The 68,725-nt window shown below is 56.0% G+C and overlaps 3 protein-coding genes across 4 annotated transcripts; 2 read left to right on the top strand and 1 right to left on the bottom strand.

Moving 5' to 3' along the window:
* Positions 1-12,355: 12,355 nt before the first annotated feature.
* PPP1R9B (protein phosphatase 1 regulatory subunit 9B) lies at positions 12,356-28,783 on the top strand. Its single transcript, XM_080680318.1, has 10 exons — positions 12,356-13,809; positions 17,749-17,881; positions 19,333-19,453; positions 21,645-21,749; positions 22,744-22,879; positions 23,469-23,621; positions 23,726-23,779; positions 26,439-26,668; positions 26,968-27,064; positions 27,255-28,783. The coding sequence occupies exons 1-10, from the start codon at positions 12,439-12,441 to the stop codon at positions 27,306-27,308; spliced, it is 2,454 nt and encodes an 817-aa protein (XP_080536444.1). The 5' UTR covers positions 12,356-12,438; the 3' UTR covers positions 27,309-28,783.
* A 3,510-nt stretch (positions 28,784-32,293) lies between these two features.
* Positions 32,294-49,477, top strand: SAMD14 (sterile alpha motif domain containing 14). 2 transcript variants are annotated; one of them, XM_080680319.1, is made up of 10 exons: positions 32,294-32,609; positions 36,940-36,994; positions 43,218-43,384; positions 43,855-44,143; positions 45,434-45,521; positions 45,621-45,695; positions 45,801-45,960; positions 46,703-46,822; positions 46,907-47,062; positions 47,848-49,477. In XM_080680319.1, the coding sequence occupies exons 2-10, from the start codon at positions 36,952-36,954 to the stop codon at positions 48,001-48,003; spliced, it is 1,254 nt and encodes a 417-aa protein (XP_080536445.1). In that variant the 5' UTR covers positions 32,294-32,609; positions 36,940-36,951; the 3' UTR covers positions 48,004-49,477. The 2 variants fall into 2 exon arrangements, with proteins under 2 accessions (XP_080536445.1, XP_080536446.1); XM_080680320.1 differs by lacking the exon at positions 43,218-43,384 and having other exon boundaries at positions 32,475-32,609.
* A 201-nt stretch (positions 49,478-49,678) lies between these two features.
* Positions 49,679-66,189, bottom strand: PDK2 (pyruvate dehydrogenase kinase 2). The gene is made up of 11 exons (XM_080680321.1): positions 65,872-66,189; positions 63,842-63,983; positions 56,086-56,157; positions 55,514-55,698; positions 55,136-55,225; positions 54,851-54,928; positions 52,553-52,629; positions 52,365-52,463; positions 52,086-52,193; positions 51,354-51,467; positions 49,679-50,790 (listed from the first exon to the last, which is right to left on the bottom strand). Exons 1-11 carry the CDS (start codon positions 65,987-65,989, stop codon positions 50,650-50,652), a joined length of 1,224 nt encoding a protein of 407 aa, XP_080536447.1. The 5' UTR covers positions 65,990-66,189; the 3' UTR covers positions 49,679-50,649.
* Between the last annotated feature and the right edge of the window lie 2,536 nt (positions 66,190-68,725).

The raw sequence follows: 68,725 nt of genomic DNA, 5'->3' as shown, positions 1-68,725 counted from the left end.
CAACCCAGGGGTGGCTAGCCCAGCTTCAGCTTGGTTGCCATGGTGTCGGGAAAGGAGGAGGGGGGGGGAGGAGGGGGAGGAGGAGGAGGGGGAGGGGGAGGAGGAGGAGAAGGGGGAGGAGGAGTTCTGAGATGCAATCCAAAAATACACACCAGCTGGCCCCTCCTTCCTCACCGCCTCTCTCCAGCTTCAAAGCCTCCTTTTGTGCAGGTAAGAGGGGGCCTCTCCCTGGCCAGGCAGCCAGGAGCAAAGGTCAAGGAGGCAGAGGGTCGAGGTAGTGGGTTCTGGGACCCCAACGTCACCCAGCAGATTTCCTGGACCTGGGCTCCACGCCCTCCCACAGTTCCCAGACCAGGTGGCCTGTTTCCTGCCTCCCTGCCTTAGCACATGCAGTTCCCTCCACCTCGAATGCCCTTCCTCATCCTTCAAATCCCAGCTCGGCTTTAACTCCACTGGAGAACCTTCCCTGAGTCACTTGGGGCTCCCCCTGCATCCTGTACCCACCCCGGTCACAGCTGTTTTCTGGATGATGTTCTCACAGGGCGGTGAGGTCTTAGGGATGCTAACTTTGCCTTTTTACCACAGCCCCTGGCAAGGTCAGGTGCTCAGTAAATCCAGAAGGAAGGGAAGGAGGACGGGAGGGAAGGGAGCAAAGAAACACCTCTCATAGGACTGGAGAGGATCTGGACCGTGAGCACCTGGCCCAGGGCTGGGCACAGAGCAAAGCCCACTCCCTTCCTGCTGCCTGGGCTCCAGCACCTTCTGCCTCATTGGGTTTGAAGCCGGCTCAGGGGTTGTCTCCATACCTGCAGGCCTGTGTCTGTTGCAGACATGCTCTTGACTTCATAAGGAGGTAGTGTGTTTGGGAGAAAGGCCTCCATTCTCAAAATCTCAGACTGTGCAAACTTGCAAGGGCCTGAGAGCTGACCTTGAGCAGGGGTTTTCAAAGGGTTTTTACACTGAATACTTCCTGCGAACAAAGCCTTACCTGAGGGCCGTTATATAAAACAGATGGAAACTAAGGTGCTTGGGGCAAAGTGGTAAGTGGTAGGTATTAAAGGCGCCTGGGAGAGGGGACCAGAGTCCCCTTCCCCCTGTAGCTCTGGGTCCCGGGGAGATGGGGGTTGGGGTTGGAGTTGGTCCTGGCAGTGGGATGGGGCGGCCAGGAGAGAGGGAGAGCCCTGGGCAGAGTCCAGTGGCTGATAGTTACTAACTGGTACAGAAGGGCTTCAATATTTTTAGAACTGCATGTTCATGCCAGTGTGGCTGGGCCAGCGAACTCATCTTTCACAGCAAGAAGTCAGTCTATACAAACAAATATGAAAATATGTCCTTGGAAAAAATCATAATGACTTCAACCTTTAATGTCCTCACCGTTTCTTTCTTTCTTTCTTTCTTTTTTTTTAATCTTGAAGGGATATTTTAGGGGAAGTATCTTTTGTCTAGAGGAAATATTTATATGAATTCAGCAATTCCATCAACCTCTTTTTCTTTTGTGGAATTCAAGTAAAATTAAATTTAAAAGTGTACCCTAAAAAAGAAATAAAACGGGGGGTGATATGTTGTCATTAGGGACAAAGGAAAGGGATTCTCATCATCGTGATCTGATCGTCGCATCTGCTCTGGAGACTCCACCCACATCTTTCTCTCCCAGCCTCCACGCCAGCCCCCAGCGCAACAACAAAGGGTGCGATCTGTCAGATCACCAGGAGAGGGCGCGTTTGCCAGCTCCAGTCCGCACCTGCGCCTGCGCAATGTTGGGACGGAGCGGGTGCGGGGGTGGGGGTGGGAGTAAAGAAGCCGCCCCGCCCCAGGGTGGGGATGAGCGTCAGAAATGCGTGCTGAGCGAGGCGAGGAGAGAGAGCCACCGAGGAGGGGACCCGCACCTCCAGCTGTATCTTGTCCTCCCCCTCCGGGTCCAGAGGATGTTCTTTGCAACGGGAAGGAGAACCCGCATGGAGACCGAGTGCTGGACACAATGCCCTCTTCCCCTCCGTCCCCATCATCTGTACCAGCCCTGACTGCAGCTACATTTCTTATTTCCCCATTCACCCGCAACGGACGGTATTGGGAGGCACCAACCTGACGACTAAGTGGACCCAGAAGCCTCCCTTCTTCCTAATGGACTTCAGTCCTCAAAGCGGTTCCTTGGGCCCCATGGCTACCCAAAGCCATCAGTCCTGAGTCTGAGACTGTCACAGACCATCCCTGGCCAAACCTTTGAGTTTACAGAGAAGGGGGGGTGGGGGAGGGAATGTCCGGGGTCCCACAGCACAGTATTCTGTGCAGCTAGGTCTGTGAAAGTGAGGCCTACAGCCCTTCCCACTGAGGCGCTCCCTCTCCGTAAAGAGGGGGTAGGTAATAAGGGTCGATGAGATAATGGAAGCACAAGTGCTTTGTAAACTGTAAGGGGTCTTTTATTTATTTACTAGAGGCCGGTGCACGAATTCATGCACAGGTGGGGTCTGGCCCACCCGCACCAAGCAGGCTGGCGAGGGGGAGGGGATGTGGGATGTTGGCCTGCTCGCCCCACCCCCTCAAACTCCTGGTCCAGGGGATAATTTGCATACTAACCTTTTATTATATAGGAAAGCTGACGTGCAAGGCAAGAGCTGCTCAAGGCCGGCCCACTGGCTCAGCCTGAGAGCTGGGAGAAGTCAGATTTAGAAGCCACCACTTGGTAATAGAAGGGTTAGGAAATAAAAGAAACAAAATCTCTGACTTTTTTTTGCAGATGGTATGATAATTTATATAGGAAATCCACGAGATAATACAGGCATGTTGTTGAGGTATTACGAGAAATCAGCAAGGTTGCTGGACAAAGAGTAACATCCCAATACAAATAACATCCCAATTCAACAGCAAGTCTATAATGAGCAATAATTTATTTGAAATTATATCTTTTTAAGAAGAAATCATCCGCAATAAAATTAAAATTGTACAGAACCCAGAAAAAAAAAAAACTTGGAAAAGACATTCAAAGATATTTGTGAAGAAAAACTATAGGCCACAAAAACTATAGGCTCTAAAAGGAATAAATTGAGAGATAGAGAGACGTCATGAATACAATTTCCCCATATTAATCTATCGAGTTAATGCAACTCTACCAAATATTCCAAGAGGATTTTTCAGAGAGCAATGTAAACTGATTCTAAAATTCATATGGAAGAACGAAGGGCCAGGAAGAAACTAGACAACTGTGAAAAAGAAGTCCCTAACAGATACCAAGATGCATTCGAAAGCGATAGTAATTAAAACAATGTGGTATTGGTGCAGGGCTAGACAAAGAGATCGATAGGATAGAGTGCCCAGAAACAGTTCCAAGTGTATGTGGGAATTTGATTTATGATGGCAGTGGCACTGCAATTCAGTGAAAGAGAATAAACTATTCGATAAAAAAAGTGTTGTGACATTTGGCTTTTCATATGAAAAATCACACCATCCATAAAGATTAATTCCAGATGGATTAAAGACCTAAAAGTGAAAAGTAAGACTTTAAAATAATTAGAAGAAAATGTAGGAGATCTCACGGTAAGAAAAGATTTCTGAGACAAGAAACACAAAAGACTGATCAATTCAACTACATTACAAAAAAAAAGCTTTCTGCTATGAAAATGACATTATAAACAAACTTAAAAGACAGCAACAGCCTAGGTGGCAACGTTCGCAGCACATAAAACAGGTAAAGGTTACTATCCAGGATAGAAAGACTTCCTACCCATCAATAAAGGAAGCACAGATCTTTTGAGTGCCACCCCAATGGCATTCTTTCCTCTTCCTAATAAACCCTAGCTGATTCAGGAATCGGGGGTCTAGGCTTTGTGGAAGGCTGTACTTGCCCCAGCCCCATCAGGTGGAGAGTGATTGTTCTAAATAACATGATAAAAAAAAAAAAATAACGTGAGAGCCTGCCCGGCATGGCTCAGTGGTTGAGCATCTACCTAGGAAACAGGAGGTTGCTGGTTCAATCCTGGTCAGGGCACATGCCCAGGTTGTGGGCGTGCAGGAGGCAGCTGATCAATGATTCTCTCTCATCATTGATGTTTCTATCTCTCCCTCTCCCTTCATCTCTGAAATCTACAAAAATATATATTTTTAAAAAATAACATGAGAATTTAGTTTCTCTGAACAATTGGTTTAGGTGTGGAAGGGAGATCCACCACGACTGGAAGGGGGATCTCCTGCGGGGCCTCTGGGAAAGAGACACTGAGGAAGCATTCACTTTCTCCTGCCTCATTATTGTCCTTGTGAGACCCTGAGAACTGAGGCTGCCATCTTGGGCCATGAAGGGGCCAATCCAAGAGGCGCGCCCCGATGTGAGGCAGGTATGTTAGAAAGATGGACCCAACCTGGTTCGGGGGGGTCACAATGAGCCTCTGAATGAACCAACCCTAGGACTTCTTGTTATGCGAGATAGTAAAATTCCTTCTTGGTTTAAATCACATCTAGTTGGGCTTCCTGTAACTTGTAGCAAAAGCTGCAATTAGATAGCCCTCCATTTGCCCAGAGGAAACCCAGGTGGCCAATGAGCGTGATGAGATGTTTGACTTCACAGACAGGAAATGCAGATTCAAATGAGATACCACACTCACACACACACAAATGAGATACCATTTATGCCCATCAGATTGGAAAAAATAAGTCTAACAAGCAGATGTTGGCAAGGATGTAATCAGACAAGACGTCTTGTGCAAAGGCTGGTAGTGAGAGCATACACTGGTTGGGTCGCTGTAGAGAGCAATTTGCAGTCAAGTTGAGTGTGCCTGCCCTGTGACCCGGGTCTTCTGCTCCCAGGCATATACTCTAAATCTGGCCAGACAAGTGCAAGCGTGTTCACTGCAGCCCTACTTATAACAGCAAAACATAGAAACAACCCAAATCCTCGTCAGCAGAAGTGACAAATTGTGGCGTACTCACATGATGAAATAATAAACAGGAGTTGAAATGAAGGAACTAAAGCCACATGTATCCACATGGCTCCATTGTGAAAAGCATGTCAAGTGGGGGGGGCGGGGAGACATGAGTAGGCAAGTAGACATGGTCTTTAAAGTCACATGAAGGGTTACCTGGTCCTTGAGGGTTGATTATCAGCAGAATTTAAATTTGGATTCTAGTCATTTGGACTGTAAAGTAGTGATGAGAGTAAAGGAATACATAATGAGAGTGCTTTGGGATTGAAGTTTTTTTTAATAGGCAGAAAATTTCATAAATATTAGGCATGCTTTAGATACCAGGTAAGAAATATTAAGTTTCCCCTGAAGAGACCACCTAGTAGAAGTATTCACAAATATAATCCAGTCATTATTGACTTCCTAGGTCTGACAGAATAGCTGATAAGAAGTCACCAGACTCCCAAGAGTTTCTACACTTTTATTATTGACAAATTCATTGTTTTACAGCCTACTGAAGTGTGGGTGTATGGGGAGGGGGGAGGGAACTCATTCACAGCGGAATGTAAAGGAGATGACCATTTGTGGGGAGAGGTATGCAGTGATGATTATATGGAGGAAAACAAAAGCCATCTTCACCCTTTATCCCAGTGAACTTCAGGTACTCATGACGAAGCACTGCTCTGAATTGCACTATGACCTGACCTCCTTGCGTGACACGTGGCTCAGTTCCCCTCACTTTTTCTTTCTGTTTAATATGCAAATGTGAGGGTGAGCTCCTTTTATTATTATTATTGATTTCAGAGAGGAAGGGAGAGGGAGAGAGAGAAGCATCAATGATGAGAGAGAATCATTGATTGGCTGCGTCCTGCACATCCTGCCCTGGGGATCAAGCCGCAATCCTGGCACGTGCCCTGACCGGGAATCAAACTGTGAACTCCTGGTTCATAGGTCAATGCGCAACCACTGAGCCACACCGGCCGGGCAAGTGTGAGATCTTGAGCGTGTTTGCATATGCTAACGTAACTTAAAATTAATGTAAGTACCGTTTTCGGAATTATTTCTATTGAAATAAATTACTTAAAAATAAAATGGACATGATACACACAGTGTGATGTTCGTTATATATATTTTAACAATACAGAAAATATTATGTTGCTTTATGGATACAGCAGGACAAATACTGTACGATTCCACTTATATGGGATACCTAGAGTAGTCAAATTCATAGGGACAGGAAGGAGAATGGTGGCTGCCAGGGGCTGGGAGGTGGGGACATGGGGAGTTCGTGTTTAATGGGTACAGAGTTTCCTTTAGGAAGATGAAAAATTTCTGGAGATGGATGGTGGTGGTAAGGACATATAAATGTACTTAATACCACTGAACTGTACACTTTGAGTGGTGAAAGTGGTAAATGTTATGTACAGTTTATAATTAGTAATAATAATTTTGAAAGTATGGCTCTCAAGCATGCATTCCCAACTTGTGAGAGTGGGTCGGGCAGGCAGCGGCACTAGGAAGAGAGGGGGGCTTCATGTTGCTAGTTCTGTGATATGATAGGACCTGAAGCAAAAATGACACAGCGCTGGATTTGCAAATTCGGTTCGTGATGTGATTCTCTGAACTTTTCTTATTTTTAAAAAAACTGCCTGAGGCCTAGTTGGTTTGGCTCAGTGGACAGAGCAGCCGTGGGCAAACTACGGCCCGCGGGCCGGATCCGGCTGTTCTATCCGGTTCTCTTGCTCTCCCCTCCGCTCCTTTACTTTGAATTTATATTAGTTCACACAAACACTCCATCCATGCTTTTGTTCCGGCCCTCCGGTCCAGTTTAAGAACCCATTGTGGCCCTCGAGTCAAAAAGTTTGCCCACCCCTGGGATAGAGCGTCGGCCTGCCGAACAGAGGGTCCCAGGTTCGATTCCGGTCAAGGGCACATGCCTAGGGTTGCAGGCTCAATCCCCAGTGGGGGGTGTGCAGGAGGCAGCCAATCAATGATTCTCTCTCATCATTGATGTTTCTCTCTCTCGCTCTCTCTTCCTCTCTGAAATCAATAAAAATATATTAAAAAAAAAACTTTGCAAACTTAGAATTTAAAAAAAAGGATAAGTAACTTTTTGAGAAAGAAGAGTTCTGTGAAGAAAAACTGCCCTCACGTGGCAGGATTTGTCCCCCCATCCCCCACCCCCAAGACCACGTGAAGTGCCAGGGGTTGCGTGTGGGAGACCCGAGAGCTGGTGTGATGGAGGCTACACCTGTGCCAGGCACCACACCAGCCTGGCACAGTCAGTCATGAGAGGAGCTGGCAGGAGCAGCTCTTTCCCTTGACCCCCCGCAGGTGAGGAAAAGGCTGGTGGAGGAAGGTGACTCTGAGAACCAGTGTCCCGCTTCAGCAGCCACTGCCCGGGACCCAGAGAGCAGACGAAAAATAGAAACCGCCATCAAAACTCAGGAATGAGTACTATGAGCAGTTGGAGCAGACAGCAGAAAGAATTCTTCGAATCTGCTGATGACAAATTATATTGCCCAATCTTTCCGGTTGTCTTTTTCTTTGACCTCCTTGCATTTCTCTGGAGCTCCCGCAGCTATGGCTGTCTGGGTTGCAAAATACATATTTACAGGCCCTCTAAACCCAGCTAAATATAGGCTTTCTTTTAAAGCAACTGATGATTTGAAGAAATCTTTCCTCTGCCCCACCCCTTCCCTGCCCCCAACACACACACACACACACACACACACACACACACACACACATTCCTCCACATTGGTCTCCCTCCTAGATCTCCAAGATGCATCTAAACTTTCCCAGTGGCACCAGAGTGAAGTGTGGAGGGTGAGTGAAAGAAGGGGGGCAGAACAGAGGGACACAGGCAGCAAGGCAGTCTCCCAGCTGTGGGACAACCCCAAAGAACCCCTCTCCCTGCTGGGGCACTGGGCGGCGGTGGGGTGGGGGGGGGGGGGAGGGAACTAAGGAACCAAGAAGCAGGAGTGAAAAACCCTTTGGAAGGTAGAGAAGAGAGGTCACCTTTTCTCCAAAAGATGATTCCAAAGGATTTGGAGGCGCTGCAGGCAGGGGGTGCTGATATTGCAGAATTTCCTATCATAGAAGGAAACAAGAGGCCCATGTCTGCCCATGAAGACACGTGGAGAGAGGCAAACACTGGTCCATTTTCAGCCATACTGCCCCATACATGAGCACGTGTACAGATACACTCATCCCTGTGCAGAGTCACATGCCATCAATGACAGCCAACACCAAGCTCCTACTCCGTGTTAGAAGCTATTTTAAATGCTGTATGCATGTCAAACCTATTTAACCCCCGTAACCCTATGAGGTCAGTGTATTATCTCAATTTGATGGTGCGGAATTTGAAGTCCCTTAACTGGGAAGTGGCAGGTTGGGGGTTCTAATGAAGATCTGGCTTCAAAGCCAGATGCTCTGCTCTGCCCCACACTGAGTGGGGGAGACCCAGGATCCAGATCTCAGGAGACACACTCAGACATCCCAATTAAGCATTTTGAGGAAATAGGGGCTTTGAGAGTAGAAAGGACTAGTTCAAGGTCACTGAGCAAATGGGTAGAGGAGCTAGGACTCAAGTCAGACTTCTGAACCCTAGCCTGGACTCTTTCCTTCAAAACTGGCTAAGTCACTTTTCTCTCCACATCTCAGCCTTCCTCATTCCCCTTGGGGCAGGGTTGGCCAAGGGCCATCAAATCCACTGACATCCTGGATTTGAGTTCGGGATATCAAGCACATACACATACACATACACATAACACCTTGACAGCCTTCTCATAGCAGCCCAAGTCCCTAGCAGAGGAGAACAGATAAAGGAGAGTGATTGGGGCAGGAACCACCCACTCAACATAAAAGGGCTGAAGGCCAGCCTCTGATCAGATGATCATGGCCAGGGAAACACCACTTTCAGAGGCTGAGTCTCAAGGCCCCAGGGCAGGGAAGGGAAGCCAGCCTTGGCACCCAGCTGGGGCCTGAGCCCAGGGCGCTAAGGGTTTGGTACTTATCACCAATCAGATCTCTGCCTGCATCATCACCAGTCTTTACAGTTACACCTAGTGTTTAAAACCAGCAAGCCTCAAGGAACAGGTCTGAGGATCCTTGTCAGATTTGTCCGTAGGTGGGAAAATAGGGAGGGGCTTCATCAAGAAGAGAGTAGGAGGTGTATTATCTCTCCCCATAGAAGCCTCAGCCTTTTCAGCAAGGACTGTGAAAGGCATCACCTTCCCCATACACCCAGCCACTTTTCCCTCTGTTTATCCTCTCAGAGCACAGAGAGGCTAAGTGACTTGTCCAAGGTCACACAGCTAGTAAGTGGTGGAGCCAGGATTTGAACTCTAACAGCTTAGCTCCAGGGTCAACTAGGGGAACCACTCCACCCTCTCTTCCAGGGCAAAGGTAAGGAATGAACGTCTATTCAAAGACCACCAGGCAACTTGGCCATCAAGGCCCCCTCCACAAAGGACAATGAAAAAAAGAAAGCATGGTTATATTACCCTGGGGTTCTGAACTGGAGGACACAGGTGAGGACCACAACCTGAGGAATAAAAATTAGATTTAAACCCTCCCTAACGTAATAGTCCTCCTCAGCCTTAGGCATAGTGGGGAGATGTGGCCAGAAAAGTCCTGCTCCAGGCAGGCGGGGAGGGGATGGAGACAAATCTCCCAGGCCAACAGGCTTGGTGCCTGACTTCAGGGAAGGAAGGAGTGATGGGAAAGCACTTATTGCTCAATAAAAGCTTCTTGGGGAATTCTGGCTGGGGGTGTCATTGAGCTAACCAGGAGCCCATGAAATAATAATCCCACTCATTAGCCTCTGTCATCCAAGCTCTGGGCTGGCTCCACCCTCCGGCATCCCTGAGCCCTTAAAGGGATTTCACTTTTGAAAGTCTCAAGACAGGGGGGACCCAAGCATCCCAAGAATTCTAGTTCAACCCAAGGTGCTGCTGAAGATGTTGTTGGGGTCCTAGGGTCCCTGGGCCTGAACGCTGGTCCTCGGCTCCTCCTCCCACCCTTAGGAGCTGTCTTCCCCACCTGGCCAGAAGCGTGGGCACAAACCCCTTGGGCTGGGACCAGCTAAGATGACTCACCCACGGGTGTGGGAGATTCTGGGCAGAACACCCTGGGACCTTCGACCTCCTCCAATTCACACAGAGTTTCTGAGGACACTGCCCAAACCCCCAACCCCGGCTAGGTGAGATTTCTATCTCGCTCACTTCCACACTGGGGTTGGGGGGCAGGAGGGGACTTTGCCAAACCCCAGACTTGAGCTTAGAAACCCAAGTCCCAAAGCTTGTTCCTGAAAGCAGTCTTTTCAGACGGATTAGGAGGGAGGGGAGATTGGGGTTGGCGTCTTCACTCTGCCCTATGCCATGCCAAAGTGTAACACTGGGGAGGGGAGTTTCCTGACCAGCTGGGCAGAGAAGAGGCAGGTGGCCTTGGGAAGCCTGAGGTCTGGGTTCATTTCCGGCTCCAGCTGGGAACCCAAATCTTCCTTCTCACTTAGTCTGAGGCTCGCCAGCCTCACGATCCAGTCCTGTGGTTCCTGGCCCCTCCCTGTCCCAATATCCAGGGTTCCCAGGCGGCTTCCCACACCCCATCCCCCCACGCTCTTTTACACGTGCTAACCGGTTTCCATCCCACAAAACCCTCACACATACACCTACAGGGCAGGGGCGGAAAGGTTCCCTTTGATAGCCCTTCTAGGCAAGGGGGAGGGGGAGACTGGGAGATTGGGAAGAAGAGGAAGAGGATGGAAGGGAAGAGGGCGGGGGAGGAGGCCGCAGGAAGGCCCGAGATGCAGGAAGCAGCTGGGAGTGGGGGGAGGCTTTGTGCCTGAGTTGTTCTCTGGGTCCTAGGGTCCACAATGTTCATCATTTTCTGAGATCTGTGGAGTGAAGCAGTGCATCTGGACCTGTCACGGTTAGAGGGTGGCCCTCCTCTCCCAGGCACTGGAAGCTGGAGAGGAGTAGAGGGCAACCCCAGGCCCCTTGTTTGCAAGTGTGGGGGAGGGGGGGAGAGGAGGGTGGTGATGTGAGGGAGCATCAAAACATCTTTCTGGGGTGCTAAGAGAGAGGATGCCTAGGTCACTGCCACTCTTTGGCCTTCCTCCCCGCACACACTTGCACACAGTGGCCAGGATCCTTTTAGAGCAGAGACCCAAACCTGGTGAAGCGTTGGTGCGGGCCTCCAGAATTGTTTCTCCAAAACATCTTCCTTTTTGAGAAGATCACCCAGCAGGGGCATGAAGACAGGGACCTGCTTCCTCCCTTCCAGCCTGGGTGCAGAGCAGGCCGGTGACAGGACAACCCCTTCAGACTTCCCCAGGGACAAGGCCCACTTGGGGGAGGACCATTTTCTTTCTCCAGTCCCCTTCCTCCTCCACCAGAAGGCCAGCAACTCGGGGCCAAGGTTTCACACCTAGAGGGTAGGTCCCAAGGTTCCCCGTGGGAGCTTGTGAAAATGCAGATTCCTGGGGCAGGCTGCTGAGCTTCTACTTCACAAAGTTTGGGGAGGGCCCCCAAATCTGAATTTTCAAACATTTAAAATCCCAGAGCGACTTTGAGGTTGATGGCCTTGAACGATGCCAGGGAGCTCAAAGACCTTCAAGGAAATAATCCTTTGCCCCTCCCCACTGAACTCTCTTCACTTTGGGGGTGGAAAGGGGCGGCACTGAGACCACTGTGGTTGGATTGCCTCCCCCCACTATATAGTGGAGGTGCGGTTAGTGGGCTGTGATAAGCCGCAGTCAGAGGTTGGGATGGAAGCGTTTAAGAAGACTGGCCAGGGCCTGGGGTCAACGGAAGGCTGCCGGCGTGAGACAGGCGTGGGATCGGGAGGGGACACATTGGAGTGGAGGGGAAGAGGAGGGCTCACAGGCGCCGGCCCCGGAAATCCGATCCCTCTAGGACCCAGAGGTGCCAGTTCCCCAGCGGCGGCGGCGAGAAGGGCAGCCGCTCGGTCTCCGGCAGCCGCCGCTCGGGCTGAGCCAGAGAAAGACCGAGGATCGGGGCGCGGGGGGGAGGGAGGGAGGGAGGGTGGCGCGGCGGCAGAACGGCCCGGGCTGGCCGAGCAGCCATGGGCACCGGGGTGCCGGGCCCCCCGAGAGCCAAGGTCCCTGGCCGGAGTGGGGGACACCCGGGCTGCCAGCCCCGCTGACACCGCCTCGGACGATGTGAGCCGGCGCCTCCGCCGCTGCTTCGCGGGCAGGGCGTGCGGTCCCACCGGCCCCGCCGCCGCTTTTCGAATTTGGTTGGGGGCGACCGGACCAGGCCGCTCGAGCTTTGGAAGAGGGGTTGGCTGTCTTTGGCAGCTTGATTGGTGGAGACGACCCACACGGGGGGCTCGGAGATCCCCCCCCTTTTTTTTAAGCGGCCTTAACTGTCTTTGGCAGCTTGGTTTTGGGGGGAGCCTATAAAAAGGCCTTTCGGGGGTTTCTTTTCTGGGGGGGGGAGGGGGCGGTGGTTCCGACTTGGCCAGCCGCCTGTTGGAGCGGGGGAGCGGGGAGCGGGGGCATGCGAACCCGGCTCCCCCCATCATGATGAAGACGGAGCCGCGGGGGCCCGGGGGTCCCCTCCGGAGCGCCTCCCCGCACCGCAGCGCCTACGAGGCGGGCATCCAGGCGCTGAAGCCGCCCGACGCGCCCGGGCCCGACGAGGCACCCAAGGCAGCCCACCACAAGAAATATGGCTCCAACGTCCACCGCATCAAAAGTATGTTCCTGCAGATGGGCACCACGGCGGGGCCGCCGGGTGAGGCGGTCGGCGCCGCGGGCCCCACCGAGGCCCCGCGGGCGCCCGAGCGCGGCGTGCGCCTGTCGCTGCCGAGGGCCAGCAGCCTGAACGAGAACGTGGACCACAGCGCCCTGCTCAAGCTGGGCACCAGCGTGTCCGAGCGCGTGAGCCGCTTCGACTCCAAGCCCGCGCCCTCCGCGCAGCCCGCGCCGCCGCCTCACCCGCCGTCCCGGCTGCAGGAGACGCGGAAGCTGTTCGAACGGAGCGTCCCGGCCGCGGGCGGCGACAAGGAGGCGGCGACGCGGCGGCTGCTGCGGCAGGAGCGCGCCGGCCTGCAGGACCGGAAGCTGGACGTCGTGGTGCGCTTTAACGGCAGCACCGAGGCCCTGGACAAGCTGGACGCCGACGCCGTGTCGCCGACGGTCAGCCAGCTCAGCGCCGTCTTTGAGAAGGCCGACTCCAGGACCGGCCCCCACCGCGGGCCCGGGCTCCCCAGGGCCACGGCCGCCGGGGCGCCCCAGGTCAACTCGAAGCTGGTCAGTAAGCGGTCCCGGGTGTTCCAGCCGCCGCCTCCGCCGCCCGCCCCGTCGGGGGATGCCCCCGCCGAGAAAGAGCGCGGCCCCGGAGGGCAGCAGCCCCCGCAGCACCGAGTGGCCCCCGCCCGGCCGCCCCCCAAGCCCCGGGAGGTGCGCAAGATCAAGCCGGTGGAGGTGGAGGAGAGCGGGGAGTCGGAGGCCGAGGCGGCGCCTGGGGAGGTGATCCAGGCGGAGGTGACAGTCCACGCGGCCTTGGAGAATGGCAGCACCTTGGCCACCGCAGCCAGCCCCACACCCGAAGAGCCGAAGGCCCCAGTGGCCCCCGAGGAAGAGGCGGCGACCGTGGGGGCGCCCGAGAGAGGGGTGGGCAATGGCCGGGCCCCAGATATGGCCCCGGAGGAGGCGGATGAGTCCAAGAAGGAGGACTTCTCCGAGGCAGACTTGGTGGACGTGAGCGCCTACAGCGGGCTGGGGGAGGACTCCGGGGGCAGTGCCCTGGAGGAGGACGATGAAGACGACGAGGAGGATGGGGAGCCCCCCTATGAGCCCGAGTCGGGGTGCATGGAGATCCCGGGGCTATCGGAGGAAGAGGACCCGGTTCCAAGCCGGAAGATCCATTTCAGTACGGCGCCCATCCAAGTAAGTGACCCCCCTCCCCGCCCCGCGCCGCCCCTGCCACGTGCACGCTGTCGCCCCCACTTCGCCCGTGGAGTTTGGCAGGCTGAGTCAGCCCCTGCCACTCAGCCCCCTTCCCAGAAGTTACCACCCTGAGGGGGCGTGGGGGAGTTCCAGCTGTTTGTCAGAAGGGGAGGATTTTCAGGCCTGAGACTGGGGTGGCCTGCCTGGACCTGCCCTCAGGTTCTGTCTGCTGCCCCGCCCAGAGCTCACGCTGCACCCCTCCCTGTCCCGTTCCCCCCATGGGTCCTGGGGCACCTGCTTTCCCTTCCATTCCCAGTCATTCTTCCTCCAGAGGTGCCAGAGGCAAAGGCTTGGTGGTGGGAAGGTGTGTGTGTGTGTGTGTGTGTGTGTGTGTCCACAGGAAAGCCTCCCCATATTTGTCCTTATCCAGCTCTGGGCAGGAGAGGGTCAGGGGAGCTTGGAAACCCCCCTTTGACTCCCCCTATGTAGGAGCTGTTTAGGATGTGGGAGGGAGGAGCCAGGAACTTCCCAAAATTGAGGAACAGGGGACCATAGCCCTAACTCCACCTTGTATGTAGCCCCCACCCCAGCTTTGCAGAAGTGAAAGAGGGAAGCAGTTCTTTGAGGGTGAGTCGGGCTTGGGTCATGTGCCTGGGGGTGGGGGAAGGCCAGTGCTGGGGCCCTCTTTCTTGGGGTCTGGGTGGGCCAGGGGGAAGTGTTGGGTTCCACAGGGAATAGGTACTTCGTGTGGCCCTTGAGGGGGCTAGGCCTTCAGCTGGCCAGGGAGCAGGGGGTGGGGCTGGGAACCCCCCCAGGGGACCTGGCAGCAGCCGGCATGCCTTTGCTCTTGACTGCTCAATAGGACAGACTCTCAAGGCCTTGGCAGGCCCTAAATGCTCTTGGCTATGTTCTTTGGGTGCCCTGAAAGAGGGATGGGAACTGCCCCTTTCGGGAGGTCTCAGTTTGTCCCCTCTCATCCACACCACCGCTCTTGGTGATTCTTTATAGACTGTGCCAGTGCCCTGAGCTCCTCAGAGCAGTGCTGGTGTGGGGGAGGGGGCAGCCGCTGGGGAGACAGAAGAACCTCAGGCCGCCTCCCCCTTTTTTCTACCCCCCACTTTTGACTGGCACATTCAGCCTAGATGGCCCTTTCTCACTACCCCTGGTTCAGCGGCCAGGTCCACTGCATGGGGGTGCCCGGACTGTTCTTGGCCTGGACCCTGCCTCTCCCCTCCTTAGTCAAACCCTCGTCTGTTTGCTTGCAGTTTCCATGACTACTGGTGGACACTGAAGCTGGCCCAGCTTCCTCTCGCTTTGCCAGAGTATCTTAACCTCTGTCCCTCTCATCAAAGGGCCTGGAAGATGCTATTCCCACCAGGCCAGCCCCTTCCCCAGCTACGACCTTAAAGTCCTTTCTCAACCCTCTTTCCCTCCTGAAGCCATAAGATCCTGGAGGGAACTGAGGATTATGGTGTTTCTTGGGATGCTAAGGAAGGGTGGGGGCACTGAGGAAGTCAGGAAACCCCCCTACCACCACCACCAGTTCCCTGAGCTGCCTGATCCCCTCAGAGGTGGAATTTGATCTTTCAGACCTAGGCCTCTGACTGTCTATATTTGACTCCTTACCCTGATTTTGGGGTAAAAAATAGCGCATGATTTGGAGCAGTGCTCCCCAACTCCCTGGTGACGGCTGCTGCCTGAGTGTGGGAGCCAGGGGCATGTGGTCCTGCCTTATTGTGTCTGACTTTTGACCTTGCTGGGGATTTCCTCCTCCCCGCCCTGGGCAGCACTCCCCATTTTTCCCTCTCCCTGCCCCCACTCTGCATCAATACTAAGTCCAGGGCCTGTGTCCCGCTGATGACCCAATTATTGCCTTTGTGGAGGCTTCTGCTGAGGACAGAGAGCCCAGTTCCAGATTGTCACCTGGGCCCAGGGCTCTCTGGTAGGTGAGGGCTGACCTGAACCTGAAGTTGAGGCCAGGGTGGGGGAGGGAGGCAGAAAGGACCACCTCCACCCTCATGGGGGAAGGGCAGGCCACATCATGGTGGGCAATGTGAGGGGTGGTCTGGGACCTCTGAGCCTGAGGCCCAAGTTTCCTGCAGGATTTAATAGATGGAGAAAAGAAGATGAGGGCGGAACCCAGGACAGGCTGTGAGGGTGTTTTGGAGGTCACTGTGTGTGTGTGTGTGTGTGTGTGTGCGCGTGTGTGCACACACTATGAGACTGCATGGGGGAGGGGTTTGGTGACCCAGGCCACCACAAAGATGGTGATGAAGGGAACCTGACTCAGATGCAAAAGTGGGCCAAACCCACTTTGCCCGGTCTCAGCTCACACCAGCTCTTGTCCTAGGGCCTGGGACACGTGTGCAATGAGGACAAAGTCACAGGTGACCCACCCACCAGAGCCCAGCTGGGCACAGTCTTATCTTGCCCTACCACTGGCTAACCCGGGCCAGCGGGCCTGGCATTTGCACCATGTGCAGACTGGGTCGTCCTCTCTCCAGGGCCTTGGAGGCTGCTGGCCAGATGTCATGAGGGCAGTCCAACTGCCTGCTGCACAATTGATGATGAGCTTTAAGGGCCTGAGCTTGGGTTTCTCTGATGCTGTGAAATTGAGGGCAATGAGTTAAGTGGCCACATAGCTCCCCTTCCCCAGCCATGCTTCCCCTGGGAGTGAGCTTCTGGGGTTGGGGGGATGGACACAGGAGCCCAAATGAAAGCTGGGACACCAGAGTGCTGTGCCTGCCCCGTGCTGCTGGGACACTGTACTGGAGGAGAGTGGCCTGGTGGGGTCTCGGGGAAGGCAGCGCCCCACTCCAGCTCCTCAGGCCCAGTCATCTGACAGAGCTGCTCCCACCCATTCTCGCCCCCACTAAGCTTCAAGTGGTGCCAACCTGTCGCTGCAGGCAGTGAAGCAGGAACAAGTCATGGTACCCCAAATGGCGCTATTAACCTCCCACTGGGGGCTCCCCTGCCTGGGCCCAGAATCAGGCACTCCCACACAGCCCCTGCCCTATCTTCGGTTCCTTGGAGGAGGGCCGGGCTGGGGAACCCCCTTTGAGCTGAGAGACTTGTGAAGAGGAAGACAGCAGAGGGGCACAGGGGACAAGGCAGAGCTGAGCTGGCCTTGGGGCCACCGCGAAGGCTGGGTTTGCTCGTCTCCCCAAGGCCTGCCTCAGAGAGCGGTGGTCCTGGAGGGAGACTGAGGCCCGCAGGCAAGGCCATGGGTGTTCTCTCTGCTCCTACCATCTGAGGGGCACCTTAGGTGGAGGGCCTGCTCTTCCCCCATGAGGGTGGAGGTGGTCCTTCCTGCCTCCCTCCCCAACCCTGGCTGCAACTTCAGGTTCAGGTCAGCCCTATCCTCTCCATCTCTGTGTCTCCTGCTCCCCTCCCCCTCCCTGCGTCTCACACGGCTCCCTCCTCTCTCCCCATCTGGCATTGCCAGCATCTCCATTCTATCTCCCCTCCTCCTCTTTCCCTCTCCTGCTCAGCCTGTTCCTTCTGCTACCCTGCCCTCTGTGTCCATGTCTGTATCTGCCCTCACCTCGGCCTGGCTCTCCCTCATCTCTTACTTGCTACTTGCCCCTGTCTGTTGGTCGTTCTCTGTCCTGGGGGCCTGGGTTCCTGAGTCTGGCAGTTTCTCCAGCATAGCCCTTCCTTTCCTTCTACTGTGGGCCATGCTTACACTGTTGGGGTTGCAAAAGAGAATAATGGTGTGGACTGGGCAAGGCTGTGGCCCTTTCTCTCCCATGGACTCCAGAACTAGAAGGGCCTTCACTCCAAGCTGGGCTTATCCTGGGCTGGGGGAGACCTTAACCTGTCTAGCGGGTGGAGGAGGCCTCTGGTAGGAGGGGAGCATCAGTGGGTGGCACAGCCTGCCCTCTTGGCCTCCCCAAGCCAGTTCTGCCCTTGCCCTCTGACAAGTGTCCCCCTCCCCAGGTGTTCAGCACCTACTCCAATGAGGACTACGATCGTCGCAACGAGGACGTGGATCCCATGGCAGCCTCTGCGGAGTATGAGCTGGAGAAGCGGGTGGAGAGGTTGGAGCTGTTCCCTGTGGAGCTGGAAAAGGGTGAGAGGCCAGGGCCAGGCTATGTGGGTCTCCTCTCTGGTGCCAGCTTCTGCCCAGGGCCCCTGTAGGCAACCCACAGCCACACAGACTCCGGTCTAGCCCCAGGCTCCCACCACCAATTTTATGTGCTCCTTCAGTTGCCAGTTTATGTGCTCCTTCAGTTGCCAGGCTCCCAAGGGCACTGTGTTGGCCAGACATGATGGGAGACCTAAGGGGGCGGCAGACATGGATGGGACAGTCACTACGCCCTTATACGCTGTAAAAGGTGCTGGGGAGGGCTGGAGGGGCTAAAATAACAGCATTTTACAGGAGACCTGACCAGACTTGGGATGGGGGTTCCCCAAGGAGGTGATGTTTGAGTTGAGCTCTGAAAAGGAGTTCAGGGGAGTTTTGGGGGAAGAGAGAAGGCGGGCTTGGCTGGATTTGGACAGCGACGGGAAGAAGGGTGTGTAAGCAAGGCCTCGGAGACCATGCGAAGGACACTGTCTTTTTCCTAAGATGGACTGGTGTGGGAAAGGTATTCTAGAAAGACCTCTCCAGGCCGATAGAGCATCAGCCTGTGGACCTAAGGGTCCCGGGTTTGATTCCAGTCAAGGGCATGTACCTCCTCCCCAGCCCAGGTGCATGCAGGAGGCAACCAATTGACGTGTTTCTCTCACATCGATATTTCCCCTGTCTTTTCCTCTCTCTTCTACTCTCTCTAAAAATCAGTGGAATATCCTCAGGTGAGGTTTAAAAAAAGAAAGACCACTCCAGGCTGTGTTGTGGGGAGAAGGATCCTAGGACCGCTGGTGTGGAGAAGATGGTGGCCTTGCGGGAGGGAAGTGGGTAACCTGAGAGGTCCTGGGAGGTAGATCGGCAGGGTCTGGTGGTGGTTTGGCTTGGGCAGAGGCTGTGAGGGGAGGGAGGAATCCGGGTGACTCCCAGGCCCCATGAGGGAGTGGCAGACAGGAAGAGCCAGTTTGTGGGGGAAGACCATGACTTTGGATGTCAGAGGCCCATGGGAGGGGAGGTGCAGCTGGGAGAGAAGAGCAGGAAGTCTTTGAAGCTGTGGGTATGGATGAGATTGCTTAAAAAAGAGTGAACCCATTGCCGCCACCCCGATTCCATCCGCATCCCTCCACATGCCCGCACGTGCACACGCAGTAGCCTCTGGCCCACCCACGTGGGTCACCCTCAGCAGGCCCTGCTGCCCATCCATTCCTTGGGTGGACAGAGGGCAGGGAGTGACCCAAGAGCATTCTAGTCGACTTGGCAAAGACAGGGTAGACAGAACTGCATCCCTTCCCCAGTTGTGGGACTCTCCTAAGCATGCAGGGGGGGCCATGCCCCAGAGTGAGGGCTGGGGATGGAGCGCATCTTTCACGTTGTCCCCTGCAAACCCTGAGCTAGACCTCCTTGTTCCCCCTTCTCCATGGCCCCCCACCATCTCACTGCCCTCTGCTCCACAGACTCCGAGGGCTTGGGCATCAGCATCATCGGCATGGGGGCCGGGGCAGACATGGGCCTGGAGAAGCTGGGCATCTTCGTCAAGACTGTGACTGAGGGCGGTGCAGCCCATCGGGATGGCAGGTACCGCCTCTCCCTCCCATTATCTGTCGGGTGGGCCGCTGAGCCGGGTTGGGCCACGACCTGTGCGGGGCTCAGATGGTGGTGGAGCAATACTGTGCCAGGTGCTGGTCGAGGCCTGGGGCCACAGCAGTGAACTTGCATTCTAGGGGGTGGTGCTGAAGACGAGGGCTGGTTTTGGGTGTCTGAGTGTGTGTGGGGCCATGGTAGGGAGAGCATGAGCATGGAGACTATGTGCCTGGTGGAGATATTTGAGTATTCCCTCCTTCATTCCTCAAATATCTAATTCCTGACTCTGTCCTGGGGCTGGTGCCAGGCCCTGGGGAGTCAGCGATGAGATACTTGCCCTTAGGAAGCATGCGGTGTGGTGCGGTGTGGTGTGGTGAGGCAGACATTCAAGTGGACACAGAAAATGGTGAAATAGAGGAAAAATACAGGGCGCCATGAAGGCATAAAAAGGAGGGCTTGACCTCCCACCCAAGTGTGGCTACGACCTTAAGTTTCCTTTGGTACCGGGCAGCTCAATACAACTGCCTGAGTGTAGCTGGTACACGCTCTTTGGGAAAGCAATTTGGCAATATTTACCAGAGCCTTAAGAAAGTAATCCTAAATGCAGGAAAGGCTTTCTGCATAAAGATTCCCATCATAGTATTTATAGAAAAATAAAAAATAATGTCTGTACAGCAACAGCACGCATAGAGTATGGTGCTTCCCTCCTGCTGAGGTATTTTGTTTACAATGAGCAATGTGGGGATATGTCCAGTGACCAAATGTAGGATGCAAATTGTAAATAAAATCTGATCATCAGCCCTAAAAAAAAAAAAGGAGGGCTTGACCTCTCTGGGTATCAGGGAAGGCTTCTTGGAGGAAGTGGCATTGCAGCTGAGAACTGAAGGATGAGCAGACGTTAACTAGGCCAAAAGGGAGTATTAGGTGCAGGAGGTTCCAGGCAGGGGACCAAAAGCAGGCAGTGTGGCTGGAGCCCAGAGAACAGAGGGATCCAGGTGTGTGGTGTGGCTAAGGACGGTGCAGGTATGCCTGCAGAGAAACCTGCTCCTTGTGTGTGTCGTTGTGTGCCTGTGTTTTGTATCCGAGCTAGAGGGGGTATCTCTAGGTCAGAAGGTTCTGGAAGGACATCCTGGAGTCCTGGGAAGCCCAGTGACCCTTCTGTGGACATCTCCACTGTATGTGTCTCGCAACAGGGAAGTGGGAAGGGCTCAGGGCATGCCAGGGTTATAAGTTGAAGGTTGACATCAAGGGTGCCTTGTGGTGTTACCTCCAACACAGACCCCTCTCATGCGATAGAGGTGAGTGGGTATCCCTGCGAGGGCTAATGTTGCTAGAGGTGGGATTGCCTCCATCAGAGGCCTTCTGCCCACTGCAACGCCGGTGGCATGGGGGGGAGGGGCAGAGAAGAGGAAGATGATAGTCCCTCCTCTTTCACTTACCTCCTCATTGGGACTTTCCAGAACCCTCCCCGTGGTCACCTGGTTGGCAATTTGGGGAGTACGTGTGCATGTGAGAGAGTGTGTCCACAGGCTCGTGCCCACATGTGAGGCATGTGCATGTGAAGTGTTTACAGTAGGCCACGTCCTCCCTTTCCACATAGGAGCCCTGTGAGAAGGCTTGGGGCTCAAGGGGGTCCCCTCATTCCATCCTCTCAGCAGGGCATGCTGGACCATCCCCTTCTCTCCCCTTGTGTGGAGAACAGGCATCAGATGCACAGCTGGACTGTTGGGGGTTGTGCGCCAGTATCAGCGTGAGAGGACGCTGAGGTACAGAGTGTGAACATGAGTGTGTGAGGCAGGTTGCAGACATTTGGAAGGTCATCTTCAGACCAGGTCTGTGCAGACTTGTATGTGTAAGAGGGCCGTGGGCCTTGCCAGTGTGCATGGCGGTTGTGATCTCTGTTGGATGTCACACTGCTCTGTCCGGTGTGATTGTCATGGGAAGGGAGCTTGCTGCTACTCCTGGTCCTGGACACATATGTGTACTTTGCTTGCTCAGGTCTCACTGCGCACACACAGATGGGTCTGGCTGATACCTGATCCTCAGTCCTCATGCATTTTATGCAGGTAGACAAAGTACCAGGTCCCTGGGGGGACTGAGCCTTGAGTTTCTAATGGGAAGGGGCCACCTCTACCCCAGCTCCACAGATCCCCTCATGATGCCTAACCAGTGTCACCTCCCCTAGGATCCAGGTGAACGACCTCCTGGTGGAGGTGGACGGAACCAGTCTGGTGGGAGTGACCCAGAGCTTTGCAGCCTCCGTGCTCCGGAACACCAAGGGCCGCGTGCGGTGAGGGCCGGGAGGGTGGGGTAGGTGGGGACTGGGAGCAGGCAGGAGGCTCGGCCTTTATCCGGCCACTCTGCCCATTTGCCCACACACAGTTAAGATTCTGCATGACCCAACTTACAGAGGAGGTCCCACTGCGTCCCTGCCCGAAGGAATTGTTGTGCCCATACCTTCCCATCCTGAGCCCGTGACCGCTGCTGGCCACCAGCACTCGGGCTTCAAGGCCCACTCTCCACCACACCTCCAAACTGGCCTCTTGGGCTCTTCTTCCCCCCGCCTGTGCAGACTCATTCATTGAAAAACCAAGATGTACAGGGAGAATGCCATGCAGATTGGAAGCACTTTTCTCCCTGAGCCTGTCAATTAAGGGGATTGTACTAGAAGCTCCCTGTGTCCCTCTCTAGCAAAGCATTCAGGGATCACTCCCTGCCCCCTCCAAGAGGGGCACTGCCCCCAGGAAAGGGTGGTGGAGAGAAACAGGATGTGGGTGGCCACGGAGAGGAGGGGCTGGTGCCTGGAAGTTCCACTATTTCCTTTCCATCCTAATCTCCAGTCACCATCATCCCGCCCCTTCCTGAAGCTCAGGGCCTTGGAGCCTATACAAGACACCCCTCCACAGCCCCTTCCCTGCCCTGCCCTGCCGGGGTGGTTCACATTCGCCATCCCCTGCCTCGTTTCCTCCCACGTGGTGGGGTCAGAGCCCCTGCACTGGCAGCTCCTGAACTCACGTCCCCTGCAGCCCAGACTGAAGTTTAGCTGGCATCACCCCTCCCCCAAAACTGGCCAGTGGGCCTTTGCCTCTCCTGGGAAGGAAACTCAATAAGGGCCCCCTGCTCCCCCATTCATTATTAACATTCTGCAGCTTCTGGACTCAGCCCTCTCATTTCACCTCCCCTGGGAGGGCCTGGGTGTGGAGAGAGGAGCACCAGCGGGGAGGATGGTGACGTTAACCCAGCTGAGGAGAGAGGCAAAAGGAATGACACTGGTGTCCCTGCAGGTTTATGATTGGCCGGGAGCGCCCCGGTGAGCAGAGCGAGGTGGCTCAGCTAATTCAGCAGACCCTGGAACAGGAGCGATGGCAGCGAGAGATGATGGAGCAGAGATACGCCCAGTATGGGGAGGATGATGAGGAGGTAGGGACTCCTGGCCTGGCTGCCAGCGGCATCGCCCCCTGGTGGCTGGATGGAGCTTTACAGACATCCTCTGCCTTCACCGCTTTCCCAGGCCTTGTGAAGAAGCCCAGAGCACCCTTCCCTGTCCTAGGGGAGCCCCCAGTCTGAGGGAAGTGATGCAGACCCTTTCCTCCAGGAACCCTAATGGAGGAGTCACACCCTCTTTCTTCAGAGAGGCTTCCTACAAGGTCCTACAAGGAAAATAGAGTTCTTCAAAGAGCCCCCCACTCTGAGGGGACAGCATAGCCCCTAATCCCAGGGGACATAATCTGAGGAAGGAGACAGCTCCAGACCTCAGGAGACCCCTAGTGTGAGGGAGAGAGCACAGGCTGTTTCTTCAGGGGTCTCTCTTATGGAGGAATTACCCATGCCTTCAGGGGAAGACACAAACCATGCCTGGTACGGCCCCAGTCTGATGGGGGAACATGAACCAAACCCCCCAGGGGCTCCCAGTTTGACATTGGCAGACTGTTGCCAGTCTAAGCCCCGGCTGTCAGGCCTGAGGAAGGCTGGGATGGGCAGGGTGCATGGCCTCCTCTCTCCTTCGCAGACCGGAGAGTACGCCACTGACGAGGATGAGGAGCTGAGCCCCACGTTCCCAGGTGGCGAGATGGCCATCGAGGTGTTCGAGTTGGCAGAGAACGAGGATGCCTTGTCCCCTGTGGACATGGAGCCCGAGAAGCTGGTGCACAAGTTCAAGGAGGTGGGAAGAGGGGGTCCTGGGGTGGGGAGGGTAAGGTGGGCCAGCATCCCACCTGCTCTCTGCCAACCCCCCGGGAACTGAGCACCTGCCCCTGTCCCCCGCAGCTCCAGATCAAGCATGCTGTGACTGAGGCAGAGATCCAGCAGCTGAAAAGAAAGGTGAGGGGAGTGTGTGGAAGGGGGAGGAACAGGGTCTGAGGGCTGGAGGGATGATCCCCCACCCTCACACCTGCACACTGACACTTGCCTACCATCCTTTACCCACAAGCATGTATAGGGCAAGCTGTCCTTAGGCAAGAGAGGGCAGTGTAAAGAACTCGAGCTCTGGACCCGTCTGTCCACCATTCACTTGCTGCTCAGTGCCTCAGTCTTCTCATCTATAAAATGGGGTAATAATAGTGCCAACACCATAGGATCCTTGTGAGGATGAAGTGAGATAATCCATGGAAAGTCCTTAATGCAGTGTCTGACACATCATAGGTGCTCAATAAAAGGTTGCACAATTAGCTGTTATCCCAAAGCACACTGACTTACATCCTAGATGTCTTCTGTCCATGCTGTCCCACATGAGTCCTCTCCATACAGGGCCAGTGATAGATGCATACTGCCCAGAGATACTCACAGGCACAGGCCAGCCTGGACCCCGGGCACATAGTACCCACAGAGCCATTCACCAGACACCTACTCAGTGCAGACAGCATGGAGATGCTGGATTTATGCTTCACATGTGCATCGCCCTGGATATGTAGACTCCCTCTGCATTGCTCTGATCCGGGACACACAAGCACGGCCATCGCGCAGGAAGAGTGTCACAGGACATGTGCCTTCTCACGAGGTGCTGATGCTAACACTCCCAGATGGTGACGCACACATGACATACACAGTCACGCATATGCACCGCAGACAGACACCCACACAAGCATGTTGGGTGCTAACTCTTGCAGGCATGGAAATGCACAGACTTCAGATGAAAAAACTTGTATTGGGCCCCTGCTGGGCCAGGACATTAGGAGTTCTAACTCCTGTGGGGCTTTCAGTGTAGTGGGGAGAAGCAGGGGTACACAGCTATGTGGACAGGGTACACCGAGGTACACGTGTGTGCACGCCCACGTGTGGGTTTACACCTACTGTGCATGGAGAAAGGAGAGTGTGGAGCTGAGCCTGGGGGAGGGGTTAGATGACTGAGGCAGAGGAAAGGCTCGCTGGCAGGAGACAAGCTTGAGCTCGGAGGCTGGCTTTGGAGGAGGCCGTGGGCTGGAGCAGCTGTTCCTGTGGGCGATGTAGGAGCAGAGCTGGCTGCCAGGGTGGGCGTAGCAGTGTCCTGACTTCCCCCTAAGGACTCTAGCCTTGGACCTGTGGCCACATGGGGGCCGTAAGGAGGAAGATCACTGCCTGTGAAGTGGGGGGACACAAGGGTAGGTGGGCAGGACTCGGAGGCCAGTAAACTTAGGAGGCAGGTGCAGGCCAGGGCTGCCCAGCTTATGGCAGAGGGTGCGGAAGGGAAGGCCGGGTTGGAGCTGCATTTCTGAGGTGGAGATGGCAGGCCAGGTTCCTGGGTGGGGCGCAGAGCATTAAGGGGCAGGGTAAGTCCAAGGTCTGTTCATGCTTTCAATCAGTAAACATCTGCGGGGTGCCCAGCACTATTCCAGTCCCTGGGATGGGCAGAAGCAGATTTGGTCCTTGCCCTTGGGCAGCTCTGAGTCTGCGCACCAGTGACTGTATCGTTACAGACTGACATGGGCTTTGTAGGAGAGGACAGGGTTACTGAGCTCTTAAGAGCAGCAGGGCCTGATTTTGGGGGCGGGGGGACTGTGCTGTTGGAGGTGCTCTAGGAGACTTCTCTGGGGAAGTGACACTCTGAGCAGAGAACCCAGGGGTGAGCCTAGTGGGAAATGATGAGGCAAGGGGGCGGGGAGAAGGGAACACTCCAGGCAGAGGTAACAGCACGGGCAAACGCTATGTGCCAGGAGGGAGCCTGGCAAGCCTGAGGATCTTCAGGAAGGCCTGTGTGGCTGGGGCATAGAGAGCGAGTGGCATTTGCAGCCAACAAGGTTGGAGGGGCTGGCAGGGGCTTGAGGCTGAGCACTGGGGTGACGGTGAGAGAGGATGGCACCTTTGAACAGAGGTGGGCTGGACAGGAAGGAGGAATACCTTTGGGTGGGTGGGGTCGGAGTGGGGGGCCTGGTGCCTGTGAGGAGTTGGAAGTGATGTTGGGCTGGAGCTCAGGACTCAGGGTTCTGAATGCACAAATGGGGTGTGGGCTGTGAGAGAGAGAACAGAGGCCCCAAGCCTGAGCCGTTGGGGCCGGGAGGTCTGCAGGGGCATAGCCTGCGAGCTGGGAGAGGGGCCAGGATTGTTCACGAAACCACAGCAGCAGGGACTGGTCAGTAGGCCAGAGGTGCAGAGGGGACAGAGGGTCATGGTGACCTTCCCCTGCTCTGCTCTCTCACATCTACCACCTCACTGTAGCCCTTGTGAGTGTGGCAAGGCAGGCATCACTCCCATTGTACAGATCAGAAGACTGAGACTTAAGACAGAGTTGCCTTGCCCCAAGTCACAGAGCTAATCAGTGACTAACCCAGGCCCCCTGCCAAAGTGTGGTACATTGTCAGGGACTCCAGCTGGGAGCTCTGAGATCAAGGTCCCACCTCTTCCTTCTCCGGTTTCAGGTCTCAGGTTCAGCCAAGTAAGAGTAGTTAGGAGGCAGTGGACTCCATATCTGCAGAATCATCCGGCGGTTCTGGCCCAGTGAAAGATAGGGGTGCTCCTGGGCTCCCTTGGGCCCCCACCAACCCAGGGCCACTCCTTCCTCTCTCAGCTGCAGAGCCTGGAGCAGGAGAAGGGGCGGTGGCGGGTGGAGAAGGCCCAGCTGGAGCAGAGTGTGGAAGAGAACAAGGAGCGCATGGAGAAGCTGGAGGGCTACTGGGGGGAGGCCCAGAGTCTGTGCCAAGCTGTGGATGAGCACCTGCGGGAGACCCAGGCCCAGTACCAGGCCCTGGAGCGCAAGTACAGCAAGGCCAAGCGCCTCATCAAGGACTACCAGCAGAAGTATGTGGCCCGGGGCTTGAGGGGCACTGAGGGGCCTTTGTCCCTGTCCTTCCCCATCCCCAGCTGAGTAGGGAGGTGAGGAGCATAGAAGTTGGAGAGCCCGTGGTGGGGGTACCTGGGCCCGGAATGACGACCAGACCCCAGAGGCTTTGGGAATACCTCGGCCTCCCTGACCTGAGAACAGGGAGAGGGCAGAGCTGCCCAGTAGAGCTGAGGATAGGATTGAGAATCCTGACACTTCCCGCATGGAAGCCAGGCCACATACCCTTACCCACCATCTGTCCCCCGCTGACCACCAGGGAGATCGAGTTCCTGAAAAAGGAGACTGCACAGCGCCGGGTTCTGGAGGAGTCGGAGCTGGCTAGGAAGGAGGAGATGGACAAGCTCCTGGACAAGGTAGGCCCAGGGTGCCCTGGGGGCAGGGCCTTGGGGAGGTAACAGCAGGGAAGCCCCCATCTGGCACCCACTCTGGATCTCAGTCATGCTGCTGGCTGAGAGCTCAGGGCCATGTCCCCACCAGTGGACACGAGGAGTGGGGCCCATGCCTGGTGCCCAGGCCTGACCCCCTCTCCCCTTTGTTTTCCAGATCTCAGAACTGGAAGGAAACCTGCAAACACTGAGGAATTCCAATTCTACTTAGCAGGAATCTTTCCTTGACCAGACAATAATTAACCCCTCCCATTGTCCTCCCTCCCGTCCTCAATATTTCACCCCACCCCCTACCAGCCTGGGGACAGGTGCCCCGACTCCCCCACCCCTCTGCCCCACCTCCCCCAGCTTCATTGACCAGAGGGCCCATATCACAGGCCCCATTATGGTGGCCCCGGGCAGACAGGTGGCTGGAAGGATGGCCTCCTTCTTACTTCATGGGGCTGAGACAGAGGCCGAGGGATGCTGAGGGCTGGCCTGGGTGGTGGATGGACACAAGGACCTGCAGACCAAACTGCCAGACTTTACAACCTCCAGCCTTTGTCTCTGGATTGGAATGGGGCTGAGGGCTCTCCCAGCATTTCACCACCTGGAGGCTGCTCCCTGCCCACAGGGCTTCTTGACTTGAGATTCTACCTTCTCGGCCCTCCCCCTCCCCCATCATTGTGCTATCTGTTTCATTCTGATCCTCCTACTGGAAGGGGTTGCCTCCATACCTTCTCCCATCCCCGTTTCCCCTCCCAGGAGGGATCGAGTCCACCCCAGAGCCTGGAGGCTGGGCCTGGCCCTGCACTGATTTCTCATGTACCCTTCAGGAAAAGGGGAGTAAGAGTAGGGAAAGGGGGGCAGAAGCCCTCAATTTCTCCTTGTGCCTCCCACCTGCCCTTCCCTGGTGCCAAATAGCCATAACCTCTTCCTGGAACTGTTCTGTGGCCTCTCTGGGATCGTTTCCTGTCCAGCCCTGGGAATTCTAGGGAAGAGAGGGAATCAGCTTAGGGGGCTGGCTGCAGAGACCTGGTCTTAGGCAAGAGAAACATTTCTTACTGAGCCAGGCCCTGCCCTGCCCAGGGCCACACACGGAAGCCTTGTACTAACACCAGAGATTTAGCCTCACTCACCCACACCCACACCCTTCCAATGTTTTGACTGGAGGGCAACATTTTACTAAACTTTTTGGAGACCAGGGCTGCCCTGCTGACAGCCTGCTTTCTAAGTGAAATTGACTCGTTTCCTCACTTTAACCCCAAATTGGGGCTTGGACCAAGGGAGGTGAGGACCCCCTCAGGTCCCCCTCCCCTTTCAGAATCCATCTCTCATTTTGCCCCTCCCCCATGTCCCTGCCCCAGCCTGGGTTTTTGGCTTCTCCTCATCCCCTATAAATAGACCATGCCATCTATCAGTATTTCTTCCCTCTCCCCCTCCTGTCTCCAGACGTTTCCCTATCCCCGAAAGAGCTGGCTGTCTCAGTGCCCCGGCTCAAGCACTTCACCTATGCCCTCGCAGATGGAGGGGGCGGGGCCAGGCAGGTGGGGCCCGTAGGCACTTCCGGTTTCTCTGGCCGGTGTCCCCATCCTGCCCTCTGCAGGACTGCGTCTCTGTATATAATATATATATGTATGTATTGTTTCCGGTTTTGTACGGACCATGCCCTCTGTCAGGTCGTCCCCATAAACGCAGCCCCCAGACCCTCGCTGCCTGGTTTCTTGATTCATGGGAGGGTGATGGAGGGAGGACAGGGATGCCAGTCTGTGCCCAGTGGTCTCCTCCCACCACCAGTGCTTCTCTGTCCCTGAGTATCTTTCTAAGGAAAGCCCTGGTTCCCGGGCACTCCCTCTCTGCTACCATTGCCCCCATCAGTACCCATGCTTTTTTATCCATTCCAACTGGGCAAAGCTGGGGTTTCTAGAGAGTTCCTTAGGTGCATCCCATTCTTCTTTTTACAAGGCCGTTGATGGGATTCCAGGATGGGTTAGATATGGTAAGATGAACCCCAAGTCCTTCCCTGGAGAAATCCTCTAACCTGATGGGGATACCCAGCCCCTACTCTCACAAGACACCCTGAAGAATCTGAGGTTTCCAGGAGGTGGCAGCTGGGGACGGGAGGTGACATGTCAGAGCAGTTTTGTCCCCAGGGTCCTCTGGGAGCCCACTGGAGAGTCCTTAAATAGTCTAAGCCCCCTGTTCTGTGCCAGCAGGTCTGGTTGCTAACTCACCAGCTCTACATGCCAGGGTTCCAGGGACCAACATTGGTGAAGTCCCAAAGAGGTGACAGCAGGGGGAAGAGGACCAAGACTTGTGGCCATTTCCAAGAGCAGCCCCTCCTTGCTCGGGATACTGGTGTGTGTGTGTGTGTGTGTGTGTGTGTGTGAAGACTAAAGTACAAGGCACTTGTGTTCAGCGGCCTGACCCCCCACGGAGATTCTCACATTTCCCTTTGCCCTAAGAAATGGAAGTTCCAACGTCAGGGCCCTTCAAGGTCACCTTGGTGGGTCTGTAACAACACCTGCGATGGGTGGCCTCAGTGGCAGCCAGCTCCTGAAGCACCTTGCGGATGGCTCTGTCACACAAGTCTCACTCATGTCAAGTCAAATTCTGGCTTCCCATAGCTTGCTTTCTCAAACATCCTAGTTCTACACCTCAGGGCCACACAGGACCCATCCAGTCCCGCCACCACCTGAGGGTCACCTGGAAACCTGGGGGTGATGACCATGCCTCTCAAGGCAGCTCCAAGTGGATCGTTCTTGGAACACTTCTGGCAAGATATCGAGGTGGCTGAATCCCAGGGTCAAACCACAAGGTCATAGGTGCTGGCTCCAGAGTTAGAGGTCACTGAGGCCCTGCTCAGGAAACAGCCAAGATGTGAAATGGCTGGACCTCCCTGAGTGGGGAGGGAGACATGGGGGTTGTGAGGGCTTCTGCTGTCTGACGGGTTGAGTATCCAGGGTGGGATCCTGCTGCTCATCTGTCCTGGGTCTTAGGGGAGAGGGCTGCACATGGTATGTTCCAAAAGGTGGGCCACATAGCCCCCTCCCTCCCCGCCATGTCTAAGCCTAAGTGTGGTGTGTGGCTGAGGGTGCTGTGTGTGTGGCTTTGCTGAGAGTTTCTCAGGCCTGAGATGTGACTTGCCCATGAGCTATGTCCATGTTTGGGGCTGTGTGCCAAGTGGCGATGGGCAGGCCTATATGAGGCTTATTTCCTCAGCCCGCCCTGTCACCTGCCCAGTTCTTAGGAGGTTGGGTAGTTTGGAGACAACTCCAACACTTGCCATTGGGGGAGGGAAATCAGATAAAGGTTTTCTTAACTCCCAGAAGTGTAGGCATCACTAGGGATATGGGGTCCTCCCAGGTCCCATGGTCTAGCAGACACCCTCCCACAGAACCTGCTCCTCAACCCCAGCACTGACATTACATACCCATCCCCTACAGGGCCATATAACCAATCTCCCCACTCCAGCCTCCCACCCAGATCTCACCAGATGCCTGCAAGCCATGTCCATAAAGACCCCGGACAACAAATAGGCTGTCACTAAATTCGCCACCACCTCCCCATCACAATCCAGCCAGCACCCATGGCTGCCAGCAGATTCTAAAGATACCCAGAGACTCCCCAAACTCCTACAGATCTCCTTTAGCCCCTAAAGTATTAATTTTGTCCTCACCAAGACCATCCTGGCTCAAGATGCCACCTCTCACAGCCCCTCAGAGACTTGAGATGGCAGAGACACTGGCCATTGGGGAACTCTGTTCCTACAGACCACACCCCTCTCCCCTGAGCTCTGGACCTCACCGTCTGCTCTTAAACAAGCCACTTTCATTCTTCTAAGTCTCTGTTTTCTCCTCTTTAAATGGGGAGTCATAGGAACACCTACCTCATTTTTAATCTGAGAAAAGTGCTTAGTACAGTGCCTGGCACCTCCCAAGCCATCGCAGTATGGTAGCTAGCTGTTGACTTTTACATTATCTCCCCCGGGCTGGCCTGCCTCCACCTCCAGCTCACCAGGTCCAAGTCTGATCTCATCCCTCTCATCCCCTCATCCCTGCCAGCTCCACCTCCAGGGCCAAGCCCTGCAGTCATCCTAGACCCCTCCTCCCTCAGTGGCCAGCCAGGCCCCAAATGCTGTCAATCTCTTCACTTCTACATCCTGAATAGTTGTCAACTTGGTCTTTGATCTTCATGCCCACTGCCATCATCTCTCTACAGCCTCATGAGGGTGTCCCTGCCATCAGGCTGCCCTCTCCTGACCAGACGCCACGGAGGAGCCAGGGGTTCTTCCTAAAATGCAAGTCCGAGCCCCTCCCTCCCCTGTTACTTTTTCCCCTGCCGCTGAGGATAAATGTAAGCCCTCTGTCCACCCCGTCACCTCCACCTCTGCAGCCTCACTCATCTATTCTTCTCTCCATCCTCCACCCCGCCTCTCACCCCAGCCCCATTAGCAGGTCCACCCCGGCCTGGCCCGCAGGAGTAGCCACCCTATCACCTCCTCCGGGAATCCTTCCGGATCACTTCCATCCCCTTCCTCACCCCGCCTCCTGGCGGGGCCCAGCGCCCCCGCACCCCCACCCTGTGCGCTCTTCCAGCGCGGAGGTATCCTCCGTGAACCAGGCCTCCTAGCACCGGGCCTCCGCCCCCCCCCGCCCCCTCCACTGGACTACGCCGCGAGCCCCACGGCCGGGACCGGGTTGGTCCTGTTCCCCGCGGTCCCCTCAGGCCTCCGCGCAAACGACCACGCGGTGGAGGTCCGTTAAGTGGACGAATCAGGAGCCTTCACGGACCTTGCAGAGGAGGCGTAAGCCCCGTGGGTGCTAAGGTGGGGCCACTCCCCCCGGGGCCCGACTCCCGCGGGCTGAGAAGTAGCGACAACTCCGAACCCCCTTGCTGGGCCGCGTCGCCGGCCGCCTCCGCCCCTCCGCGCGCTGCCTCCGCCCCTCCCCCACCCCTCCCTCCCGCTCTTTGTCTCCCGGCGCCCACCTCCCCGCCGCGCGCCCCCAGCATCGCCCCTTCCGGGGGACCCCCGAGACCCCCACCGCCGCGACGCGACGCGACGCGCAACGGCCTGCCCGGCGGGGGAGGGGCCCGCGTCCAGGGGGCCTGGAGGGCGGGGAGGTGGCTCTCTCTGGAGCGCTCTCTCTCTTTCTCTCTCTCTCCCTCCCTCCCTCTCCTCTCTCTCACACACACTGCACACACTGACACGCACACACACACTCACGTACACACACTCACGCACACGCACGGAGCATCCTCCCATTAGGTCTCCCGGTCCAGCCCCGCCGGCGCCTCCTGCTTGCTGCAAACCCTCTCCAGCTCTCCCACACGCTCCCACCCCCTTCCCTCCGGCTTCAGGACCCTCCTCGCCGACCCGCACCCCACTCCTGGGATGGAGCGAATCGAGCCCGCCCGGAGCCCCCCGCGGCCGGGGTGACGGCCCCCGCCCCTCCCGCCGGCCCCCGCCCGGAGCACCATGGGCCCGAGGGGTTCCTTAGGCGCCGGACGCTGAAGATGACTGATGCTGGAGGTGAGGGGCCGGGATCCCGAGGCGGACGGGGGAGCGGGGCCGGGTGGCCACTCGGGCTTGCGATGGGACCCCGAGTGGGGTTGGATGGAGTGAAGCGACAAGGGCCTTTCTTCCCCTATCCCTAAGGGGGCTGCGCGGAGCTGGGGAGCTGGGCTGTCAGGGGAGGGGACGGAGATAGGATTTGTGTCCCTAATCCTCTCCCTCCAGCCCGCTGCCGGGATAAATTAATTTAAAAAACTGGTGTGGGAGGAGGGGGGAGAGGGCTTAACTCTTTCCTGTCCAACGCCGCCGAGAGGCTGATGGATTGGAAGGAAACTATCCGAGAGGCTCTGATGGGGGACTAGGGGCCCTAGGAGTGCAGGAGGTGCCCTGCCCTCCACCTCTACCCCAGCTCCAGTGGCGCCAGGGGAGTGGGGTGGGGGGTGGGGGGGCACGCTTGCCGGACGCCCCAAGCCTGGGCCTGTGGGAGAGGGGCTTGGCTTTCTCTAGCTGCACAACTGCCGCCTCCTGCCCCAGCCTCCTCTGCCGGCCATTCCTTCCAGCCTTTCCCAGTTGCACTTCTCTCTTGGTCCCTTTCTGCTCCTCCAGGGCACCTTTCCTCCAGTTGCCCCGCTGGGGCCACCCCTCTCCCGGCAGCAGATTCTCCTCTTCACAGCCCTCCTTGGGCCTCCAACAGGGCTGCGGGGGGGCCCTCTCCACGGCCGCTTTCCCCAACCCCACTCTCTGTCTCATTCTTCCTTCTCTCCGGGGCTCTGTGGGTTGACCCCGCACCCCCAACCGGTCTGTTACTACTACACCTTCTCTCTCCAGGGCTGTGCCCCTTTCTTTCTCTTTCTCCTTCTCCTTCCCCGGAGTCCCAAGAAGCTTTGAGCTCACCTGTCTCCCAGAAAAGGGTCAAAGGTCATTGGAGCGCCTCTTCTGAGAATTGGAAGGAGCGCCCAGTAGAGTCAGAGCTCAGACTGTGAGCGGAGGGACAGGTTCATTTTCTTCCTGTGACAGTTACCGGGTTGAATGTGTGTGTGTGTGTGTGTGTGTGTGTGTGTAGGAGTGTGATGGCTCAGTTTTGGAATGAGGGGGTTGAGTGGGAGAGACCTGGTGACCCCCTGGATGTCCTGCTTCCAGAGTAAGGAGGGTCCCCCAGCTACAGGGAGTTAGTTGGTGAAGGGAGGGGAAGAAGGCAGTTTGTGCTGAATCAGGATGGACTGGGCGCAGGTGTGAGCTGGAAGCCCAGCCCTCCCCTGAGGGCACCTGACAGAGGACTCTTCTCAGGAGGGTCTCCACCCTGGACTGGGACCTTGAATAAAGAACACCTGGGGCCCTTGCTTTACTCAGTGGTTAGAGCGGTGAGTTGGGGGTTCGATTCCCAGTCAAGGGCATGTACCTGGTTGCAGGTTCAATCCCTGGCTGGGTTGGTAGGGGTGCTCAAGGGAGAGGCAACCAATTGATGTATCTCTCTCACATCGATATTTCTCTCTCTCTCTTCCCCCCTCCCTTCCACTCTCTAAAAATCAATTGGAAAAAATATCCTCACTACTCGGGTGAGGATTAAAAAAATTAAAATCAATAAAACATGTTAAGAAAAGAACACATGGGATCTGCATGTCAGATAGTCTAAGAGAGGAGTCACCATAGCCTCCCTCAGGGAGCCTCCATTCTTTTTCTTAAAATATATTTTATTGATTTTTTACAGAGAAGAAGGGAGAGGGATAGAGAGTTAGAAACATCGATGAGAGAGAAACATCGATCAGCTGCCTCCTGCACACCCCCTACTGGGGATGTGCCCGCAACCAAGGCACATGCCCTCATGCCCTTGGCCGGAATCGAACCTGGGACCCTTCAGTCCGCAGGCTGACGCTCTATCCATTGAGCCAAACCGGTCAGGGCGGGAGCCTCCATTCTTATCAGTTTTTATTTTTATTTAATTTTTCTTTCTTTTTCTTTTTAAACCCTCACCCAAGGATATGGTTGTTTGTTTGCTATCGATTTGAGAGAGAGAAAGAAAGAGAAACACCAGTGTGAGAGAGAAACATCAGTTGTCTCCCGTATATACCTGACCGTGGATTGAACCCTCAACCTGAGTATGTTTCCTGACCCGGAATCCAACCCATGACCTTTCCTGTATGGGACAATGCTCCAGCCAGCGAAGTCATACCGGCCAGGGCTCCATTCTAATCTTCAGAGCATCCCTAGTCTGGTGGGGAATGCTGCCCCGGCTCCTCAGGGAGTCCCATTCAGATGTGTGTGGGAGAGATATGACCCACTTAGAGAATCAATGAAATATGAAAAATCCCTCATTTCCCAGTGCTCGGGTAAGGGTGGATTTAGAAATTATGTAGACAAATGGGAGGAGGGAGGGCTATCTAGGACAACTTCCTGGAGGAGGTGGCAGCTATGTGCTGGTCAGATGAAGCTTTATGATGGAATGAGGAAACTTGGTTTATTCTTAGGGGCAGCCTCCCTGCCCATCTGGCCCTTTAGGACAGGAAGAGTGGTCCCACAACTTCTTTGCTGCTTGCACCCAGAGTTCAAGAATGGCAGGAGAGTTCTTGGAGGGCCCGTATACTGGCCCCTTCTGATACCTCATTTCCTGTTTTCAGCCCCAAGCACCCATAGAGCCTGCTTCTCCCAGTTCTAGCCAGTATGGACCAGCTCCCTTTCCTCTTTGTCCCCGCAGTGTCCTTTCCTTATGAGCACCTTCCAAAACTGCAGATCATCACCCAGGATAGGGCAGAGGGGCGGGAGACCTGGGTCAAGGTTGAGTTCTGCCAATTATCTCCTGCATCTTGGTTTTCACACCTGTAACGTGGGGATACTAAGAATCCCAAGCCTGGCTAGCTCTCTGTGAGATGATGTCTCTGTGAGATGATGTCTCTGTAATAACAGGACAGCTGGAAAAGGCCCCAGGCACGTGACTTAGCTTTCTTACACCCGCCACATGTCTGGTCTACCCCAGTGCCCTGCCCTTCTCATGCAGACCTGAGTGTTAGAGGTAACTGGAGCCCTAGCCAGTTTGGTTCGGTGGATAGAGAGTTGGCTTGTGGACCAAAGGGTCCCGGGTTTGATTCGGTCAAGGGCATGTACTTCGGTTGTAGGCTCCTCCCCAGCCCAGAACCTGGTCGGGGCTCATGCAGGAGGCAACCAATGGATGTGTTTCTCTCACATCAATGTTTCTGTCTTCCCCTCTCTCTTCCACTCTCCCTAAAAATCAATGGAAAAATATCCTGGGGTGAGGATTAAAACACAAACAAACAAAAAAGAACTGGAGATCATGGCCCCAGAATGCAGTGTGCCCCTGCCCCTGCCCCTGAGCTTCCTCGCTCTCCCTTCATCCAGTATTCCCCTGCCCCTCTGACACCCAGGCCTTAGTGTCGGCTGCTGCAGTCCTATATCTGCTAGGAAGCCCCAGTTGTTTCAGCTGTACATATCCTGCTTCCCCAACTGCCCTCCTTGCTTCCCACCAAAAACACAAAATCATTCCCCCACCCATCTGCACTTCTTCCCAGAACATGCTCGATGCATCATAGAGATTTGGCTGTCCACTGTTGTGCTGAGAGTACTCCTCGTACCCTCTGGCATCTGTGGGTCTGTCTAGAACTGAGTTTGTCAAGAACAGTGGCTCTGGCGCCAGCTTCCTGAATAGCTCGTGTTCAGGAAGGCAGGTGGTGAGTGCACCAGTGATGGGGGTAGGGAGGTAGGACTGGGTGATGGATTGGAAGATGGGTGGGTGGATAGTATGAACTGATGGATGCAAAGATGGATGGATGGAGGGATGGATGGATGGATGGATGGGTAGATGATGGGTGGATGAATGTGTAAGAAGGGCGGTAGGTAGATGGATGGATGGAAGAACCTGAGTTCTGGTCCTGATATTGTCGTTAACTTATTATGTGATCTTAGGCCATTCTCCCTGTTGCTTTATTTGTAAAATGAGTGGATTGGATTTAAGAATCTCCCAAGATTTCTCCTAGATTTTCTGTTGGCCAATTTATGATGATTAAAAGTTTTTCGGGAAAGCTAATGGAGGAAAGGCCCAAGAGAGTGAAGGGGAGAAGTTCTGTGACCTGGGTGGAGGCCCACGGCAAATCAGCTGGGACCCTGAGCACAGGACTCTGCCTGTGTCTACACCTTGGACCTGCTTCTGCCTCCTGCCCCGCCCACCACAGTCTGGGCTATCGTTCAGATAACTTCTCTTCCCGGGGCTGGAGGAAGCGTTCTGAGGGAACCTGAGGGGCCAGCGGCCAGGAGCAGGTAGCCATTGGTGGCTCCCTGGCTTCCACCAACCTGAACCTCTTACCCACGGTCTTTCTCTCCACCCCTTTGTTCTCCCCAGCTCTCTTGAGCCATGGCTTCTTCAAAGCTCCGAGAACCCGCTGATGAGGTTTTTGGTAAGTTCTGTTTGGCTCTATCTCTAGCCAAGGCCACCTGGCCCTTGGTGTGGGGTGGCAGGGAGGAGTCCCTTGGGGACTTTAGTGTGTGTGTGAATGTGTATGTTGTGGTCGTACAGCCTGATTCGTTGTCACACATCTGGACATGACAGTTACAACAGCAGCAATCTTAACAAGGATCCTCTTTTATTAAGGGCTGTCTCGTGCCAGGTACTAAGGCCAGCACCCCCATCTCCCATGCACTGTCTCCTTGAATCCTCACACTAATGCTAAGGAGTGTATCCATTTTTCAGACAAGGAGCTAGGGCACAGTGCTGGAGTGACTTGCCTTAAAGATCACAGGTAGGTTAGTGGCAGAGCTGGGACTCCAGGCTGCCTAACTCCCTGCTCTCAGTCATGGTGCGATACACCTGTACCCCCCAGGACAGGTGACACACATCACTCTTAATTTGCATAAATAAGGGACCTCACTCTGCATGGATGTACACAGAATTCAAATGTATGCAGTCTCAGCACACACCGGGGTGCATGCACACACCTGCCTGTGCCATCCTTTACCCCCTGCGACCTTTCTATTGTATGAATTGGAGGTAGACCAACCAGCAGGGCAGAGTTCCCAGCATACAGTGGGGTGGAAAGGCTGTTTCCCAGCTGGATTTGGTGCAGGAGTCAGTGAGCAAAGGAACATGGAGGAGAGGAGGAGACAGACAGGAGCGCCTGAAGCCTGTAACGTGTGCAGCTTTCAGAACTCACATTGGTGTGCATGACGGTGGGGGGCTCCTGGTGTGGAAGGCCACAGGGCCTCCCAGCTTCTCCTCCCCTGACTTCTCCTCACCTCTGCCTTCCTTCCCTTCCCGCCTCCCCCTCCCCTGCTCACCTCCTTCTCCCCTGCCACTGCCACATGCCCTGGCAATGCCAGGAACTGCTGCCTCCCTGCTCCTAGGGAACGCTGCTCCACCTCCACCCAGGCCTGGGCTGACCTCTGGCCTGACAAGAGGCTTTTCGTTCTCCACTCCCCTCTCCCACCCCAACCCTTCCTGTTTTCCTTCTCCCTCACAGCCCTGCCTGCTTCCCCAGGCAAAAGGCAATTAAATATTCAAGACTTCCCACTGCCCTGGGCCTGAGTAGCTCCCTGGGGGAGAGTGGGGAGGGAAGCATCTGGAGGGAAGGATGGAAGAAAGGGAGGGCCCGGGAGAGCAGGGGACTGGAGGAGGGACTGCCCCCCCTTGCTGCCTAGATCCTCCAAGGTGAGATGACCATGGTCCTGTGGTCATGGCTCAGGGTCAGGAGCAAAGGGCCCTCTCCCTGGCCCTCCTCTGTCTTCCCATACCTGTGCATGTATGTGAGTCTGTGTAACACAGACACATGCCAACAATATTTTGTTGTGGGAAACCAAAAGTAGAGGTGGCGGGTCACCGGCTGAGCCCTAGCACCCCCCGCCCCCCCCCCCCCCCCCCGCCCCGGAGTGGCAAGAACGCTGGCCTGGGAGCCAGGAGACCTGGATGCTATGACCTCTGACCTGGGTTACACCTTTCCTCTCCCAGCCTCACCTTCCCCACCTGTAAAATGAGGGTTTGGACTCAGAAGTCACTCCCATCTAGGCCTCAGAGGAGGTACAGCTGGCTTGTTAGTTACAAACCGAGCCTTGGGAGCCAGGCTGCCTGTAACCCCGCCGGCTCTTCACCAGCCCTATGAAGGCTGCCTGGGGATTCCCGGAGTCTCTTCTCACAGGGCTGTGGGAGGTTTAAACGAGCTAGTAATTGTGAAGCACTTAGACCCAGCCAGTGAGAACTCAGTAAGTCTTAGCTGTTACTGCTCTGTCTTCAGTCCGCAGTCCTCACTGCTTCAGGAGATTCACTCGGTGGCAGGGGGCAGGGAACGGAAGGCTCCCTCCCCCAGCTCAGCCCACGGCCTGCACACGCCCGAAGGGAAGCAGGGATGGCTCAGGGGCCAGAGCAGTGGGGTCAGACCTGGAGTCCAAGATAGCAGTCCTCTGGCAGCACCTCTCCCCTGTCCATCCACTCAGCTGCCCCCGGACAGGTGCCTCTCTGGTCCACCCCCCGCAGCCAGGCCAGTGCCCTCTCCTTGCAGGCTGCACTGGTGCCTGCTGATCGCCGGGCACTCCAAGCCCAAGACCACGCCGTCCCCTCTTGTTCTTTCTGCCACCTTGGCTCTGTATTGTCACCCACGCCTCAGCCTGGCTACTTCATCTAAAACAGTGGCGCCAGTCACTGCCTGTCTCCCTCATACATTTGACAGACGTTAGAGGTACCGCCGAACAAGCCAAAGCCACTGCCATCACGGAGCGTGAATTCTAGCTCAGGGCCGAGCAGCGGGGCGGACCACAAAGCCCACACGGCTAAACAGGGAGGAGGGTAGAAGGTGAGGGGTGCTGTGCAGAGGAGGGAACGGGGGCGATGGCCCTCATCAGCACTTGCGTGTAACTGGAGTCCAGCTCTGCCCAGCTCTGCACCTGTCCATGGAAGCGTGGCTTTACTTTGCTTGTCAAACAGCTACTGAGCACCTGCCCTCGGCCAGGCCCCACACAGGCTCTTAGGGACACGTGGACAGGCAAGGGTGTCACTTCTGCTGTGTAGACTCGCATGGGACACTCTTCCCAACCAGATCATAGTGGCTGTCCGGAGTGGGGGGGAGGTGACAAGGTCACATATTGGAGTTGCGGGCCAGACAAGGGTGGAGAGTGATGGGGCAGAGAGAGCAGCAGGACCACAGGATGGAGGTGGGACATGAAGGAAGAGGCGTTATCAGTATAAGCGGTTCCATCCAGTGCCCACTGCAGCCAGTGCCTGTGAGCACTTAGGAAGTCACAGGCGTTACGGGGAAGCACGTTCTATGGATGCTCTCATTTAGTGCTCACAGCTCTGTAAGGAAGATACTGCTGGCATGGCCCCATTTTACAGATGAGGATGCAGTTAGCTAAACGTAAGTAACTTGTTCAGGGCCAACCAGCCAGCAAGTGGCAGGACTGGGTTCAACCCAGGCCATCTGGCTCCAGGGCTTCTGCTCTCAACCAAGGTGTGCATATCCGAGCACGCTGTGCAGAGGAGGGAGTGAGGGCAGCACAGCAGAGTGGGGGCTGGACCGCTCAGGACTTGAATGGAGGGCTGAGGGGCATGGACCACTCCCCACCCCTCACCCGACCCTCTGCCTGGGGTTGCAAAAGCAGGTGAGTATGAGACAGTCAGAAATGGGCTTTAGGAATTTCTTCTAACTTGTGGAAAGTGGGTGGGGAGACAGAACAGAGCCTGGCACACATTAGGAGCAGGGAACTAAGGATGGAGGATGCTGAGGCCATGCTCTGGGACAGTGGGGCAGGGTGGGGGTGGGGTGGTGGAGGGGGAGATGGGAGGTGGGCAGCTGGGGAAGGCCTGACCTAAGGCAATCAGTCCTGTTGGAGAAAGAGGCCAGGTTCCAGGGGTGTGCGGAGGCCAATCTGTCCTTTCATTGAAATATTTTCTGACCACTGCATACGAGGCACCATTCTGTGCCTGTGTTAGAGCAATGGACAAACTAGAAACATCTCTGCTTGTGGAGCTGACCTTCTAAAGGGTGGAGATACAGGAAAAAACAGGGGTGTGAAAAATGGGTTCTGGGGGTCTTAGAGATTCTGTGGTCAGGGAGGTCCTCAATGAGAGTATCTAAGCCAAGACCGGAAGGTGAGAACCATGCAGACCTCGCGGCTAGAGCCTGCGGGACAGGAAGAGGAAGTGCAGAGGCCCCGAGGTGCAGGTTAGGCTTGCACGAAGAGCCAGGCTGGAGTGGAGAGAGGGAGAGCAGCAGAAGCTCAGGGAGGTGGCACAGGCTGTGTCTCAGAGGGCAGACTCGGGGTGGAAGGCTCCTGGGAGACGCAGGCTCTTCCTCTCTGTGAGGTGGAAGTCACAGAGGAGTGACACGGGCTGACTCGTTTTATCAGGATCACTCTGGCAGCGGTGTTGAAAATAGACTGTAAATGGGAAGAGGAGGAGGAGGGAATACCAGCTGGGAGGCGAGAGGAGATGATGACCTAGACAGGCTGTGAGGAGTTCTCTTTTGTCTCCCCTCCTCTACCCTCCCCTCCCCTCCCCTCCTCTCCTCTCTCCTACCCTCTCTTTTTCTCCCCTACTCTTCTGTGAACTCTCTCTCCTCTCTCTCCCCATATGCATACGTGCATGTGAGTGTGCATAACAGACACTTACGAACACTCTTTTATTGTGGGAAATGAAGAGTGGAGAGAATAGCACTGTGCTCTCCATCATGTGCACGTACTTGTCACTCAGCCGCAGCCATCGCCAGCTTGCGGATTAGCCCTGCTCCGTCTCTATCCCTTTGCATGCTCCTCTCCTCTTCCCCTGGATTATTTTGAACCTAGTCCAAAACATCTTGTCATTTCACCATGAATATTTCAGTACGTCTAGATACGTGCCAGAAGCAGCGCTAAGAGGAACTGTGGATGGGTGGGTGTGTGGGGTGGAGGGAGAAAGAGGGCCCAGGGATGGCTCCAGGGGTTTGCTCTGAGAAGCTGGAAGGATCAAGCTGCCATTTGCTGAGCTGGGCAGACTGGGAGGAGCAGCTTGGGGGTGGGGCAGTGGTCGGCAAACTCATTAGTCAGCAGAGCCAAATATCAACAGTACAGCGATTGAAATTTCTTTGGAGAGCCAAATTTTTTAAACTTAAACTTCTTCTAACACCACTTCTTCAAAATAGACTCGCCCAGGCCGTGGTATTTTGTGGAAGAGCCACACTCAAGGGGCCAAAGAGCCGCATGTGGCTCGCGAGCCGCAGTTTGCCGACCATGGGGGTGGGGTGTCCAGTTTTGACATGCGCATTGAAGATGCCCATTGGACATGCAAGTGGAGATGGCAGGTAGGCAGCTGGACACATGAATGACCACCTGGGTCTGGGGCTGAGGGGCAGCGCAGCATCTGGGTGAAGGACGAGGCCTTTCACTGAGCCAGGGGACAGAGGAGCAGCCAGTTGGAGGCCAGGTGGTGGGTTTGTTTTGATGGGTTGAGTTTGAGGTGCCTGGTGCCTGGACATGACAGGTTCCCTGGCAGGTGTTGAGGTGCCCAGGTTTGGGATCCAGGGGAGGGGTCAGGGCTGGAAATAGACATGGGTGGTGGGTAAGCCAGGAGAGCACTGGGATGTCTGCAGACAACAGAGAACAGGCATGGGTGATGGGATGGGGTCCCTGAGCTCACTGGAGGTAGAGGGGAAGAAAGGTCTTAATCCATCCCGAAGTCTCAGAAGAACCTTTTCTGCCTGGAGACTCCGGGGCCAAGGTCGGGGTTGAGAGACACACTGCAGAGTGAGGGCTTCATGCTCAGGTGGAGCAGATGGAGCTAGGAGCAATAGGGTTTATCCACGGCCCACTCACTGGGTTTGCCAACTCTTCCTCCACATCCCCAGCCAGGACCTGGCCCTGGGCCACAGACCCCAGGACAGGACCCGGCCTCAGGGGACTGTGAGTTTTCCTCCCTGCAGCTGCCACTGGTTTGTGTGTGTGTAGAGGGTGGGGGTGGGGAGCAGGGATCCCTCTGCTCCAGTTCAACCGAGAGCCAATGGTGCTAATACTGAGTGTGACCCTGAGCATGGCACAGCAAGCCAGTGTCCCTAGCGGGGCCAGCCTCTGGAGCCAGACTGGCCATGCTCCAATCCCAGACCACTGCTAGCTGGTGGCTTCGTCAGGAGACTTCCCTCTCTGAGCCTCAGTTTGCTCAGCTCTAAAATGTGTATATAACTGTCCCTAGCCTGGTGCACGGTAGGCACTTCTTCAGTGATAGCCACTGATACCGTGATCTCTCCAGTCTCCTCCCCCAGCCCTTCCCTCCACAAACCTATACCCTCCAATTGCCCGGGAGGTGCCCCCTTTGCCCCGCTGCCCTACTTCCCAGCATCGCATATACCAGTCTCGCCAACCTGGTTGATATATGCAGATCTTAAGACCCAGCCCTGGCCTGTCCTCCTCTGACCCAGCCAGCCAGGGCGGTCCTGTCCCCCTCTGCCTGTGAGGGGTTCCATCACCCTGCTGTATCTATGTGCTGACGAGTCTGCTTCCCCGGAGACTGAGAGAGACCGTTTCCCATCTCATCTGCACTCCCAGTGCCTGGCACTCGGAAACATTCATTGAATGTCTGGGGTGTGAGTGCAGGTGGCCACTTGAGGTGGGCCTCTGGGCTTGCTGTCCTCACGCATCTGGTCTCTGCCCCCTTCACCCGGTTTGCAGACCTAGACTTGGCTGTGCCAGAGACCGTCAGACTGGACAGCAGTTTACACAAAGCCCGGGCCCAACTGCTGGCCAAAGGCCGTAGGCATCGGCCTTCCCGCTCGAGGCTTCGGGACAGTGCCAGCTCTGCGGAGGATGGTGAAGGCTCCGATGGGCCCGGAGGCAAGGTTGGGGCAGCTCACCCAATCACACGTACCCCACCCACTCTTCCTGCCCCTGGAGAGTCCCTCCAAACCCTCTTCCAGGGAAACCACACACCCAGGCTTCTGATATAATAATGCTCACAAGCTTTAGCTACCTTCACATTTGGCTCATTTCATCCTTAAGGAAGAGATTATCATCCTCATCTTACAGATGAGAAAACTGAGGCTCAGAGGTTCCGTAACAAAGTCACACATCAATAGGAGGTGGGATTCAACCCCAGCCTGTGTGACTGAATGCCCCCGTTTCCCACCTCTCACTGCCCAGCCACCCCTCCACCCGCATGGGGAAAACCCCCTCCAAGTCCCCCGATAGACCCAGGAGTCCGGGCTCCACGCCTCAGAGGCTCCGGTGCAGTTTACAGGGTGAGCCTGGCGCCCAGTCCCTCAGGGAAGCGGGGAGGAGGGATGGCGGTGAGCGGCTGCCCCTCCTGCAGGTGACCGACGGCTGCGGGAGCCCCCTGCACCGGCTGCGCTCGCCTTTGCACTCGGGCCCAGGGTCTCCGGCCGTGGGCTCGTTCTGCCTGGAGCCTCCGGGGTTGCGGCGCAGCCTGGATGAGGATGAGCCGCCACCCTCGCCGCTCACCCGCTACCGACCCCTGCACAACGCCGCTTCGCACGAGGGCCTGGCCGCCGCCTCCTGCTCGCCGCCGCGCTCCGCGCCCTCCTCGGACAGCTCGCCCAGCTTTGTGCGCCGCCACCTGCGTGCGGAGCCGCACAGTGAAGGTGAGCAAGGCCCGCGCAGCTCCCCCTGCTGGTGCGCGCGGGGACCGCAGCGGCACCGAAGCGCAAGGATGGACCAAGTGCAGGGTGGGGGTGGTGATGGTGGTTAACACCTGGTTTCACTAATCTGAGCGCCTACGACTGGACGACTGGACGCTGGGCACACAAGCGAGCAAACAGATGCAGTTTCTCATCCTCCGGGGGCTTGTAGTTTCCCGGGAGGAACAATGAAATAGTTCCTTACAGCCTACCGGTTGGCGACCGCTGCTCCAAAGGTTTCCTTAAATCGGCGGTCGCCAACCTTTCGGACCTCACGGACCACCAGTGGTCCGCTGGTAGAGTGCAAGCAATCCAATCATCCTTTAATGATTATTTGTATAGTTAATTGAGTTAAATGTATAGTTAAATGAATTATATGTATAGTTAAAGCTGTAATAAGTGCTATGTGATAAATGTACACGGAGGTGAGAGTGTGGCAAGCCGGCAAGGCCATGGGTGAACCTGAAAGAGGGTGGTGAAGGATTTAGAAAAGACAGACAAGAGAATAAGGCTGGGTCTAGGTGGGACGCTGCTTCTCTGATGGAGAGTCAGTGCCAGTGCCTGCAAGCCGAGTCTTTATTTTATAGCCAGATTCCAGGACATAAAGTAAGGGCGTGGTCAAGATGTTTACAATGTTCTCGGGGTTTCGAGTCTACTCAATTACATGCACCTGATCAAGCTTTATTTACTTGCTGCACCTCCCTCAGCCCATATCACTTAACCACGTGGGGCTACAGGTTCGGACCATAAGGTCAAGCTTACAACTATAGCCTTTGGCTATAATTGTGCTGGGACTTACACGTGGCTTTGCCACCAGAGGATCGTGCCCTCTTATTAGTCCCAGGCTTGACCCTCTCCACAAGAAAGCATATAAAAGGTGACAGGACCTAGTTGGGAGCATCCTGGAAGGCTTCTCTGAGGAAGTGACATGTGGTGCAAGATTGGAAGACTGGTTAGAAGTTGGCCAAGATAAAATTAACACGAAATAGTAGTGGTCCCTACCTTTTCAGAGTGGTTTATGGTTTGCATAAGGTTTTCATAAACATCCCATTAGGTCCCATGAAATATCCCCGTATTTGAGATGAAGGGAGCTCAGAGAGTTAAAGTGACTGTCCTAGGTCACACAGCCAGTGAAGGGCACCAGAGCCAGACTGCATGATTCTAAGTTGGGAGAATGTATACCACCTCACACTGGCAGCTGGAGGAGGCAGGTAGGCAACCACACAGGCTCTTTCCTTCCCTCCTCCCCAAAAGATGATAGTCGGGATGCCAGCCCACCTGAGCCTGCCAGTCCCACCATTGGCCTGGATAAGAAGACTCGCCGGAAGTTCCTGGACCTGGGGTGAGTGGAGGAGGGACCAGAGCCAAAGGCGTGGAGCTGTTGGGGCGCAGGGTAGCACAGTGGGCAGCACTGGCCCACTCCCCTCTTCCCTCCCCGTAGGGTCACCTTACGCCGAGCATCTACTAGCAAGAGCCGGAAGGATAAGGGCAGCAACCGCCTGTCCATGGGCAGCAGGTAAGTGGTACCCACCACACCTCAGCCTCAGCTTCTACCCATAATTCCCTGTGGCCCCAGCCCTCTCCTCGGTGCCCACACCCATGCAGGACGCTCTCTCCACAGGGAGTCGGTGGAGGGGTCCAGCAGGTCAGGGGGCTCCCCGTTCCTGCCCTTTTCCTGGTTCACAGACAGTGGCAAGGGCTCAGCGTCCTCCGGCAGCACCACCTCGCCTGCCTGCTCCCCTAAACATGAGAGCTTCAGCCCTAAGAAGTCAGCTTCTCAGGTAAGTCCATGGCCTTCGTGCCCCCATACTGGCCCTAGGGCTCAGATGACATGAGCGCATACTCCACTCTGGCTCGGGCTGGGATCCAGGCATTCCTAGAGTCCATTTGTCCTCCATAAAGCCATTCGATGATTCATTCATTCATCATCTCAGTTTGTGCATTCACTTGTTCACTTATTCATATTCTGATTAAGTTGTTGATTCATTCATTGCTTCATCATTTCAGCACATCACTAAATACTGTGATTCCCCTAGCGCCGTGGTCTGCAAACTGCGGCTCGTGAGCCACATGCGGCTCTTTGGCCCCTTGAGTGTGGCTCTTCCACAAAATACCACGGCCTGGGCGAGTCTATTTTGAGGAAGTGGCGTTAGAAGAAGTTTAAGTTTAAAAAATTTGGCTCTCAAAAGAAATTTCAATTGTTGTACTGTTGATATTTGGCTCTGTTGACTAATGAGTTTGCCGACCACTGCCCTAGCGTACACCCAGCCTGAGGTCTCCTCTGTTCCTGCTAACTTTTCTGCCTGGCTCATTCTAGCCCCATGTCCTCCCACAGGCCTCAGATCCTGGTGCCTCTCACGAGTCACCAAGTCATATGGTGCCTGCCCAGCTCCTGGCTCATGTATAGGGTGCCTGGTGCCTTGTCCAGGACATCACCGTCCAGATGGGGGAGGGTGGGTTGGGGGGACTCCCTTGAGCTGGGGCAAGCTTTCTGCTCAGCAGCATGCACTCCCTCCTGTCTAGGAATCCACCCTGAGTGATGACTCCACACCCCCCAGCAGCAGCCCCAAGATCCCGAGTGGTCCCCGGCAGGAGGCCAAGTGTTCCTACCCCTACCACACGCTGTCCCAGTCTTCGGATGAGGTGAGCAGGCCCTGGCCTCTGACTGCCAGGTGCGCAGGCCACAGGCCAGGTCTTCCCCCTCACTCTCCTTGGTCTCCGCCCCAGTTCCTGGATGAACCTCTTCCCACTATCCACCACTGGACCAGTCAGCAGGTGGGCCAGTGGCTGCACAGCCTCAACCTGGAGCAGTATGCCGCCGAGTTTGCCGCACGGCAGGTGGACGGGCCGCAGCTACTGCAGCTGGATGGAAGCAAACTGAAGGTGGGTCAGAGCCTGAGGCAGCCTTCAAGGATTGGGTTCCCCTATCCTGACCTTGTCACTCCTACTGCCCTAACCCCTGACGTCCAGGCAAGGTCCTTGGCCTGATCTTTGTACTCTAGCATGGGTCCTCAGTCTGACTTGAAACTCAAACCCAATTCTTTAGTTTGACCTTCAAGCTCCAGACCTTGACATTTAGGGCTTCAGCTCATCTAACTCTTGACTCTGATGGGTCTCCTGGTATCGTGGGAAGCAGGCCTCCCCCCTGATCACCTTGTCTGATTCTCAGTTGTGGAGGCGGGTGGTAATGGAGGGAGAGCAGGAGGGGCCTGATGTCCGTGCTGCGAGTTTTGGCCTGTTTCCACCCTCTGCCAAGTTGCTTGGGGAAGGACTGGGGAGGGGAGTCCCCCGGGCAGCCTCTGGAGTGGGAAGGGGCCTCACCAACTGACCAGCTATGTGACCTTGGGCAAGCTGCACCCCATCTCTGGACATCAGGGTCATGGCCAGGCTGAAATTCTGAGTGGAGGAGTGGGAGCCAGGGATTATGGGAAGTGGAGGATGGTGGGGGCTGGGGTGTTGGTAAAGGGCCTGGTGCTCTCCACCCTCTTCTCTCCCAACTACTCCCATTCCCAATTCTTGCCCTGAGGGTGTCTGACCCACTGGCAAGTCTGGGAGGTGGAGGCGACACTTCAGAGAGGACAGGTGGAGCTCCAGAGAGGGCACACCTCAACACAAAGAACCTGGGGTGGTTCTGGGGCGCTTTCCCTCACTCTCAACTCCTCCCCCAGAGCCTGGGGCTCAGCAGCTCGCATGACCGGGCACTGGTGAAGCGGAAGGTGAAGGAGCTGGCAGCGGCCGCTGAGAAGGAGCGCAAGGCCCAGGAGAAGGCTGCCCGGCAGCGCGAGAAGCTCCGGCGCAGGGAGCAGGAGGCCAAGAAGAGCTAGAGGAGAGCGAGGCAGGCATGGCACCAGGCGCGGGCAGCCGCCGCCCCCGCTCGGCGGGCACAGGCTCCCCGGGGAAGTGGAGCTTGGGCTGGCCTGGCCCCACGGTCTCAGGGGTACATGCCCTCTCTCATCTTGTCACTCTGTCTGGACCAAGATCCCCCAGAAAGGGAGACCCAGGGAGAGGGCCCAGTACTAAATCGACTTCCAGAACTGGTTTGGCACAGAGTTCCTGGGGGAGGTTGCAGATTATGGGAAGAGGGCAGCGAGGCCAGAGCTAAAGGCAGCCTGGGAGCCCAGAGGTACCTGGGTCTGACCCTCTGTCCTCAGGCCACCGTGGTGCTGGGGCTGGCAGTGAGCTGGCATGCCTACCTGCCTGCCTTCCAGAGGCCCTGCCATGGGCCAGGGTCCCAGGGCTCGGACAGGTGGCTGAGCTGCTGGGGAGGAGTGGGTGGGTGGAGTCGTTCCTCTCCGGCTCTCCAAGGCGGCCGAGTGTGGGAGAGCTCTCTGTTCCCAGGGAGCCGGTGGGCACTGCAGCAAGCTGCACTCAGGGTAGACTCCCACTCTCCTCAGCAGGAGAGCAGAGGAAGCAGCATGGCTATCCGCGCGGCCTGTGCAGAACGTCAGGCGAAGGGAGGATGAAGCCTCCCTCTTCTCTTCCCCTCCCCTGCCCTGTGGCCCCCATGACAAGATGACACCTTACAGGCCTGCCCCTCCCCGGGCCCAGCCAGGCCTGCGTCTGTCCTGCTCTCTAAGGCAGGCCCCCTCCTCCTCCGGCTGCCCTCAGAGGGCACCTGAGCCCTCCCTGCCCACAGAACAAACTCAGAGCTGGTGGAGACACAGGACGCCCCCTGCCAATGCCTGTGTGGGACTGAACGGGCGAATCCTCACCCTAGCCAGGCAGAGGCAACTCTAGGTCCCCTGGAAACTGCTCGACTGGCAGCGTTTGTCAGTCCTCCCTCATCTGGAAGACAGTGCAAGCTCTGCCTACAGGAGGGGTGGGGCCAGCTCCCAGGAGTGTATCCCAGCAGCCCATGGATGGCACCTGTCCTTGTAGGGAGAGCATTCGGGGCTACAAAACTAGCCCAGCTTCTGGAGCACTGGCCAGTTTCCAGTGGGGTTAGGGGACTTCTGACTAGAAGTGACCCCACCCCTCCATCTGCCTGGAGCGGGGGACAGGACCCAGTGCATGCCGACTCCCCTCATTCCTGCCCAGGGTTTGCGGCTTGAGGGCCACCCCGTCCCTGGGACCTAGCCCTTCCTTTGCTGCTCTTTGCTGTCTGCGCTGGAGGAGGGGCTTCAGAGGGAAACAGATATGGGGGCACTGGCACCACCTGGGCCCGGTGGAGGCTGGTGGGGAGGTTGGAGGGCACCCAGGTCCTGGAAACTATCGGGGGCTCTGTGGGTGCCCACCTGCATGTGAAGGGGGGAGGCAGTACTCAATTCATTTCAATAAACACTTATGATGTGCCAGTGATCTCCGTCTTCCCGGTTGGGGGCTGGCCTGGGTCAGGGGCTGTGCTGTGCCTGCTCTGTCCTTGTGGTACACACAGAGTCATGCCCCCAGCTGTCCGGCCATCCCGAGCGCGTCATATGCTGGTCACGGGGGCTGCCGTCTGCACGCACTTGTCTTTTGTCCTGTGGTTCTCCCTCCCCGCAGGAAAGCAGCCGGGCCGGATTCTCATTGCATCTCTTTACTGTGGATGTCCCTGCCACCATCACAGCCACTGGGAAGAGCACACACTTGAACCCCCGTGTGCTAAGGGGAAGGGTGGGGACAGGCAAGGCTATCAAACTAGCTATGTACACGGAGTATCAGGGAGAAAGCCACCCAGGCACGCACATGTCGGCACCGTGGGAGCTGGGGTGGAGCTCAGGTGGAGGGTGTGGGTGAGGTGGGCAGGTGGGAGTGTGCATGTTAGGACGTGCGGGGAAGGGCTTGGGAGGCGGCAGAAACGCTGCTGGGGCCCCCCGCGGGGCAGCCGGGGAAGGGCTTGGGAGGCGGCAGAAACGCTGCTGGGGCCCCCCGCGGGGCAGCCGGCTGGGCGTGTGCCTCAGGGTCCTCCCAGGTTCCTCCACTTTAGGGGTGAGGTCCTGGCAAGAACTCCCTCCCTCCTAACCTTGACCTGAAGCTCAGAGTGGAGGGTGAGGCTGCCAGACCAGGTCCCCACCCAGGGGCCCAAGGTGCAACCCCTTTCCCCACCCACCACCCAGATCTGGGGGGTCCTTTCCTACTGCTGACACAGACCAGGGTGGGGTGCCTGGGCAGACTAAGGGGAAAACGCAAGCAGGGGCATCTGTTTAAAAGGCCAGGCTGTGGAGGGCAGTGAGGGGGACCCTGGCAGAAAAATGGCAGCTCTGGTATCAGGACTGCCATGGGGACACCCCAGCAGGTGGAGACATCCCCCAATCCTCAGGGATCTCCCACAGAGATTGAACACTGGGGAGACCACCTAAGAATCTCCGGACAGACAGATTGGCACTTAGGGGTCACCACAGACTGGTCACCACAGTGACTTCCATAGAGATAGGAGCTGGTCATTGGGGAGTCTCCCCACCTGGGGGCAGGGCACAGGGAGGGCAGCCATGGTGGCCGGTCCCAGAGGCAGCAAGCGGTCCATCCTCTCCGGTGCAGAGGTGCCCTGGCCCCTAAGTGACACGGTACGTGGACGTGTTCTTGGGCTCCGTGCTGGGGACACACCAGTCGCCGGCCTCCTGGATGGTCTGGTAGTGGCGCCAGGCTGACTTGTTGTAGACGGGCAGGCGCTCCACCGAGTCCGTGGACAGGGCCTGGGGAGCATCAGGCTCAGCCTCTCCCACTGCCCCGCGCCTTGCCCACTGCCCAGCAGTCCACCCTGGCCCCAGAGTGGGCTGTGCTGGCCACTGACTGGGGCCCTTATGTCAGCCCCACCAAGTGCCAGACACGCTGAGACAACCAAGCCTGGCCCAGGGAGGCCCTCACAGGGTCTGTCCCTCTGTGTCTTGCTCCTGCCCATTCAAGGAGGGGGCTCAGCGGGTCTGGGAGGGAGGCTGGGCAGAGTGTTCTTAAAGAAGGTCAGCAGCTCTGGGCCTCCCTGTCCTCCTGAGCTGAATGACAAATTCTCTGTGGTCCCCCACCTTCCGTCTGGGTCTAACAAGTCAAGTGTCCCCAGAGCAGGGGTCTCAGTCACGGACCATGGACTCCCTGAAACTGCCTGCCACGTTGCGAGCGTCTGGGGCTTGGGGACCTGTAGCTGTGCTCTGATTCTGTCCGGAACTGGGAAAGGACTGGAGGGATGGGAAAGGAATCTAACAGCAGGCGGATCCTGCCAGACCCCGCCCACCAGCAGGGCTCTCCAGGCAGGGACCCTCACCTTCAGATAGATGACGGCGTCGGTCCCAAAGCCCTCCATGGAGAAGAGCTGCAGGTCCCCCTGGAAGTACTTGGCATAGAGGCGGGAAATGGGGAGCCCGTACCCGAAGCCAGCCTGCAAGGGGACAGGAAGGGAGTGTGAGGAGGAGGCTGGCGCTGCAGCAACAGATCTACAGAATGAGGGGTGCTGAGCTGGGGTCATGCAAGGGGTCCCCAGAATTCAGATGGGAGGAGACACAAGAAACAGGAGGTTCTGGGGCAACACGGGAGCAATGGGGTGACGAAGGTCAGTCTGGGGGAGGGAGGAAAGCTGAGGAGGCATGTGGGTGTGGGGGGGCGTTAGCAGGGCAAGGAGAGGAGCTAGGTCCTGGCAGCCAGGGGATCTGGACAGGTCATGGGGCTCCTCTGAGTCTCAGTTTCCCAAACCCAGCTCTGCCTACTCTCCTGGGAAGGGACAGGGAGGTGCTGAGTTGAACAAATGGTTAGTAACATTATGGGGAGATAAGGTGACAGACAGACCCCCACAGATAGGTAGGGAGGGGCAGGCTGGGCAGAGACAGGGAGGCCCAGCCTCAGGAGAGGTGACTGACATCACACACAGCCATATGAGAATGGGGAGACCCTGAGAGATAAGGAAGCAAGAGAGAGGGAGGGGTGACAATTTGAGAAGAGATGAAGAGACAGACAGGATCCTTTAGGAGGCAGGAGGGGAGCTGGAACGAAGCCTTCTCACCAATGGGGTGCCCCCCGTGCCAGGCTGGGGGGTGGGTGCTGTGGAGTACATGTAGCTGAAGAGTTGTTCAATCTTCCTCAAGGGGACACCCCCACCTCGGTCACTCATCTAGGGGAGATGAGACATGTCAGGGGCTCTCCAGCCTGTTTTCCACACATCCCCACCCCTGACCCCCTCGATCTTCTCCTGGGTTTCCTTACCCTCAGGGTCTTCCCAAGCCCACCTCCTGGCAGAAGGAGAGTGCCTCCCCACTTCCCCCCAAAATCAAGGGTTACATACTTTGATGGACAGATCTTCCTCTCCCAAGGCCACCATGACCTTGACAGGAGGGAGAACGAGACTGGATTCATGGCTTTCCACGGTCGCTCGCATGGCATTCTGTGGAGGGAAAGAGGTAAGGATGAGCGAGAGAAGCCGAGCCCTAGCCGCCCCCAACCCCACAAAGTAGCATCCCCCAGCCTCCTCACCTTGAAGAGTTCAAAGAGCATGTGGTAGAGATGGGAGGGGACATAAACCATGTGAATTGGCTGTTTGGAGTTGGATGCTGCAGGGAAGTCAAGACCAATGAGTAGGAAGTTCATTCACCCAGCATCTAGCACCCAGCACTCAACGCACCATCCATTAACTATCCATCTGCTGCTCAGTTCACCGAGCATTCACTCATCCATCTATCCATTCAGTGTCCATTCAACCATCTATCCATATAGTATCCATCCATTACACAATATCCATCTGTGTGTCCATCCATCCATCCATCCATCCTGTCCATTCAATATCCACTAATTCCTCTATCTACCCATCCACTGTCCATTCAGCCATCCAACGATCCTTCAGTCTATGCATCTGTTCGAACATCTATCCTTTCCATCTATCTATTCGTTCATAGAGTATATCTCCATCCTTCCATTCATCCACTGTTTAGGTATCTATTCATCATTTAAGTATCAAATAGGATCTATCTATCCTGTATCCAGCCTCCTAGCATTCACCTGGACACCAGAACCCCCTGCTTTCACCCTGGGGGGAGAGGGCAGGGTACTGCCCAGGTGATGCTGACATCAGTCCCGTTTCCCAAGAATCACTCTAGCCTGGAGTTTCTTGGTGTTAGGGACTAAGTGTTTCCCCCTAGTGTCTGGCACAGAGATTTGTGGGTAGCAGGAGCTCAATAAATGTGCAATGGGCCAATGAATGAAAGACTCTCAGGCCCTGTGCTGGGCAGTGGGGACATAAAGAAAAATAAAATCCAGCCCTACCCTCTTAGAAATGCAAGTCTAGACAGAGAAACACACAATTGACTTTCACATCAGGTGTTGTACCCAGAGCTGTAAGCCAAGCCCTGGGCTGGACCCTGGGGATACCAAAGTGAAGTGGCCTGCCCCTGCCCTTAGGTCGTGGTCCCCAAGTAATTCACACAGTGCAATACAGAGGTACACCAGGTTCACGCTAGTGCCTAACTGTCTTCTCTGGGAGGTCTGGGAAGGCTTTTCAGAGGAGCTGGACTTGAACTTGGCCTCAGCGAACACTAGGATATAGACAGGGTGACTTTGAGGTACAGGACATGAAACACCTCAGATTTCTGGCGCACAGGCAAGGCATGGCTGAGGGGCAGTTGGGGGAGGGGTAGAGGTAGCTTTCAGGTCCCTGATCCTCCTCTCCCCTGTACTCCCTGGCTCTCAATAAGTCCTGACACCACTATCTCCAAGATACTTATCAAATCCACCCCCTACTTCTCACCTCTGATGCCTTTCCCTCCCCTCGCCTGGATTCCAGCAGCGACCTCTTAGCTGCTTTTCCCGTGTCCTCTCTGCCTCCTCCAACCTCTAAGTATCTTAGCATGTAAGCCGTCAGATCCTGTCATCACCGGTGCTGCAAACCCTCCAATGGCTCCTGCTGAACTCAAAATCCCAGCTCCTGTCCGTGGCCCACGGGCCCTGAATGTCCCAGCCTCTCTCTCCAGCCCATCACCCCTGCGATCTCCAAGCCCCACCATACTGCTCCTTCTGGCCCTTGACTACCCTGTCCCAAGTAGGACCCTGCCACTGTCCTCTGGAGCCATTCTTCCCTTCCGCATTCACTAATAGATACCCCTCCCCCAGTGTTTTAACTGGCTCAATGGCTACCCAGCTAGAGAGGAAATTCTGTCTCCCTTGCGACTGGGTAGCCAGGTCACTTAGGGAAGTGATGTGTTTGGGCCCTGCCTCCCCCGTCCCCTTCTCCAGGCTGGAGAGAGGGAAACCTCTTCCATAATTAAGTCCGTTATTTGGATTCTGGGAAGGCAGCCAGACTAACTAATGGCCCATCTAATCCACCATTCTGCCCCATCACTGTCACGTGATCCCATTGTGTTTCCTGCCCGTCCCTTCGCATGATATGAAAGTATCTTGTATACTGTTTGTTCATTGGACAAAGGCTTCATTCCTCAACCTCCCTGCACCAAGAACGCAGCTCCATAAGAAGAGGGACCTTGCCTGTTACGTTTATTGCTGGATAAACACAGGTTTACATTGTTCATATGGAAAAAGGCATGCAGTTATGATTATGACAATAGCTTTATTGATTCAAATTAACGTCACAATGCAACTGTAAACCTCTGTATTTACCAAATAAATACTACTACTACTAAAAAAATAGCTCTGCTTCTCCCCTATCCAGATTACAGTTCATTTCCTAACTCCCACGTCCTCAGCCCTTGGAGAGACACACACACACACACACACACACACACACACACACACACTCACACACACGCAGCCTTGCTCACTCACCGTTGATCTCCTGGATCTCCAGATCAGGTGATGCCATGTAATACTTGTCACACAGGAGCTTGGCCATGTCATAGGCATCTGACAGAAGAGAGAGGTCATCCAAAGAATTGGGGGAGGGGGCTCACCCAGCAGGCAGTCCTCTTGGCACCAACACTGGGCATCCCCAACATTAAACTGATGGGGCTGTGGCCCCGACCCACTGGGGAATGGGTCACCTTCTGGCCAGGGAAGCTTGGCAGGGTCACTGGGCTCCTCTGTGGACCAGGCGCAGTGGGGAAGGCTCACCTTTCACCACCTCAGAGATGCAACAGTTGGGGTCAATGCTGCCAATGTGTTTGGGGTGGGCTGGGTTGGTGCTGCCGTCAAAGATCAGGGCTGCAGGGGAAGGAGGGTGCTCTGTTGGGGCTGCGGAGCCCGTCCGGCTCTCCCTCTTCCCCAGGGTTCTCCACTCTCTACCTCTATTCCTAATGCCTCTGACCCTAAAGCTGCCCCCGCCCCACCCTCCTGCCCTCTCTCCTCTGACCCTGACCCCTCCAATGAGAGTTTTACGAATAACACACTGGACATTCTTTAAAGGGGTGACCTGATTCCATAAACAGTTAAAACGATGGGTCTCACGCTGCCATGGCCGCCCCCCCCCCCCGGCCCCCACCCCAGGCTCACTGTGCTGGTTGATGAGCATGCGGATGGAGATGCGGCTGAGGTAGAAGCGGTCCAGGAAGTACTGGATGTTCTGGTTGGACACGGGGTCGTCACCATAGGCGTCCTTGTACTCGAGCACGCCCTGTGCCATGGTGGGCACCACGTCGTTGTGGCGGTTCCGGATGGTAACCAGGGCCTCAGTGAACCTGCGGGGGAGGGCAGATGTTGGCCCCCACCCAGGCCCAGCCTAGGGACACCCTCAGACTCTCCTCTGCTTCTGGCCTCCTCGCCACAGTCACCCACTCAACCCTTCTCAACCCGAAGATCACACAGCACCCACCCCATTCCTCCCGAAGCCCTCACTGACCTTCCCACTGCCTGCCTGACAGCCTGGGACCTCCCCAGGGGCAGGGCCTGGATCCCCCATCAGACTCAGGGCACCCGAGGACAGGAGCTGTCTCCCCCGTCAGACTGGATATCCTGAGGGCAGGGTCATTTCTTCCATCCTGCCCGCACTTCTGCCCCTGGGACTAAGACCATAGATGCCACTCGCCTACACCTGCCCTCCTGCCCCCAACAGGGCCCTCACTCACTGGCTCAGGGTGCGCTGGTCCTCTGGGTCCTTGTCCAGGAACACCATGATGTCCAGGAGGCTCTGGACATACCTGTGGGCAGGGGGCAGGGGGAGACTTCGCCTCAGCTCTGGGCAGGCCCCCTCCCCACCCGACTCAGCTGCCCTCACCCTGGCTTTGTCCCTCCTGTGGGCACCGCATGGAGCTGCGCTGGCGGACAAGCTGCATCACAAACCCTCTCCCTCCATGTGCAGGAGTCTCCCTGACAACACAGTCAGTTATGCAAGAAAACCTCCAACGTGTTGGTCCCCCTTCGAGCACCTTTGCTTTGGGATCCTAGAAAAGGAGTCTTGAAGGGCCTTGCAGAGCATCCATCCAAAGGGTCTCAAGGGTTAGGAGACCGAGGCCCAGGCGGGGCACGGGACACAAGGGCTGGCAGTGAGGGAAGGCTGGGGCAAGTCACCCTACCTCCCTGAGCCCCGTCATGGACACAGATCTTACTGTCTACCCACAGGGTGTTGCAGCCATGGGCTCCCCCAGAGAGGGGGCTCCGTGAGGAGGAGGACAGACCATACCCCGACTCCGGGCTTGGTGGGCTTGGGCTGGGCACCGGGAGCCGTGCAACCTGCCAGGGAACTGGATTAAGTGGGAGCTGGGAAGAACTGGGGGTGGGGTGGGCAGGCCCAGCTCTGACAAGCCTGGGAGCTCAGGCCCTTCCGCAGGGCCCAGCAGGAATGGTGCCTCCATCTGTAGGCCTGGTCAGGAGGCCAATGTCCCGAGGCTCTAGAAAGAGCTGGTAACCAAAGGGAGCGCTGGGAAGCCCTAACTCAGGGACAGCAGGAGGCTAGCTTTTGCAAGGGAGTCAGGCCTACCTATGGCAACAGGTGGTACCAATCTGGAGCCACTGTTCCCTGCTCCCCTGAGCCAGGACACCCACAGTTTCCCTGCTAACATGCTCCTATTGCAGCTTGCTCTACTGGGGGAGGCCAGAGAGCTGAGCCTCTCTCTGGCAGAAACACTTCCAGCCAATAGGAAGGAGGGCTACCCATAGCCCTGAGCAGGGAGGACCCCTGGGGCCTACCAGCCTCTCAGAAAAGGCTCCTCCCTCTCTTGCTTAACACAGGAGAGAAGCCCTGGCCGGCTTGGCTCAGTGGATAGAGCATCAGCCTGCAGACTGAAGGGTCCCGTGTTCAATTCTGGCAAGGGCACATGCCTGGGTTGCTGGCTCAATTCCCAGTAGAGGGCGTGCAGGAGGCAGCCAATCAATGATTCTCTCTCATCATTGATGTTTCTATCTCTCTCTCTCCCTCTCCCTTCCTCTCTGAAATCAATGAAAATATATGTTTTTAAAAAAAAGACAGGAGAGAAGGAGAGAGAGCTGGTTTTGGAGCTGGCTCTGCAGGGTCCCAGTCCTGGCCTTCCCACCTTGGGCTGTGTGGCCCTGGGGACGTCTCGGAGCCTCGCTGGGCTTGGGTTTCCTCACCAGAAGAGGGGGTTTTGTACTAACTGGTAGTACAGCAAAGGGATTCAATGTGATAATTAGCTCAGTGCCCAGTACATAGTGGGCGCTCTCTACATGTTTGCTCTCACTACGACTGGTGGGTCAAACCCTGTCAGCAGCTGAGTGGATCCTTTGAGTCTCCAGGTGGCACGTGACACCCTCCTCCTGGGCACAGGCTCTGAACCACACCGTGCTTTCACCCATCATGCTCTGGGCAGCCAGCGCTGTCAGGAACCGGGCTGTCCTAGCCTGGTGTGCCCCGTGCTCCTCCTGCGGCAGCACAGAAAGCAGAAGATGGGGTGGGGGGGCGGCCCAGAGAGAAGAGACCCGCTTCCCCTCAGCACCCCGCCCCATCCCTGCAGCCCCAGCAGGCAGAGTGGCACTCCTAAGGCCTCACCCCGTCTCCCTGGAGAATACCAACAGCCGACGCTGACCTGTGCTCAGAGCCTACTCGGGGCCACTCACCTCCAAGTAACCTTGGTGAGCATACAGTACAGTACGCCCTCACTTAACGCTGTCATATGTTCTGTCACTCTAAGCAAAGCAGGTATAGCAAAACCAGTTCTACCAGAGGCTAAGCGATAGAAACAAGAGTTAAATTCCTACAGCATCTCATTGATGTTAGGACGAAATGACGTAGAATGACGCCATGGTTTCCGAGGACCTGCAGTACGCCCCCCTTTTTGCAGACAAGGAACCAGCTCAGAGGGGGCAGGTGATAGGCCCCGGCCTCACAGGAAGCAGGTGCGCTGGACTTCAAACCCACGTCTGTCTGATGTCAAGTCTACACCACACGGCCAACTGCTCCCCTTGTGCACTGGTCCTAACAGTGATGCCGATGTCGGTGGTCATGGCAGGCAGCACTTCCCGGGCAACGGCCTTGTGCCAGGGCTCTGCTCCATGCTTCCCTGCTTCGCCCCGCAACCTCCACCATCACCCCATAAGGTAGTTGCTACTGCTGGCTACTGCCCCATTTTATAGATGAGGAAGTTAACCTGCGAAGTGAGGTTTCTCTCTCGCAGGCCTGTGTGACTCCAATTCCTTGTTCCCTAATCATGCTCCGCATTAAGCTTTGTGTTCACATGATTCTTGGATGGAGAGGGGGTTGGAGAGAGGACCTGCAAGTGTGCAATGCTGGGGACAGGTAGAGAGAGGAAGGGGAGCAGGCCAGCTGGAGAGTGGGGGCCCTGGAACCCCTTCCCAAGACCCAGAGGGCAGGCAGAGAGGGAGGAGTGGGAGCTAGGAGGCCCTGGCCAGCTGGGTGGTACTTGGCCAGGGGCAGGGAGGCCAGAGTCCCAGTGCCCAGGGGTAGGGTAAGTGCTCTAGCTGCAAGCACTGCCCCTCGTGGCTGCCTACTGAACCGTAGAGGGCAGAAAGGGGCCTGGCCACATGGGCAATGAAGTGCACAAAGGGCACCAGAACAGACTGGCAGCGGGCAGGGCCAGGATGGGGAGAGCTGCCAGCCCCAGGCCTCAGTCTCCTGGACTGTGAAGCAGGGTTCGGACTCCCTGCCTGCCTCCCTCACGGGGCCACTCCTGCAGGGGAGTAGTTCTGAGTGTACTCTTGGACGGGAGAGCCGAGGATGAGAAGGATTTTCCCAGGGGGCGCCAGTCTTGGCCTGAAGCCCTGCAGGGGCCTAGCACACACAAGGGTAAGGGCCAGATCTTGGTGCTAAGGACAAGACACTGGGGCTGGAATCACGCTGGCTCCTGGGCTGCACAGCCCTCTGAGGGCCCGAGAAAGAACTGGGCTTGGACATGGGAGGCCTGAAAGCAGTGGTGCAACGACAGGTGCGTCCCTTCCGGTTTACACCCTCGGCAGCCAGCGGGGGCCCAGCATATGCCTAGGGAAGGCCGGGCCTGCCAACCTCAGCAGTAAACAAGGCCGCCAAGACTCCCTTAGTGAGATCTGGAGCTCCCCGCTCCTACACACACACACACACACACACACACACACACACACACACACACACGTGTGCGCCCAAACCCTGCCTTTTGAGGCTTTCTATCCAGTTTAGCCTGGACTGGGGAGGAAGAAGGGGTGGAATGCCAGAGAGGAGGAGAGGAGGAGGAGGGAGTGTGGGCATGTGTGTGTGCAGAAATGTTGGAATGAGTGTGCATTGGCGGAGAGGTGCACAGAGCCTTGTATGGAAGCAGGAGGGAGCTGCTGCGTGTGGGAGTATGTGTAAGTCTGTGTGTCCGTGGGTGTGTGCAAGTGTGTGTGTATTGTGCATTAGTGTCCATGCCTCTGGGGACAAGGGTGTGGACAGGCAGTGGGCGTTGGGGAGGGGAGAGGGGGCAGATGTGTCGTGCACCTGGAAGTCACGCTGTGGAAGGATGGGGGATGGGGACCCTGACCAGGCAGACTTGGGTCCCCTGGCTAACTGTGCTCTAAAGAGCCATTCAGGTCCCCATCTGTAAAATGGGGCTCACAGCAGTGGCATGAGAGGAGATGATGCAGGTCGTTAAGTTTCCACTCTGATTACATAAGGAGTAGCTGAGGGAGCCAATGGGAGGGCTTGGCTAAAGCCCCAGCCCTGTGCCTGGCAGAGCAGGCTGTGGATGCTGGGAGCCTGTGATGATGGTGGCTATTCTCTTTAAGGTCCAGGACGTGTTCCTATGATGGTGGGGGTGGGGTCCTCCACGGGTGGGGTTTGGCATCCATACACCCTGCTGACCTGCAAGGGAGGTTCCTAAGAAGGTGCTGACCTGTGATATGGCTTCCTACCCCTCTCCCTGCAAAGACTCTTATTAGTCACTCACTGTCATTGGATTCTGCTCTACTGCTCTCCCGTACCCTCCATTTTCTGGAAGCTCGTCCCCACCGAGTCCGCACCCTCCCTCAGGCTGTCTTTCTCTCCTACACTGAGTGGCCAGATTATTATGATCCCTGAACGCATAATAATCTGGCCACTCAGTGTATGTATGTATGTTATGTGAAACTATATATATTGAAGGCCTGGTGCATGAATTCGTGCATAGGTGGGGTCCGGCCAGCCTGGCCAGGGGTAGGGGACATGGGCGGTTGGCCGGCCTGCCTGCTGGTTGAACTCCTGGTTGAGGGGACAATTTGCATATTAACCTTTTATTATATAGGATATACACTGAGTGGCCAGATTATTATGCGTTCAGAGATCATCATAATCTGGCCACTCAGTGTAGAGGAGTCAAGGTTGCCCTTTCTATGCTCCAGGAACACTAGCCATCAAGCAAGATTCTGTAACGTGAATCCCACTTTCCCACCAACTGTGATGTGGAATGTGACCCCAGGCCACCGCCCAGAACGCAGCCCTCCGCCTTTCCCTTCAAGAATGCAGCCTCCAGCGCACCCAGCCTGGGTGGGAATCCCAGCTCTCCCACTGACTGAGTGATCTTGGGCAAGGTTCCTAATCTCTCTGAACCTCGCTTACTCATCGGTAAGATGGGCACAGTAGCAAGGCCTGCTTCATAAGGCTGTTGTGAAGGTTACGTAGTTAAAACGGGGGGACACTTTGAGCAGTTTCTGATGCACAGCAGGCCGCCCAGGTATGTTTCCTATGTCATCGTCATTATCATCACTACGTTGTCTCAGAGAACTTCTGCCGTAACCTTTGCCTGGAGATGCTGCGGCTCAGAAGCCAGGGGCATCACTTGTGTTTACAGACACCGCCCCCCCCCCCACACTTTCACGTCTAGCAGTGGCACTTGGCCCTAGAAACAGCCTGGATCCCCATTTTACAGATCCTCAAACCAAGGCTCAGAGAGGCCACATGGTTTATACCAAGGATTAAGGTTCCAGCAAGCAGCAAAGCCAAGCCTCCGAGTCAAGCATGCTGATGCCACACCCAGGGCTTTCCACCACCTTCCAGTCACGTCCAAACAGGGCCCCCTATACCAAGTTTGTCCAGTTGAAATAATTTATCAGGTTCATTTAGAACCAGGAATTCTCCTCCTGCTCTCAGTGCTTCCTGCCTAATGCCTCTCCCAGCCGAGTAGAAACTCCATTAGCTATTGCCCATATTGACGATTCACCACCACCACCACCACCACTACCATTAGTATTTGCACAGGACTTTTCCATTTTCCAAAGGGGAGGTTTTGTTCCTTATTCATCAGACTTTGAAGCTAGTGGCCTTCTTGCCATACTCCCTGGAAGGTCATACCCTCCTCACATGCAAACTCTGCCCACCTCTACTGCCCCCATCACCCAAGCTGGCAGGGGGTTCTCCTGGAGGAGGGCTGCACCCTCTCAAGGCAGCCACCTCATCCCTGTCCTGACTGGACAGTCCGTCCTTCCTTCCCTCAGACCTCACTCTCTCTTGCTGCAGCTGATCCCCGTTCTGGCAACAACCTCCGCAGGCTGACTCTCCAGTGTGCCAGGCACTCCAGCAATCCCTTCGCCGGCTCTCCTCGGAGCCGAGTCATCACTGGGACCTGTTCTCTCTTGTCTAACTTCACTCCCTCCTGCTGTCGGTTGACATTACTGACAGAAGAATAAGTCAGGCCAAGTTCCCACATGTGTAACTGATTTCCAGGAAGGGACTTTGTGGGGCCCTGGGGACGTCATGGGCAGCTCAGCAGCTCCCTGTCCCACCCTCCCTGCAATCCCTGGCTCTCCCAGGAACACAGTGTCCAGGGAGGGGCCTGAGAAGCCAAGTCCTAGAGTCAGGGATCAGCTGAGAGGCAGCCAAGTCAATCAGCTAGACAGCCAGAGACGGGGTAGAGAACAGATGGCACCTTCTGTCTCCCCACTATGACCTCCATGCTGCCCCATGGTGGGAAATGCGCATTAGCTCTGAGGTCTTGGACTTGGGAGGGACAGGGCTCAGCAAGGGGTAACCTGGTTGGACTACATGAAAATCATCTCTGTGCCCCCATCCCACCTTCACAGCTTTCACTAACAGCACTATATCCACAAAGTAAGTTCTCGGATGCCCTTGCTGGGCACTTCCCTGCCTCCGTACCTTTGTACTAGCAGCTCCTTTGGCCTGGAATGCTCTTCCCTTCTTTCTAGATCTAGCTCATCGAGGCCCAGTGACACATCGCCTCCTCTATGCATTTCATATCCACTTCAACTTCCCCACAACTTCCTGGTTCAACTAACATTCACTCTGCACAGACCGGGCGCCTGGCTTTGCACACAAAACACTTCCCTTCCGTATCGTATCTCATTTAATTGGAGTAAGTCATGCATATGCAGATCCATGCACAGAAAAATGCTGGAAGGGCGCCAACCAAACCTCACAGAGCCGAGCTGGAGCACTAAGTGTTTAGTTAAGGGGTGGAGGGCAGGGCATTCTCTTCTACCTACTATTTTTGCGTTTTCCAAATGCCAAAGTAAACATGTTACACTTCCTCAATGAGGGTAAAAAGCCCCAACCAGTGTTCCTTTTAAATAGTATCTGTATTCTCACTTTAAATAAAACGAACTCTTCAGCAGCTCACTGTTCCTACCACTATCTATGTAGTGCTTCATTCGACTTCTTTTATGCTGCCTCCCCTCCCGCCCCACCCCTGCCAACATCATGGGCTCCCCTGGTTTGACCTTGGGCTCCAAGTTGGTGTGTTGCTCCTGAATCCAAAAGGAAACCACTGCCTGACCACACCCCCGGCAGCCAGACCCAGCAAGATTTCCGCACCGAAGACCAACCGTGATTAGCCCCTTCTATGCTCAGTTAGAGAGCAAACGTAGTTCTTCTCCACGTGACTGGCGTGGGCTAATAGCATCCAGTTACTTAACCCTGGACAGAGCTCTTGAGTGAATGTCACCGAGAAGGTTCCTTGGTGCTGCTGCTTTGTGCAATAAACTTTTGACCTTTGCCCTCAGAAGCTCCCTGGGTGTAGGTCCTGTGCCTATGTGAGTGTTTTCCAACATCCAAACCAGTGTGACTTGTAGCTCGGACGATAGGACTTGAAGACTTGCTTCTTCCTGTTTCTGTCCCCCACAGTGTTGCCTCCGGTAACTATCAGCGGCAGGAGCTGGGTTTTCAGGGCCAGGGCTGGGGGCGAGTGCTGACATTAGCCTGACGGGGTTATGGCAGTGAAAAGGGTCTCCTAGGTGGATCTGGGCTTTCCGGAGAAAGGAGAGTGGTAAGACACGAGGCTAGGAGCCTGATCTCGGTCCCTGCTCTGGCCTAGCACTTTGCTTGACTTTGAGTAGCTCCCCAGGCTCCTGAAGCCCTGTGCCTCCCCTCTGTCCCTGCCTCCGTCAAGGCTGCTGGGAGCATGGAGACTCCACCTCTGAGCCCAGGGCATCTGGCCATGGAGGGAGGTGTGGGGACCTGGCCAGGGGTCTCACCAGCTCTGTACCAGCTGCACCGAGGGTGTGCCCAGCACCCGGTCAGGAAGCAGGTTGATCTCTTTCATGATGTTAGCCAGGCGCACGGGCAGCTCCTGCCGGAGGAAGGTGAATGAGGTTTTCTCGCAGGCATTACTGGACCCTGGAGGGAGGGAGAGAAAGAGGTGAGCGCACAAAGCTGCAAACCATCGGAGCCACAGGACAGACATCTCAAGGGTCAGGTTGATTCAATCCTTCATTTCCTGAGGATTCAGAGAAGTGACGGGGGCACAGAGCAGGCAGCTCTCCCAATGCCCTGCAGTGTTCTGACCTCCCCACCACCCCGTCTAACCCATTGGGGAGCAGCATCCTCTCCTCATCCCCAGCTGAACCCTGCTTTCCTTCAACAGCAGGGGGCAGATCCATTCCCAGGCCCACTTGGAGCTAGCTGCCTCTGGCCTAACTTACCTCCTGCTTCTCTTTCTTTCCCTCCTACCAGACACTCACTTCCGGCTAACTGATCCAGGTGGGCAGAGCAGCCTGGGAAATCCATCCCTTCCCAGGGCTGGGCCCTGGCGGAGGGGTTATTCCTGGACCACCGCAGCTACAGGTCCCCCAGCATCATCTCTGGCCCAACCCATCATCACCCAACTGGTCTTGAGGACCACTGTAGGGCTGCCCCTGCGTTAATGCCCCCCACCTGTGAGGCAGCTAGGGCCAAAGGATGGTAACCCAAATAACTTGGTCCTTGGCTTCGAAATGAAAAGATGGTGAAGGACTGAATGAGGCCACAGGCTACAGTCAGGAGACCTAGGTTCTAGGCCAGGTTTTGCTCCCAAATCTGTCACTCAGAACATATCCCTATCCTTCTAAAGGCCTCAGTTCCCCCCCCCCCCGCCCCGCCCCACTGTACTACAAGGGGACCAAACGCTACGGTGAGCCCCTCCCAGCTGTGACATTTGTATAACTGGTGTCCATCCAGGCTGGACTGAACTTCTGCTGGGGGTTTCGAGTGGGCACAGGAGGCTTTCCTACATGGGGGCAGCTTAAACGGGGTACAGGGCAGGTGGCCAAGTCCAGGGAAACAGGTGCTCTGTGTCCTGGCTGCCCCCTCCCTGCCTGCTCCCAACAATGACGCAGCTGTAACCTGAGCCAGGCACTGTCTCCTCAACTCCTGAGAGTCCTGGGCACCCCCTCCTCATCCCCTGGTGGCATCATGGAAACAACGTATAGTCAGACAGGGCCCACACAGTGACTCTCAGTCACCAGCTGGCACAGCCTTGCTCCTGCTCCAGAGCCACCCCCAGAACCCTGATGGTGGGTGTTCCTAGCCTAGGAACCCAGGGGCAGCCACGGGTGGGCGCAAACTGCCTGACTCCATCTCGTGGTGCCCTGGGCCCCTGCCCAGCTGGGGACAGGCAGTCAGGCCTAAGGGGATTTGATCTTCAAGTGTCCTTGCCCACAGTGACAGCTGGGGGGCCGGCTCCCTCAGTGAGTGGAGGTATCCTGGTCTGGGCCTCTCCTGTGGGCATCTTCTGAAAGAGCCCCTTCCCCACTGACCCCTCGGTGCCCAGCCCAGGTCTCCTTCCAGATGGCTGCACCTCCCAGTGCTGCCTGGTACTCCCACCAGCAGCCCCCCTATTTCCTCTCTGTCTCCCGCTCTTAGCGTCAACAGGACCTTTTATATAAGCCTGGATACTCCCTATCTCCTTCCTGCCCTAATATCACCAATTCACGCCCCTTATTCTCCAAGACCCCTCACAAAGCCCAGTAAGACACCCCGGACCCCTCCCCCCTATTCAATGTCCCTTACTTCCCATTAATAGTCTAGTCCAGAGACCCTTCAGCCGAGATACCCACAACCCTTTCAGGCCCGGTGGGTCCCTGCCTCCCCGTTAACCCTTTCCTGCCTGCTGCCCTCCAAGCAACCCTTCCCTGTCACTCAGGGCCTCTCTCTTCTGCGTGCACCCTTCTTGGCCAGGACCCCTCCATCCGCTCCACCCAGGCACCCGCGGGGCCTGGCGGCCGGCCGCCCCCGGCCCACTCCGTACCGAAGTCCAGAAACTGCTTCATGGACAGCGGGGACGGGGAGAACTTGCTGAAGTGCTCGATGTACTTGGGCGCCCCTGCCAGGGACGCGTTCTTCAGCAGCGCGCGGAGCCAGCGCATGGTGGCGGGACCGCGGCTCGGCTTCGGGCTCGGGTGGCCGCACGGCGGGCTCTCGCGCTCGGTTCGGCCCGGTTCGGCCCAGCCCGGCCTAGCGGTTCCACCACCTCCTCCCCAGGCCCTGGCCGTCCTCCAAAACCCGGCCAATCGGCTAGAGGCGGCTCCCCGTCGCCGCCAATGGCCGCTCACAAACAACTCCGGGACAGCCAATCGCCTCCCGCTCCGGCACGTGGCTTCCCTCCCGGGCCCGCCCCCTTACCCGGGTTGGCTCGGAACGGCCTGTTGTTTTCTTCAGGCGGCGCGGAGAGCCCGCCCCCCTCGGCGCCCTCCGCCGGGTCCCCAGCCGGGACCAACCCGGTTAACCCCTCCGTCCCAGAGGCCCATGATTCCTCCTCCTTTTCCACTTCTTCCTTTCCCGCTCCCTCCGCGAGTCTCCAATGTTGCCTTCTGTGATAGTGTCCGGGTAGCTTTCAATGAATCCCCGTGCTCCCAGAGGTCCTGCGTCACCTGCCCTGATCCCCACCTGCTCGCCCTCAGCGGGTTCCCAGTCCGGGTGACAGTGACTGTGAATGTTTACAAACTTCGGGGTGAGGATGCCAGCCCACGGAACCTCTCTTATAGTCGCACAACCCACCCACTCCGCAAGGACCCAGCCACAAACGGAGGAGGAGGCAGCCCCTAACATCAGTGCTACGAGTGCCGTTTTCAAAAACAATTTTTATTATTCTCTAGCTCATTTGACCTGAGAAGGCAACTTTCTCTGCCCTGGGCTTCTCTGAAGAAACGTCCAAGAAGGTGTTTTGTGCTGGGGGGCCAGGGAGCCCCCTTTCTCCAGCAACCCCAGCTCTCTGGTAGGAACGTAGCACGCCCTCTTGCGGTTGGACGTGGTATGTCCTATCCACCAACTGGCCTTTTTGATGGTTTTGCCTTTTCACTGTTCAGTCCTGGGCCTACACTTGCCAAGTGCTTAAAATGTGCTAGGCTTTGTGCTGGGAACGAACGGTAAACACAGACAGGATTAACACACGTCATTTCTCAGTTTGGGAGCTAGCTGCATGTGTAAATAACTAAATGAATAGACGTAACAGAATGTGATCATAGCCAACACAGAGCTGTGGACAAGGCTTCACATGGAAGGGACTCTCAGCTGATGGATAATAACCTATATGCCAGCCAAGACCGGTTTGGCTCAGTGGATAGAGCGTCAGCCTGTGGACTGAAGGGTCCCAGGTTCGATTCCGGTCAAGGGCATGTAACTTGGTTGCAGGCACATCCCCAGTAGGGGGTGTGCAAGAGGCAGCTGATCGATGTTTCTCTCTCATCGATGTTTCTAACTCTCTATCCCTCTTCCTTCCTCTCTGTAAAAAATCAATAAAATATATATTTAAAAAAATAACCTATATGCCAGGCACTGTTTGTATGCATTTTATCATTTAATTTAATTCTTCAGGCCAGCTCTATGATGCTATTCATAGCTCCATTTTATAGATGAGGAAACTGAGGCTCATTCAACAACAAATCTGAACTTATTACTTCTCTTGCTTATAGCCTTTCAAATACTCTCCCCCCCCTTTTTTTTGACTCCCCACTTTGTACTGGAGCCTTTCAAGTTCTCACATGATCTGCTCTGGCTTAACTCTCCAGCCTCATTTCTCCATATTCCTCTGCTCAGCTCCAAGCCATACTTCTCTACTGCCTTGAGTCAGCCTCCAATCCCCAAGCTGTTGCAAATGCTGTCTCTTCTGCCTGGATCATTCTTTCTTTTCGCCTTCACCTTCTCTTTCTCCAGATCCCTGACCCTACCTGCCTGGGTTATAGGCTCCCTCCAAGGATTTCTTAAACCTCTTGATCTTAGCACCACTTTAGCTCTCATCACACTGGGTTTTAATCATCTGCCGACACATCTGCCTACCCCACTAGACTTTAAGGTCCATGGGGGCAGGGTCATGTCTGTCTTATTCACTGCTCTGTCTCCAGCACCAGGCACATCACCTAACGCATAGAAGGGCAAAGAAGGCGAAAAAAAGATGTTGGGGTCACCAGGGAGACTGCCACAGAGGTATCAGGAAGGACCACCAAACATCTCGCCAGCTAGCAATCAGGTCATTGATGATGTTGGTTAGTACAGTCTTGAAGTTGCCCAGAAGAGTATATGGGATGCTATGTAAAAAGCCTAGCCCTGTGCCTGGCTCATACTAAACAGTCAATAAATGGCCTAGCCGGTTTGTCTTAGTGGATAGAATGTCAGCCTGTGGACTAAAGGGCCCCAGGTTTGGTTCTGGATAAGGGCACATACCTAGGTTGCAGGCTCTATCCCTGCATGCAGGAGGCAATAGATGTGTCTCTCTCACATCGATGTTTCTCTCTCTCTTTCTCTCCCCATCCCTTCCACTCTCTCTAAAAAAAACCCCAAAAAACAAAGACTATGGAAAAATATCCTTGAGTGAGGATTAACAATAAATAAATAAATAAATGGCAGCTATTACTATTATTGTCCAAATTAACGTAACCAGGAAAAGATGGCAATCTCTGAGGTTCGGTGTAGGAGAGAGAAAGAGATTTCCCATGATCCTCCCCTTAGAGCTGGACTTCCATAATGTGGGCTCTGTGCTTGGATTACAGCTCCTTCTGCAGAGATTGCTACAGGGTGGTGAGGGAGTGGCGTGGCATGGTGGACCCATCAGCTAGGTTTGGTGATGCTGAGGTAACCCCCACCCCCCAAATCCCAAATTCCTTACC

Source organism: Plecotus auritus, assembly GCF_963455305.1.
Source record: "Plecotus auritus genome assembly, chromosome: 7".
Classification (NCBI taxonomy): Eukaryota; Metazoa; Chordata; class Mammalia; order Chiroptera; family Vespertilionidae; genus Plecotus; species Plecotus auritus.
Note: the sequence above shows the minus strand (reverse complement) of the source record. Positions and strands in the feature narration are given on the sequence as shown.

Excerpts from the sequence above, each read along its gene's own strand:
- SAMD14 (XM_080680319.1), top strand. The coding sequence starts at position 36,952 with ATGGCTTCTTCAAAGCTCCGAGAACCCGCTGATGAGGTTTTTG. Across the intron at positions 45,522-45,620 it reads CGGAAGTTCCTGGACCTGGG|GGTCACCTTACGCCGAGCAT; the intron begins GTGAGTGGAGGA and ends CCCTCCCCGTAG. Across the intron at positions 45,696-45,800 it reads CGCCTGTCCATGGGCAGCAG|GGAGTCGGTGGAGGGGTCCA; the intron begins GTAAGTGGTACC and ends CTCTCTCCACAG.
- PPP1R9B (XM_080680318.1), top strand. The coding sequence starts at position 12,439 with ATGATGAAGACGGAGCCGCGGGGGCCCGGGGGTCCCCTCCGGAGCGCC. Across the intron at positions 17,882-19,332 it reads CCCTGTGGAGCTGGAAAAGG|ACTCCGAGGGCTTGGGCATC; the intron begins GTGAGAGGCCAG and ends TCTGCTCCACAG. Across the intron at positions 22,880-23,468 it reads ATGGGGAGGATGATGAGGAG|ACCGGAGAGTACGCCACTGA; the intron begins GTAGGGACTCCT and ends TCTCCTTCGCAG.
- PDK2 (XM_080680321.1), bottom strand. The coding sequence starts at position 65,989 with ATGCGCTGGCTCCGCGCGCTGCTGAAGAACGCGTCCCTGGCAGGGGCG. Across the intron at positions 63,984-65,871 it reads GAAGCAGTTTCTGGACTTCG|GGTCCAGTAATGCCTGCGAG; the intron begins GTACGGAGTGGG and ends CCCTCCCTCCAG. Across the intron at positions 50,791-51,353 it reads ACGCCGTCATCTATCTGAAG|GCCCTGTCCACGGACTCGGT; the intron begins GTGAGGGTCCCT and ends GATGCTCCCCAG.